This window comes from Rhinopithecus roxellana, chromosome 13 (genome assembly GCF_007565055.1).
Source record: "Rhinopithecus roxellana isolate Shanxi Qingling chromosome 13, ASM756505v1, whole genome shotgun sequence".
In the NCBI taxonomy this organism is placed as follows: Eukaryota; Metazoa; Chordata; class Mammalia; order Primates; family Cercopithecidae; genus Rhinopithecus; species Rhinopithecus roxellana.
The window spans coordinates 86,288,444-86,360,532 of NC_044561.1; the positions used below are offsets into that span (position 1 = coordinate 86,288,444).

Below are 72,089 nucleotides of genomic sequence, written 5' to 3' on the forward strand. Positions count from 1 at the left end.
AGGAAGAAGAAGCTAGAGGGCAGAAAAGAAGGAAAGGAAGAGAGATGGAGGAAAGGAAAGAGGATGGGGTAGGTATTAACAAATCTACTAAAAGCAAATAATATCAAGATCTTTAAAAGTGCTCATGAACTTGGAACATTTAATCTCCCATCTATGGATCAATCTTTAGGAAATACTTAGGGAGGCGAATAAGTGCTCATGCCCAAATGTTCCTTTTCTCCAGGGTCATTTTTGGGTGTAAAAACCTGGAGATCACTAAAACACCTCTCGATAGAGGTGGTATAGTATATTTTTTTTATTGTTTTGTGTTGTTTTATTAAGGTATCATTTATATAACATGAATGCACAGATTTTACATGTATAGTTTAATTTTTTGACAAATATAAACACTCCTGTAACCACCACTCAAATCAAGATACAAAACGTTTCCTTCCCTCCAAAAGTTAGCTGTGATCCTTCCTCAAGGAAATTCCCCCCTCGACCCCATAAAAACAATTACTATTCTGACAGCAACCACCCTAGATTAAATGTGCTTTTGTTCTGGAGGTTCCTCCATGTTGCTGTGGGTATCAGTAGATCATTAGTTGCTGAGTGGTATTCCATTCTTGAATAACTACAATTTATTGAGGCTGACATCAGCAAGATGGCAGAATAGTACATTCCAGCAGTCACCCTCCATAGAAACATCAATTTAAACAACAATCCATTCATTAAAATACCTTCACAAGAGCCAAGGAAATCAGATGTGAGATAACAGCACCTGAGTATAGCACAGAAGTAAGAAAAGATGCACTGAAGAGGATAGAAAGAATCGTTTTACATTATCTGCATCACCCCTCCCCTAACCCCAAGCAGCACTGCCTGAGAGAGAGATACCCGAAGCATGGGGATGAGAGGGACATGAGCACCGACTTTGTCTCAGTCTGTTCTGGCTGCTACAACATAATACCTGACACTGGGTAAAGAAATATTTTAAAGAAGGTAAATTTGGCTGGGCATGGTGTCTCCCACCTTTAATCCCGGCACTTTGGGAGGCTGAGGCAGGAGAATAGCTTGAGGCCAACAGTTTGAAACCAGCCTGGGCAAAATAGCAAGACCTCATCTCTACAAAAAAAAAAAATTTTTTTAATAGCTAAGCATGCTGTTGCACACCTGTGTCTACCGTCCTAGCTACTTGGTAGGCTGAGGCAGGATGATTGCTTGAGCCCAAGAGGTTGAGGCTACAGTGAGCTATGATCATGCCACTGCACTCAAACCTGGCTGAGACAGCAAGACTCATGAAGGGAAGGGTAAAAAGGGCTGAATGCTGTGTCCTCACATTGCAGAAAAGATGGCAGAGCCAGGCAGCTCTCTGAAGCCTTTTTTGTAAGGGCATCAATCCCATTCATGAGGGAGTATAAAATAAAAATACTAGAAGAAAACATAGAGGGAAAGCTCCATGACATTTATCTGTGCAATGACGTTTGAATATGATCCCAAAAGCACAGGCAATTAAAACAAAAATAATAGACAAATTAAATAGCACCAAACTAAAAAGCTTTTGCCCAGCAAAGAAACTAATAAGCAGAGTGAAGAGATAACCTATGGAATAGGAGAAAATGCTTGTAAATCATGCATCTGACAAGGGGTTAATATACAAAATATATAAGAACTCAAATAACTCAATAGCAATAAAACAAATAACCCAATTTAAAAATGGACAGAGGACCTGAAGAGACACTTCTCAAAAGAAAACATACAGATGTCCAACTGGTATGTTTTAAAAAGTGTTCAGTAGCACTGCTGAGAAATGCAAATTAAAACCACAATGAGCTATCACCTCACACGTTAGGATGGCTGTTATTTTTTTAAAAATCAGAAAATAACAAGTGTTGGGGAAGATGTGGAGAAAAGAGAACTCATACACTATTAGTGGGAATGTAAATTTGGATATCCATTATGGAAGATAGTACAGAGGTCCTTTAAAAATTAAAAATATAACTGGCATATTTTCCAGAAATTCTACTACTGGGTATATATCCAAAGAAAATAAAATCAATATGTGAAAGAGATACCTGTAGTCTCCTATTTTCATTGCAGCATTACTCACAATAGCTGAGAGAAGGAATCAACCTAAGTGTCCATTGATGGATGAATGGGAAAACAAAATGTGGTAGATATACACAGTAGAATTCTATAATATTAAGCCTTAGCAAAGAAGAAAATTATGTCATTTGCCACAGCATGGATAAACCTGGAGGACTTTATGTTAAGTGAAATAAGTTAGACATAGAAGGACAAATGCCACATGGTCTCACTTATATGTATAATCTAAAAAAGCTTATCCCATGGAAGTAGAGAGTACAATGTCGGTTATCAGAGACTGGAGGTAAGTGGGCAGGGCCGAGGAGAAAAACATTTAGTTAGATGGAGAAATACCTTCAAGAGATCTATTGTACAACATGGTGACTGTCGTAAATAACACTGTATCGTGTTTTTAAAATTTCAAAGAGAGTGAGTTTTAAGTGTTCTCACCACAAAAATATAAGTAGTTGAGGTAATGCATATGTTAATTAGCTCAACTGATACCTTCCACAATGTATACATATTTCAGAGCATGATGTACACTACGTGTGTATGTGTGTGTGTGTGTGTGTGTGGTGTAATTTCTGTTTCTTAATTTTTAAAACCTACAATGTATTTATCCTTTCTTGTCTCTTGATTTTTAATCCCGCAACTCTGCTTCATAGTCTTTGTGGAGTAGTCTGTTCTTTAAATGGCTTTGTTTCTTAGGCTTTGATCTTCCATCCTCCTCTCACTCCTGGAACAACCATGGTCAGTCTGTGACTTCAGCAGCTTTTGATGGAACAATGGGCCCCTTCTTGTCAGCACTGATCTTTCTTGAATGCTTCTGTAGCATACATGTCACTGCTCACCAGATGTCTTCACTTAGTTCCTGGTGCAACATTGGAATTAATTCCCCTCTCGATCCCTCAGCCCCTCAGGATCCTTCAGTCTCTTGAAGGGCAGGCGTACCTCACAACTGAGCATATTTGCCTGGTACATGGTAGGAGCAAATGTCTGTTACATTGGTGCCCACAGTGAACTGCGCCTCCTGGTATTCCTGCTTTTGTGTGTCCTCTCCTCTTGTATCTGGTCTGTGCCTGTGACATGCATAACCAATACAATGGAGCAAAATGACAGTGTGACTCAAACCTTTAGCCTGGTAACCAGGCCTTTACATGGTGCACCACTGTATGTTTGCACATGCTGTTCCCTCTGCTTAGAATGGCCTTAAAATTTAAGTCTCAGAAAGGTGAATCTTATTTACAACTATAGTTGTAGTGTTTAAAACAGTACATCTCATTTGGCAGTTGCTCAGTTAATATTTACTGAATGAACAAGTCAACAAATTTTCCCCCACTTTTCTCCCGGTTCCTAAAGTCTAGTCAGCTTTAATTCTCTGAAAGAAAAGTGGGCCAGTAAAATTTATAGAATACAAGAGGATTATTAAATGAAATTTTGAAAAATAGCAGAAATATTTAGAAGGGAAACAAATTGTTGAGAGATTTCAAAGATATTAAAAACATTAAAAAAAAAAAAAAAGAATCCAGTAGAGAAAAACTAGGGATGCTCATTGAAGAAAGCAGTGGGGTATAATTAAAACAAAAAGTGCCAACTGGGCACGGTGGCTCATGCCTGTAATCCCAGCATTTTGGGAGGCTGAGGCAGGTGGATGACCTGAGACCAGGAGTTCAAAACCAGCCTGGCCGACATGGTGAAACCCCATCTCTACAAAAATACAAAAATTAGCCGGGCATGATGGCAGGTGCCTTTAATCCCAGCTACTCGGGAGGCTGAGGCGGGAGAATCGCTGGAACCCGGGAGGCAGAGGTTAGAGTGAGCCGACATCACACCCACTCCACCTAGGCAACAGAGAAAGACCCTGTCTCAAAAAATAAATAAATAAATAAATAAAATAAAAAGTGCTAAACTCCCCCAAAGATGAATAAAATAAATGATATTAATGACCAAAACGAGTAGTGTGTATTCTTATTGAAAAAGTTCTCATCAGAATGCACAAAAACACACATACACACACACACCTAGTATGCTCACACATACATATACATACAATATGGAAATACAAGTGTATACACTCCTACACACACAGACAAACACTGAAAATCATAATTGTATTCACATCATACACCCTCAAATGCACCTACATTCACATACAAATGCACATACATAAATACACACATCCACATGCTGACATACACACACATAAAACGTTCATGTGCTTTCACGCATACATGCATGCTAACAAATATGTCAGACAAGGCAGCAGTGCCTTACAAAGAGTAATTCCGCTGTTTCAGAAAGCTCTGGTATAAAATGGTAACACCTTTTCAGGAGGTAATCTCTGTCAATAAAATGCCAGAATTTGAGGAAATCCTACTGATGGAGCTGGACATAGCACACGGACGCTTTGCCTTCACCACACTCTGAAGTGTGGCCTCATGAAATGAAACCTACCTAGAAGGGAGAGGGTAGCCTTTTGAACTGCATGCATGGACTCACCCTGGATACGAGATCCAAAGCTATACCAGGACAGCATTGGCGGCCGGGGCCCACTGGTGGGTGCTGCACTTGCTGGAGACATCAGTGTTGTCCCATTTCCTCTCTTGACCACCTCAGAGAACTTTTTCTACTCCAAGGAAGCAGCCAGGCTGGAGCTGGGGGACAGGTCCACAGCACACACACTGATGGCCAAGGGGACATGGAACCCACAGGAAAAACACTGCAAAATGTGCCATAGTGGTCTAGATCCTCAAATCACAGTTTCCCTATTGAGAGGATTTTCCTGTGGCCCTTATGCATGCCAAGTCCGGTTTTTCCAACGCTATCGTTTCACATTAATATTCCTTGAGATGATTTGACTCTTGGGTCAATTTTTACTCAATTTTTCATTGTTTTATTTTCTGCTGATTATTCCTATCAAGTCTAATTTTTCTCAACCATTGCAGTTTTCAACTCTTCCTTTATAATTTTTTTTTAGTTTTTCCTGTAGAGCAAATGTTATAATGTGAAGTTGCCACCACTGTCAAGTTTATTTTGTGTTGATAATTTCTGCCAGTGATAGCTATTGTCAATTGGATGATTTAAATTTATTTCTCACCTAATCCACTTGAAAAATGTGATCAATGTCCTCACCTATGACAGAATTTCTCTTCTGTCCAGGATTAACCTATTTTATTCCCAATCCAACTCTTCGGTATAATTCTGGTCATTTTGCAGATCGCTCATAGTGCTCTATGAGATGTTAGCAGAACACAATGGCAAAAAGCAGAAGTCAGAACTGTGGGATGAGGCCGGGCATGGTGGCTCATGCCTGTAATCCCCACACTTTGGGAGGCCGAGGCGGGCAGATCACCTGAGGTCAGGAGTTCAAGACCAGCCTGGCCAACATGGTGAAACCCAGGCTCTACTGAAAATACAAAAGTTAGCCAGGTGTGGTGATGCACATCTCTAATCCCAGCTACTTGGGAGGCTGAGGCAGGAGAATCGCTTGAACCCGGGAGGTGGAGGTTGCCGTGAGCCAAGATCAAGCCACTGCACTCCAGCCTGGGCGACACAGCGAGACTCCATCTCAAGATAATAATAATAACAGTGGGGTGAAAACTAAAATGAGGAGCTGAAAAGTCCTTTTTAAGGGCAAGCAGCTTTAGGCGGGCCCCGCACGTACAGCGGCACGTAGTCCCCTTATAACCTGTATTCATGCATTCTGCCATGATTTTCCGTAACACACATACCTAAAATACAGTGACCTGAAATAAATGTTCATTTGTGTATGGGTCCATGGATCAGCTGTAGGTCAATCAGCTGGGCTGGGCTGGACTCTAGGCTTGTGTCAGTTTCAGGTTTGCTCCTCGTTATTTTCGCTCTGGGACTGAGCTGAATGAGCCATAGCTATGTGGGGCATCCTCTTCTCATGGTGGACTCAGACACTCAAGAAGGCAAGCTGCAACATGGCAGACCTTTTGAAGCCTCTATGCAGAGCTGTCATTATAGACAGTCACATGGTCAAATCCCAAATCAAAAGAGCCGGAAGCAAAGTCTTCCCACAAGGAAGACATACCAAGGCCATGGAGGGATAGAATTGTAAACAATACAATCTACCATACGGCTTTTTTCTAGTGTAAGGGGGCCAGATTTCCATAAATATACAGCAGAACAGAAAATAATATTTTCTCAGGTCACCCCATGTTTCTGCCTACATATACATACATATATATATCTGAAAAAATTTCTGTGTTGAATTCTTCCTCACTGAGCACCCTGGTACAATAACTACATAATGAAAACTCTGAGTGTTCCTTGAGAAAAACAAAGGGTCTCCTGATTAAGCTACATTGAAAGTATTTACTCCCGGCTGATTTTATATATAACTGGAGACCTCTGTATCTCTATAGTTTTCTCTCTACTATCTGAGAGTCCCCAAAGAAATCTGCATTTGCAACGTGCACTCACCCAGCCTGCAGCCAGCTAGCAGGTTGTCAGAGCTATCTACATGACCATTGATGGGGACTTGCCCTTGAATGATGGGGTTACATCATTTGAGGTGAAAGAAGAGGCATAGTGAGGAAGAAATTATTAGGATGTGACTGTAGGCTGAGCATAGCCATGAAGGGAGGCAAAGGTCAAGGAAGAGTCTTCTAAGTTCGAAGAAAGGAAGATTAGCGGTCTCAATAAAAAAAAAAAAAAAAGAATTTTTGGAAAAGACCTTTTTAGTGTCGGAAACATTTAGAGCCAAGTTCTTATATGAATCCGTGACTGGGGAGAAACCTTCTGGTGATCGGACATTGAGAATGACAAGCAGTTGTCACATTCCGCAAGTAGCTGACATTACAGTCAGCTCTGGTAAAAAGGTCCCCTTTTTGCTTTTCACAGACTTTCTTTAAAAAGTAAGAAGTATGTTCTTATAGGAAGGAAGGGCCAGAATGTCTTACTTGACCTGATTTTCTGGGTATTTTGGGAAATAAGAATGTTGTAAATGCCTGGAACATCTTGAAACTTCTTCCCGATAATAACATTTCCCCTCTACTGCCACCAGTCAGCCCCCAACCCCAAGTCCCAGTCCTCTGGTTCCCCAAACTAGAACCTAACTCATCTCTTATTGTCCTGTCTGCGTCCATGTTGAATAGAATTAGTATCAATGAAACTCTGTTTTAATAAATATGTTTCCACTGAGCTGGCCAAAATAAATATCCACCACAGCTTCCAACACATACTTAGTGCCTTATCATTATTCTTCCAAGAGAATTATCCTAACCCCCAAGCCACTCAGTTCCTGAAGACCACTTATGCCACTATTTAATGACATCCTTGTGTTTTATATATCAATGCAAGGCAGCAGCTACGCTCTGGCAAAAAGCAAAAAAAAAGTACCATAAGCATGTGTATACGCTGGATTCCTGCCTTTTTCCCTCCTTCCCTCTCTCCTTCCCTCTTTTCCTTTCTTTCTTCCTTCCTTCTTTTCACTGTTACACATCAAAGCATCTGATATATGCCTGGTACTGAGGGTACAACTGCAAGCAAAATGAAATCTTTAATCTTTGGAGCCTACATTCTAGAGGTAAGAAATAGTTGATATACAGTATACAGCCACACCTAAGGGATCGTGCAGGTCCATTTCCAGACCACTGCGATCAAACAAATGTTGCAATAAAACAATTCACATAGTTTTTTAGTTTCCCAGGACATTTAAAAGTTATGTTTATACTATACCATATTCTAATAATGTGCAATAGCCTTATGTCTAAATAACAATGCATATACCTCAATTAAAAATAGTTTACTGCTTAAAAAAATCATCTGAGCCTTCATTATCTCTTTGCTTATAAAGGGTCTTGCCTCAGTGTTGATTACTACAGACTGATAAGGGCTGTGGTTGTTGAAGACTGGTGTGGCTGTGGGAAACTTTAAAAATAAGACAAAAATGACTTTTGCCACATTGATGTATTTTTCCTTTTGTGAAAGACTTCTCTATAGCATAAGATGTTGTTTGATAGCATTGTACCCACAGAAGAACTGTCAAACTTAGAGTCAATCCTCCTAAACTCTGCTGCTGCTTTATTAGCAAAGTTTATTTCATATTTTAAATCCTTTGTTGTAATTTGAACAATGTTCATAGCATCTTCACCAGAAGTTGATTCTTTTTTTATTATTATTATACTTTAAGTTCTAGGGTATGTGTGCACAACATGCAGGTTTGTTACATATGTATACATGTGCCATGTTGGTGTGCTGCACCCATTAACTCGTCATTTACATTAGGTGTATCTCCTAATGCTATCCCTCCCCCCTCCCCCTTCCCCATAATAGGCCCCAGTGTGTGATGTTCCTCTTCCTGTGTCCAAGTGATCTCATTGTTCAATTCCCACCTATGAGTGAGAACATGTGGCATTTGGTTTTCTGTTCTTGTGATAGTTTGCTGAGAATAATGGTTTCCAGCTGCATCCATGTCCCTACAAAGGACACAAACTCATCCTTTTTTATGGCTGCATAGTATTCCATGGTGTATATGTGCCACATTTTCTTAATCCAGTCTGTCACTGATGGACATTTGGGTTGATTCCAAGTCTTTGCTATTGTGAAGAGTGCCGCAATAAACATACATGTGCATGTGTCTTTGTAGCAGCATGATTTATAATCCTTTGGGTATATCCCCAGTAATGGGATGGCTGGATCAAATGGTATTTCTAGTTCTAGATCCTTGAGGAATCGCCACACTGTTTTCCACAATGATTGAACTAGTTTACAGTCCCACCAACAGTGTAAAAGTGTTCCTATTTCTCCACATCCTCTCCAGCACCTGTTGTTTCCTGACTTTTTAATGATTGCCATTCTAACTGGTGTGAGATGGTATCTCCTTGTGGTTTTGATTTGCATTTCTCTGGTGGCGAGTGATGACGAGCATTTTTTCATGTGTCTGTTGGCTGTATAAATGTCACCAGAAGTTGAATCTATCTCAGGAAACCACTTTCTTTGCTTATCGATAAAGAGCAAGTTTTCAGTTGTTAAGTTTTATAATGAGATTGCAGCAATTTAGTAACATCTTTAGGCTCCACTTCTAACTCTAGCTCTCTTGTTATTTTCACCACAACTACAGTGACTGTCTCCACTGAAATCTTGAACCCCTGAAAGTCTTCCATGAGGTTTGGAATCTAATTCTTTCAAATTCCTGTTAATGTTGATATTTTGACCTCCTCCCATGAATCACAAATGTTCTTAATTTCATCAAGACTAGTGAATTCTTTCCAGAAAGCTTTTGTTTACTTTGCCCAGATCCATCAGAGGAATTGCTATCTATGGCAGCTATTACCTTATTAAACATATTTCTTAAATAAGACTTGAAAGTCAAAATTCGTTCTTGATCCATGGGCTGCAGAATGGATGTTGTGTTAGCAGGCATGAAAACAGTATTTATCTCCTTGTACACCTTCAGCAGAGCTCTTGGGTGACCACATGCATTGTCAATGAGCAGTAATAGTTTGAAAGGCATCATTTTTTCTAAGCAGCAGTTCTCAACAGTGGGCTTAAAACATTCAGTAAACCGTTCTGCAGACAGATATGTTGTTATCCAGACTTTGTTGTTTCATCTATAGAGCATACACAGAGTAGACTTAGCCTAATTCTTAAGAGCCCTATAATTTTTGGAATGGTAAATGAGCATTGGCTTAAGCTTAAAGTCACCACCTGCATTAGCTTCTAACAAGAGAGCCAGCCTGTCGTTTGAAGCTATAAAACTGGCCATTGACTTCTCCACTCCAGCTATGGAAGTCCTAGATGGTGTTTTGATCTCCTTCCAACAGAAGGCTGTTAGATCTGCACTGAACATCTTTTATTTAGTGTAGCCACTTTCATCAACGATCTTAGTGAGATCAGGATAACGTGCTGCAGATTCTGATCAGCACTGCTGCTTCACTTTGCACTTTTATGTTATGAAGATGGCTGATTTCCTTAAACTTCAGGAACTAACCTCTACTAGCTCCAGAGTTTTCTTCTGCAGCTCCTTCACATCTCTCAGGCTTTCTAGAATTGAAGAGATTTAGGGCCTTGATCTGGATTAGACTTTGGCTTAAGGGAGTGTTCTAGCTGTTTGATCTTCTATCCAGACCACTAAAACTTTCTCCATATCAGGAATAAGACTGTTTGGCTCTCTTATTATTCATGCGTTCACTGGAGAAGCACTTTAAATCTCCTTTAAGAACTTCTTGTTTACATTCACAATTTGGTTAACTTTGGCACAAGAGGCCCAGCCTGTTTAAGCTGTCAATATGCCTTCTTCACTGAGCTTAATCATTCCTAGCTTTTGATTGAAAGTGACAGACATGTGACTCAAGTATTCACTTGAATACTTAGAAGCCATTGCAGGTTTATTAATTGGCCTAATTTCAATATCATTATGTCTCAGAGAATAGGGAGGCCTAAGGAAAGCAAGAGAGATGGGGAAACAGCCAGTTGGTGGAGCAATCAGAACATGCACATTTATCTATTCAGTACATCATCTTACATGGGCACAGTTTGTGGCACCCCAAAACAATTACAATAGTAACATCAAAGATCTCCGATCACAGATCACCATAAAAAATATAATAGTCATGAAAAAGTTTGAAATCGAGAGAATTACCAAAATGTGACAGGGACACAATGTGAGTACGTGCTGTTGGGAAAATGGTGCCAGTAGATTTGCTTAGGTAGGGTTGCCACAAACCATTAATTTGTAAAAAAAAAAAAAAAAAAAAAAAAAAGAAAAAGGAAAGAAAGAAAAGTAATACTGGTGAAGTACAATAAATCAAACTACTAATAACATGGGAGTATGCCTGTAGATAGAGAAAGAGAGAGAGAGAGAGAGAGAGAGAGATCAACACACACATATATGATGTAGTGATAAGCGCTCTCTAGGACGATGTCCCATGGACAGCAAACAGCAAATGCTAAAGTCTTACATTTTAAGACTATTTCCCAAAGTTATTGACAAATTTTCTTTTTGGTGGGAATGCTTGGTAAGTTTTAGACCTATAACATCAATTGAATTAATTGAATATGAAAATCAGTGTTTAATTTCATTCAAAAAATGTTAACTTATACTCAGTTCTCCAAGGTCTTCTGATCTAGTTGGAGACAGAGATAGACACACATGGAAGAACAAAGAAGTATAGGCCATTTTGGAGAGCAATTGACCCCATTCCTCCCAAGAAATACATTCTGACTTTCTATAGAGCAGATGCCTGAGTTGACAATAATAGATGAATAAGATATTAATTAATAGAAACCTATATTTCTCATACTTATTTTCATACAAGATGGTTCAGGTAAGGAATCAAAGAGAAGAGATAAAGAAATAAAGTGGAGGAAGGTAAAGAGAAACCTGACTAGTTTACAACCTTGTCTACAGCAACAGAGATGCTCTGTAAAAAAAAGATGTTACAACCACTAAGTTTGGAAAATGTAGTATTGAGAGACTTGCACCATACATCAGCAAAATAAAGGTTCTGAGAAGGCCTGCAGATTAAAAAACAGAACCGTTTCCTTACATGAAGCCTATTTACGTTCTCACCAAATGCAAATTTGACTGGGGCTAGTCAGATTAAAAAACTTTTATTAAGGCAGCGTCCCCAACCTTTTTGGCACCAGGGACAAGTTTCGTGAAAGACAATTTTTCCACAGAGTAGGGGTAGGGGGATGGTTTTGGGATGAAACTGTTCCTCCTCGGGTCATCAGGCATTAGATTTCCATAAGAATCAGGCAACCTGGAACCCTTGCATGTGCAGTTCACAACAGGGTTCCTGCTCCTATGAAAATCTAATGCCCCACTGATCTGACAGAAGGTGGAGCTCAGGAGGTAATGCTGGCTTGCCCCGTTTCTGTGGGGCCTACTGTGTGGACTGTTTACTCGGATAGGGGAGCCCAACATTAAGAAATGTAAAATGAAGATCATATTTTCAGGGATCGTTTCTATAGTTTGTCACTAGGGAAGTTTTTCTGAATGTGTAGAGCACCAGAAACATGAGGAAGAGGCACAGGGTTCTCTCCTGACTGTGAAGCTGGCTCTTGGCGCTGCTTTCCTGCAACTGCTATTTGCCATTGGTGATTGTGGAGAGTCAGAGGGAGAGGATGCAGTCTGAGTGGTTTCTGCTATAGAAAGAAACAGAGAAAGGCAGGAAGGGAGGGAGGGAGGAGAGAGGAAGGAAAGGAAGGAGGGAAGGAGGAAAGAAAGGAGGAAGGAAGGAAAGGAAAAAGGAAAGAAAGGAAGAAGGGAGGCAGGGAAGTAAGAGGGGAGGGAGGGAGGGAGGAAGTAGGAGGGAGGAAGGGAGGAAGGAAGGAAGGAAAAGAGGGAGGGGGTAAGGAAGGAAGGGAGGGAGGGAGGAAGGAAAGAGGAGGGGGGTAAGGAAGGAAGGGAGGGAGGGAGGAAGGAAGGAAGGAAAGAAAGGAGGAAGGAAGGAAGAGAGGGAGGGAGGGAGTAGGGAAAGAAGGAGGGAAGGAAGGGAGGGAAGAAGGGAGGAAAGCAAGAAGGAAGAGAGAGAGAGAAGGAGGGAAGGAAGGAGAGGGAAGAAGGGAGAAAAGCAAGAAGGAAGGAAGGAAAGAAGGAAGGAGGGAGGGAAGGAAGAGAGGGAGAAAAGAAGGAAGGAGAGAAGGAGGGAAGGAGAGAGGGAGAGAGGGGAAACAAAAGAAAAAAAGAAAAGAAGAGAAAAGAAAAGAAAAAAAAAGAGAGGGAAGTAAGGATTGAATTTTCTCCTAACACCAACCATGTTCTGAGCTCTAGATCAGGAGAATCCAGATCTCTTTACTGTGTTTGTGTAAATTCACCACCTGGTACCTCCCAATTCTCAGGGCAAATGTCCTCTGTCCATGATAAATGGTAACCAATACATCAAGAAATGTTCTGAGTAAGTTAATTATGACACCTTTTTCACAGACTCAGGTTAGTTTCCAACTTATTGTCGACTTAAATAGGTTTCAGTAGAAAGCTGTTAACTTCTGTTGACTGAGAAGAAATAGAATTATTACCTTGTTTATCAAAAGAGTCAATTTGTCTGTCTCCCTAAATGTATTCATTAAAGTAAAAAGGTTACTTTTTATTCCTGTCATTGGAAGATTGTGGCTTATTGTCGTTCCAGTTATTTTTTTGGATAAAAAAGAGTTCAGAATACTGTTGCTATCTACACCTTCCTTGAGTGTTCTGAGGAAATGTTTGTGGGCACTATCTGTAAGAGTTTACAGTCTGAAGCTGGCCACCAATGCTGAGCAGAGTAGCTCTGCTGAGGATGTGGATAGATTCAACTATCCATTGGAGAACATCTTAGACTGAGTCTTCAGGAGCTGATCCTGAACCGGAATTTGTCAGGAATTTATTAAGGAAGTGCCCCAGGAGAAATCAGTGAGGGAATGGAGTCGCAAGACAAGAGAAGGGGAAGTCATTTAGCAAGAGTGCAGTTCTGGGGAGGATCCCAGCCTCTGCTCATCCTGCAGGAGAGCTCTAGAGCATAAATTACATCTCAGAGTTTGTACTGACAGGAGGCAAAGGAGCTAGGCTCTCATATCTCCATGCTCATCAACCTTTGCTAAGGGCCATCCCAAAGAGTCTCAAACCCAAAGCACTTCAAAATCCACACAAGTGGGCAAAGTGGCTCCAGTAGCACAATGACAGGCCTCCAGTGACAGACACTCCTTGACAGTGTCAAGGTAAAGGACATTAAAAGCAAAATCAAACAGAAACAAAGGTAGGAGTAAAGGAACGGTAAAGGGGATTAATGAGATGTGGACAGGGCACCTAGAGTGCCTAGAGAAAGTTGTGTAGAGCCCCATGTAACCCCTACCAAGTCAACTATCATTGCATCTAGGCCATGAGCATGTAACTCAGTTTCTCTCCTCTTTCACTTCCAATACTACCTATCCCTTTCCTATGCAAATGGGTTCAATATAATCAAATGTAACTCTCCTTCCTCATAAAGGAGTAAATGCTTTTAGTATAGTTGCATTGCTTTTACAGTTTTTTCTCTTTGAGTCTGGATATAATACATTCTTTGCAACAATCCACCTCTACATCTTATTTTTATCGTATGATTATATGTTTGCATCGTACAGAGATTGGGATGGACTTTTATGGAAAGGCCAGTTCACAGCACTGAACAGAGGTGCAAAACTAGCTGCCTGAATGCCAATGGACTCTGTGCCACTTGCTTGCACCCAAGTGGACTTTCTACAGGGATGAGTATTTCACTTTCCTCCAGTGGAAGTGCCATCTGTTAGTACTCCAAAAAGTAGCATTGATCTATGATTCATTAACTTATGTATATTCTAATACAATTTGAGTATTAAAATAATTTTTTCAGACCTTTGTGGATCTTGTGACTCATTTTGGAATATTTTCCCCTTATTTCCATTTTATTATTTGACTCCAGAATCAAAATTAAAATCTGCAATGAATATTTTATGGCCCACACTGTCTCTTGGTTCTCTTATGCATAGTACAAAGTATTTGCAATTAAATGAAGCCAAATGAAAGATTTCAGAAAGTAATACTAGTGAAAACTAAAGAAGCTTGAAAAGGTTGAATTTCCAGTCCATGGAATTTTTATTCATATATAGCTCATACTTTCCTTTAGAACCAGGAACAGTATTTACTTCACTGACTCTCATCCTGTCTAATATAGCAGGCCGTCCATAGAACAAGTCCCATACATATTTCTGGGTGTGCCCCATACTTACTCTCAAACAAATATTGTTAGAAGTCGAGCAGCTGCCTCCATTTCCTTTTTCTTCCACTCCAAGCCTCCTCAGGGTAATTTCGAATTTGAGGAGGCTCTAGAAAGATGTTGGTCTCATCTCTGGAATCCCCTTCATATACACTCTTGTTGTATATACTGTTGTGTCTTGGCTAATGTTCAGGAATCCTCCCCGAAACCAAATTCAGGAGGCAGTGAGATAGTACCAGATATTCAGGGAGCCCTCAAGTAATATTCAACGTTGGAGCTTTAGTATTCATCCCAGTGTTTGCTTATGAAACTCCTCTTTCCTAGGACAAAAACAGAGGCAAGAATCTGAATGTAAACCAGAAAAGACTTCATGAAAGCCAAGAGACTTAGTGAAGATTTCACTAGGGAAGTAGGGAGTAAGTCTTCACTAAGTCCCAATACTTTTAGGGTTACTTTGGAGCCTTGATGGAGGAGACAGAGGAAACAAAAGAGCATACTGCAATGTGCTACAGGGCACAAATAGGCCTCACAAAGAGAACCCCACTATGTATGCATTTTCTGAGTAAGTGCATTAATGGAAATAAGAAAGTCTTATTTGGCATATAGTATTAACACAGTTTTGGGGAAAAACAGCTATTGCAGTTTAGACTGAAGCGTCAAGTGCCATAAAAACTATAGATGCATCCCTTTGTGTAAAAATATATTGAAAATGCCCCTTTCAATCAGCTTCTTCCCACCCACTGTGTGTTTCTCCAGCTCCCACACTGGCTTGGAGAATGTCAAAGAAATTTGTTTCAAACTGTCTGTCACAGTAATGAAACACTTTTGTTGCTGCTGGCTGTGTCATAATAAACTACAGTTACACAGGGTTAAAGGAGGCAAAAAACTTACTGAGAGATTATAAGATTGAACCAGCCAGTTGTGGTGGCTCACATCTGTAATCCCAGCACTTTGGGAGGCTGAGGTGGGGGGATCATGAAGTCAGGAGTTCAAGACCAGCCTGAACAACATGGTGAAACCCATCTCTACTAAAAATACAAAAATTAGCCAGGCATGGTGGTATGTGCCTGTAATCTCACCTACTCAGGAGGCTGAAGCAGGAGAATCACTTGAACCTTGAACCTGGGAGATGGAGGTTGCAGTGAGCCAAGATCGCACCACTGCACTCCAGCCTGGGCAACAGAGTGAGACTGTGTTTCAAAAAAAAGTATCGATGGAACCATTTGCTTCCATATTTAGTTAATGGCAAAGAGAGAGTCTGACTCCTAGCAGGATAGAAAGAGAGATAAAGTCAAGAGAAGAAAAATGTTGAAAAGCCTTAGAATTCTTGAATCAGGAAGAAAATCTTGGTAATCAGTCAATGAGATAGTGTCAGAAAGTCTGAGACTATCAACACAGAGGAGATGAGGTAGGAAACTAGATTAGTAAATGCCATAGCAGAAGCATCTCACGAATTTGACCATATTAGAAGTAGTAACAGTACTACCTAACATACCTCCTCAAAGCTCTGTCATTTAAAATAATAAGCACATGTTTAGTCCTTGAATCTGAGAGTTGGGAATTTGTGCTAGGCTCAGCTGGTTGGTTCTTCTGCTCTCAGCTTGGCTCTAAACATGTGTGGAGGATGGCTTGCTGCTTGGAGAATGGCTTGCTGTTAGCTCATCAAAACTGGGTGACCTGGGTATCCTCCACATTTGTCATTCTCCAGCAAACTAATCCTGCTGTCTATGGCAATGATAGAGCTGCAAGAGAGACCAAGATCATTTCATGCCTCTGCTTGCATCATGTATGCCAGCATCCTGTTGGGCAAACCAAGTCACATGGCTGAGCCTAGAGTCAAGGGGTAGAGCAGGTTTCCCGCAATGGGAAATTATATTACAAAGTCAAATGGCAAAGGACTGGGAACAAGGAGAGAAGAGTACTGGGTTATCTTTGTACTCTAGCCCATTAGTCATTCTGGGCTTATATTGATTTGTCATTTCAGAACTTTATGAGCAAAACAATTTTCAGGTACAGTTTATGCTTAGAATAAAGCTGAGAAACCTATTGTATGAAAGATATTTTTAACCAGCGGTGTACAGGAGAATAATAATTAAAATGATGATAATTTCAAAACATCAATATACCTCAATCTGTTTTCTTGGGAGAACCCTTAAATAGAGCATTTCATGTTTGTTATTTAACAATTTCATATGTGCCATGAGTCTCACAGCAATATTTAGGAATTACCCTCACAACAGCCTGGAGAGAGCAGTGCTATGATTATTTCAGTTTATTGTGGAGGTGGTTAAGATAGCAGATGTGTACCAGCAATACCAAACTAAGTAACTAAAATATGGAAAGTTTCAAGGGTCCCCTGAGTGTTCAGTTTATACAAGCAAATATATTTCTGGCTGAACCGACTGATTATTGGACTGAAGTAAATAAATTAAACAGATGTTTTAGCGACATGTTTTCACAGCTTCAAAGCATAATAAGAATTTTTAAAACACCCATTTATTTGCTTCAGATTGCAACAGTCAGTATTACAACTCACAACTTATAGGTTGTAGGTGAGGTGAATCACTCTATAACCTAAAATATATAACTGCAGTAAGTTTGGGGTATCATACTGTTTTAAATTGGGTTCCTCCAAAAGCAGTCCTGAGACAATAATTTCAGGAAATGTAATCCAACAGTACAAGCACAAAATGCAGCTAATGTCCAGGCTAAGGGAGAGAGGTGGCCAGTGAAGGAACCAAGAATGAGCAGAGGGACCCCTGTGTCCCCAAGGCAAAGATTGAGGTGAGGCCACTTATAATATTGTAGTTTTCAGTTATATATACATATACACTCACACACATATATACATACATATATGTGTTAGTCCACCTTTCCTGGTGTAGAGCTACTAAAACCCTTGGAATCTCTAGTGATAAGAGTGTCTTTTGTATGCTATTGAAAAGAATGGTGGCTGCGGACCCCAAGGTAGCTTTAGGATGGGGACTGTTCACCAGAAAGACCTAGGCCAAATTACAGGGTTGAGACTTCTGGGAGGGGAAGTGAAGTCTGAGTTTATCACCAATGGCCAATGATTTAATCAGTCATGCATAGATAATGAAGCTTCCATAACAACACAAAATGACTGATGTTGGGGAGCTTCTGGATAGCTGAGCACATGGAGATTCTTGGACAGTGGTGTGCCTAGGGAGAGCAGGGAAGCTCTGTGCCTCTTCCCACAGAACCTCACCCTATATATCTCTTCCTTCTGGCTGTTCGTCTGTATTGTTTATTATACCCTTTATTAATAAATGGGTAAACTTAAGTAAAGCATTTCCCTGAGTTCAGTAAATCACTATAGCAAATTAATCAAGCCTGAGCAGGGGGGTTGTGGAAACCTTCCAGTTACAGCCAGTCCACCAGAAGTTTAGGAGACAAACTATTACTTGCTCTTATTAATTCTTACCATGAGAAACCTGCTCTGCCTCTTGACTCTGGGCTCAGCCATGTGACTTGGTTTGACCAATAAGATGTTGACATACACGATGCAAGCAGAAGCCTGAAATGGGCTTGTATATTGGAGCTAACTCTCTCTTGCAGCTCCATCATTGCCATGGACATTTGGGTTAGTTGACTGAAGGATGGAAGATGTGGAGCACAGCCAGGTCACTCAGTTTTCATCAGCTAACAACAAGCCATCCCCCACACAGCAAGCCATCCCCCACATGTGTTTAGGAATTATCCTCATAACAATCATATGGAAAAAAGCTCAACATCACTGATCATTAGGATAATATAAATCAAAACCACAATGAGATCTCATCTCACATCAGTCGGAATGGCTATTATTAAAAAGTAAAAAAATAACAGATGCTAGTGAGTGAGTTTGTGGAGGAAAAGGAACACTTATACACTGTTGATGGGAATATAAATTAGTTCACCCATTGTGAAAGACTGTGTCAAAGATCTGAGGGCAGAAATACCATTTGAGCCAGCAATCCCGTTACTGGGTATATACCCAAAGGAATATAAATCATTCTATTATAAAGACACATGCACACATATGTTCATTGCAGCACTATTCACAATAGCAAAGACATGGAATCAACCTAAATGCCCATCAATAAAAGACTGGATAAAGAAAATGTACATACGTGTAACAGGATCCTTGCGGTGCCACTTTTCTGACCGGAAGCCTCTGTGGCCGGTGGCATCTTTGCCTGAGTTTTGCTGGAACCCACCTGGCCTGGCAGGCTGTGCTTGGCTCATGCTACTGGCCTGGATCCCATGCCTGCGAAGGGCCTGGATCCACACCTGCCAAGGTTGAGTCAGGTGTGGAGCCGCCAGCTGTGTGTGAGCAAGTGTGGGGTCCAGCCACTGCACAGTCAGACAAGCTGGCTGCTGCAGAGGCTCAGGCAGCTCCAGGTGTTGGCACAGGCCCCAGCTCTCTGCGAGGCTGCAGCTGGACCACGCACACTGCAAGCAGCTTCCACGGCTGGCACCGGGGAATGTGGTGGCACTCTGAAGCTTGGAGACACCAGGAACCATAGGGCCCCAAAGAGGGAGTCATAGTCCTCCTTCAGGGAGCTTCCAGGTCTGGGTTCCCCAGGGCCACAGAGCTTCTCTCCTTCTCTTTACCTGCAAGGTAGTGAGCAATGAGCACCTCTCTGCCCTATTCGTGCTACAGCTCTTTTAGCCTCGCCATTCAGTGGGTCTGGAGTTCTTGTCCTGCAATCGGGAAGAATGAGGTAGGCAGACAAGTGATGGGCGAGCAAGGTGAAGAGGAGCTTTATTTAGCAATAGAACAGCTCAGAGGAGACACGCAGGGGGCAGCTCCTTTCTGCAGCCAGGGTGTCCCATCAAATGTTCAGCTCCTAGCGGAGAGGGTAGTTTCTCTCTGCAGGCAGATTGTCCCAGGAAGTGTTTAGCTCCCAGCAGAGAGAGTAGCTCCTCTCTGCAGCTAGTCATTCCATCATCTGCTCAGCTCTGGTTGAGCCCTGGGCTTTTTATGGGCCTCAGAGGGGAGGACGTGTGTGAGGTTTGGTCCATGGGCAGCCACGGGCGACCCGAAAAGGCCCCACAAGTTCTCACTCTGGTCTGCGGGACAGGCAGCCCGGCCCCCAGCCTTCAGGCCCTCCCTGGCTTGAAGGTGGGGACTTACTAGGGACCCGCCCCCTTCCACCCAGGAACCCAGGAGTCTTCCTGCCTCCTGCCGCTGTCCATGGCTCCCAGACTGCTAGCGCCAAGGGTCACCTGCACGCCAGTAGGTAGCTGCCCTTAGTCCCACCTTGACTTCCCCCCTGCACTCTTCAGGAACCAAAGTCTAGAGGGGACCAAAGCGGCAGGGGGATGGTGTGTCAGTGCTGCCATGAGCATAGGCAAACCCAGCCAGCTTGTGACAGCACCTGGGCTTGGCCCTAACCCTGTTCCAAGATTGAAGGGAGTGCCGGGGCAGGAAGAGGCCAGGCAGCAGAAGCAGACACCCCCAAGCCTGCAGGGGTAGTGGGGGACTTCTTGGGTCTCCAAGGGTGCATAGTGCAGAGACATCCAGGTCCTGCACCTGGGAGGGTGGGGCGCCTGCCCGCTCCATGGAGTGTACAGGCAGCCCTGGCTGTGCTTCCTTGCAGCCTGGGGTAAGGGCTCCAGGTCCTCCCTGGGTCCCTCTCTGCCCGCCCATACCTGACCTCACTGCTCCCTAACTGGCTGATGGCTTGGCTGGGCTCCGTCATGGTGGCCCCCGGGACAACGGGCTCTGGGAGGGTTTGCACTTGTCCCTGGCTCCCACCCGCTCCATGGAGCATGGAAGCACGCGGGGCCTAGCTCTGTCTCCCACCCTGCACCTTCCCCGCAGCAGCAGCGGATGACAGTGGTTAACAGGGAGCCAGGGTCTGGAGCGACAGAGGCTCCAGGCCTGGTGGCAGGTCCAACCTGGCTATGTGAAGGTGATGGCGGTATTGTCAGCTGCCTTGGCAATGCAAGGCGCAGGGGACCCATCTCTTCCACTGCTGCTCCCACAGCCGCTACTGCCGCCACTGTTACACCTCCCTGCTGCAGCCAGCGCGGTGGCAGCGGCCACTCTGGACGCCCACTGCTGTCATCATATACACCATGGAATACTATACAGTCATAAAAAGAATGAGACCTTGTCCTTTGCAGGACCATGGATGGAGCTAGAGACCATTATCCTTAGAAAACTAACACAGGAACAGAAAACAAAATGCTGCATGCTCTCACTTCTAACCGGGAGCTAAATGATGAGAATGCAAGGACACATAGAGAGGAACAACACACACTTGAAATCAACCCAAATGTCCATCAGTGACAGACTGGATTAAGAAAATGTGGTACATATACACCATGGAATACTATGCAGCCATAAAAAAAGGATGAGTTTGCGTCCTTTGTAGGGACATGGATGCAGCTGGAAACCATCATTCTTAGCAAACTATCACAAGAAGAGAAAACCAAACACCGCATGTTCTCACTCATAGGTGGGAACTGAACAATGAGATCGCTTGGACTCGGGAAGGGGAACGTCACACACTGGGGCCTATTATGGGGAGGGGGGAGGGGGGAGGTATTGCATTGGGGAGTTATACATGATATAAATGATGAATTGATGGGTGCTGACGAGTTGATGGGTGCAGCACACCAACATGGCACAAGTATACATATGTAACACACCTGCACGTTATGCACATGTACCCTATAACTTGAAGTATAATAAATATAAATAAAAAAATAATAATAATACCTGGTAGATGAAATAAACGGTACAACAAACCTCCATGACACAAGTTTACCTATGTAGCAAACATGCACTTGTACCCCTGAACTTAAAATAAAAGTTTATATATATTATATTAAAATCTAGCACCTATTTCTTGTTACCTTTTCTTTAGTGTGGATGCTAGAAAATTTAAAATTACATGGGAGACTCACATTTATAACTCACATTGTACTTCTCCTGGATGGATGCTGCCTTAGAAAAGCCACATATAAGTGGATACTCAATAAATATTTGACGACTAAATTAATAAGGTGGGCATCGTTTTTCTAGAGATTCTAAAATGTTTGCATTTCACTGTCTAGTATGTTGCTGTTTTTTTTTAATTTGGGGACTAATATGTGGTCATCAACTTTTTAATTTTACCTAAAGCAAACGTAAAACCAAAAAAGTCAACTACTATAAGCATTATTTCGTAAAAAAGGAAACATTTCAACACTCAAAAGCAGGAAGTAAGTGATCTCAAAGGTAACAGTGGTCAACATGCACAATTATTTTTAAACCAACAAAAGAGACACCTATTTAAATTTTCAGGTGCAGAACAAGTGCACAAGAAAATGCTACTCTGAGTCATGACATTGTGAGTAATTGTTTTCTTGACACAGTCGTCAGTTTTAGGGTAGCTATGTTGTCAGTCAACTGGAAGTAAAACTGCTCGGTCCAGCTTGTTTTCGCTCTTTCTGTTAATTATTTTTGCTGAAAACTCATTTGGCAAAGGAACAGCAGTAAAAATGGAATGGACACAGTTAACACTATTTCAGTCCCTTTGGAATATTCTGGGGTGACTGATTGCTGCCAGGGAATAACAAGACCAAATCTTCACACTCAAGCCACCCCTGTTAATCTTATCAAACATACTGATTATTTCTCTACAGCTGGAACAGACCACAGATCCAGCTTTTCAGGGCCACAGGAAGGAGGCCGCAGGACTGGCCAGCGAATGGCACCTCAGATCAGACTGTGGTAGCTCAACATGGAAAAGGAGGAATTTATCTGAGAAGGATGCTGTTGCCATGAACATCGCAGAGCTGGTGACTAACCTAATGAAAATTTTGCCTGGAGAGTCTTAACTGACAAGATGACCCTTTTATCACCATCCATAAAAAGGAGACTTAGAACCTCACTTGTTTTCCTATCAATCCAAGGGTTAAATAATCGCTGCCTTCACAGCCCCTTAAGTTTTTTCTTTAATTAGGGAACTAATTAAGTTGTTCCTCAGAGATGTATGTACACCCCCGCCCCACATTGTCATTTGCACTTAGGGACACCAGACGTGGAGAGAGGAAAGAAGAGATGGAGACGGAGGAGGTAGTTATTTGACTACAGCTCTTTGGGTTCCTCAGCTGTCAATTTCCATGAAGCATCATCACTAGCAAATTTAGAGGATCTCGAGCTGAGTTGAACAAACATTATCCTCCAGATGGGAAGCTGTGCTTTTTAATCAGAGTTTCTATTTACTTCACATCTCTCCGGAACACAAAGACATTTTCTTAAAGCCTCCTTCCAAGGAAAGAAGACAAAAATAATGGAAAATAAAAAATGTTTTAAAATCAATTTTCAGGAAAGTATTTGCTATTGATGCTGCCTTTTCTTACAACTTCTTCTGGAAATTTCCTTAATTGTAAAGATCTAAAAATTAGAAAGTTGTTCTTTTTTAAGGGAGAAAAAAAAAAAACTTGTTTTTTATCTCTGCACTGATTTTAGGAATCCAGTGATGGAATCTAGCAGTGTGACATTTGCAATCTATCGCACTGAGATCCGTATTTACAACAATAGCTTCCCAAGCATTTGTCTCCTTTTATGCTCTGTGGGTAGACCTCCTGGAAAGGTAAGGGTGGTTGGTGCCTGCCAGCTGCACCAGCCAACCCCAATCTGAAAGTATTTTGTAGGCAATAAAAGAGAAAGCTAGAAGGAAGACAACCTGCCATCTTGTCAACTTTGTATTTCCTTTAAGTATGTAATTATTTATCAACATAATTAGCATCAAGCATTTTAATTATGTCTAATTGCTATGTTTAAATACACAAACATAAACATTAAAATATAGTTAAGACCAACACTACAGTTTGTTATCTTTCGCATACCAAACTTCACTTATGTCCGATCACTCTTAGGGCTCACCGTGATAAGAATTGTTGTACCATCTTTGTTGTGCACTAGAAAAATGAAGACCTAGAAACATGACTCCATTTCTCTATTGGACCCAGATAAACTCTAATTTGCCTTCATCTGCTTTTACTTTCTTCATTAGAGAAGGGTTTCCTCCACACTTCCCATCAGCATTTTCTCCTGGCTATGCCAGAACTGTGTCTTTCTTGCTTTTCCTTCTTACTTTTATTTGTTTTCTAAAGAAAGCCCCTTTGCCCCAGATGATTTAGCCAGAGCCAAAAGAAAATCACCCCGGAATAAATGGGAATCTTGGAGTTTTCTGTCCTTTGAAGCTTAAATATATTAAATTTCTTTGCTCTGAATGCCAAAGATTAACCTTTAACCATGCCAGAATCCCACAGCCCATCCTAAACCTGTTCTGAAAAGATGTTTCTCTGGGATTTTTTTCTATTTTTAATATGTTCAAATGGTACAGGTTTCACACCGAGCTTGCTGGCTCTCTCACAAGCATTCATTTTGAGCTACTAAATGGGAGAAATTCACCTCTCTTTTGTAGATTTTTAAAACAGTCAACTTTCATGTCCTGCCTGATGGTAATCTGTTACACATTTGTGTAGCAGAATTCAGGCCAGACTTGGCTGTTTAGAAACCACTTTAATTTGCTACCATCCCTGAGAGTTTAAGTCTGTCAAAAATACTACAATTTTAGTTATGAGAAGGCAAAAGCAGACAGACGTCATGTGTGCCTCCCACAGTCTCTGGCTGAAAACCCACTCACGCTCCAAAATAATTTTCTCCCACAGGATCTCACTGATTTGTACGAACACAAAGCAATCTACACCAAGTTATTACAAAACTAAGAGTAGAATCAAGAAAATCATGAGTGCCCTTTACTCAAAATTCTGATATTTACCCAAAGAAGCACATCATACAGTACTTATAAAACAATGTATTAATACAAATGCCTGAGCTTCAGCTGATTGTCTCTTCTTTTGTGAATTTTTTCCCTCATCCCTACCCTTAATTCAAGGATTTAAAAAGAAGCCCTATGAACATAAGGATGAATATCAACAAACATCGTATGTACTTAATTTGGTCTTGAACAAAAGGCTGGAAAAATATTTTATAGTCCTAGACAGTATCTCCGTAAGAGAAGAAAGAGATTAAAATACGTCAATTTGGCTGGGTGCAGTGGGTCATGCCTGTAATCCCAGCACTTTGGGAGGCTGAAGCAGGTGGGTCATTTCAGATAAGGGTTTTGAGACCAGCCTGGCCAACATGGTGAAACCCCACCTCTACTAAAACTACAAAAACTAGCTGTGTGTGGTGGCAGGCACCTGTAATCCCAGCTACTCGGGAAGCTGAGGCAGGAGAATCACTGGAACCTTGGAAGTGGAGGCTACAGTGAGCCAAGATTGCACCACTGTATTCCAGCCTGGGTGACAGAGCAAGACTCTGTCTCGAAACAAATAAATACATTAATTAAAATACATGAATTCCAAATTATACATTATAAAAAGAATGAATTGTTTTCACCCTATTGAAATAGTGATCTATATGGACAAATAGACCACTTAAGAGGGTGATTTGGCTTATGGATGGCTGACATATTAATAGTTAAATTTGGGAATTAGGAATTGACATGTAGGAGATAGCCAGAGGCTGAAGTTGCAGTTTGAGGATGATAGCAGACTAGGTCAGTAGAGGTAGGCTAACAGGGTCAGATGTTGAGGAAAATAATAGAGTGAGAGATGTCAGAAATGGAGGGACATGGTGCAGGTAGAGATTTAGATAGCCGAAATGCAAGAAACCATTCCTTCCTGGTTTTGCAAAAAGATGAGATGTTGGAGAGGAAAGTGAAGAGTCAAAGTTTTTGGTGACAATCAAATTTATCAGCCAAACCAGGACACTTTGAAGTTTAAAGGTGGACTTTTGGTAATATTTCAGGCTATAGGGACTAAAATTATATCCTCCCAAAAGATATGTTCAAGTCCTAGTCCCCACTACCTGTGAATATGACCTTATTTGAAAATAGGGTCTTTGTAGGTGTATTCAAGTTAAAATGAGGTTATACTGGAGTAGAGTGGGCCCCTAAAGCAAATGACCTAGTGTGCTTATAAGGAAAGGAAAGAGATAGAGACATATAGGGGAACACCATGTAAAGATGGAGGCAGAGATTAGAGTGATGTGTCTACAGGTGCCAAGGATTGCTTGCAATCCAGAAGCCAGGAGACAAACATGGAATAGACTCTGCCTTAGGACATCCAAAAGGAACAACCACAAGGACACCTAGATTCGAAACCTCCAACCTCCAGAACTCTAGGAATATAAATTTCTGATATGGTATTTGGGAATCATTGGTAGCATAATGCTACCAATACTGGGACATGGCCATCCAAATTGAAAATAATTTTCATGTTTCAGGTCTGCACGACCAAGATGGTAACATTATTAGCCATGTTTTGAACCAATTGAAGTTACAGCTTCTTCAGAAAAATAAAAATGCTGAGTTGGATTTTGGACACTGGGAACTGAAGCACTAATGGATATTCACCTAAGTAGAGTTGAAGGTGGAAGCTCAGAAAAGTTTTATACAAACCAGTTGTGCAGGAGAAAGGCCAAACCTTGAGGCTTTCTCGTGTATGACTACATTGCTAAACTGGCTTAGTACAGAACTCTTATTTTTCAAAGCATTTTCACATCAATTATCCACATTTGATTTTAGCAGCAACCCTGGGAGGTATAATTATCTTCGATTTATAGATAAGTAAAGTGAGGTTTTGAGAGGCTTAGAAACTCATCCATAGTTACATAAAGAGCTGATTTATCAGCAGAGTAAGAACATGATCCCAGAATATTTCCTTCCTAGTCAGTTTTAATTTCTACTCTTGTCATGCTGTTCCCTTTAATGTTCACATTCAGAATAATGTAAAATTTTGCTGATTTGGCCAATAACCATTGAAAAAGAGAATAATGTGAAGTTATTGAAGAACAAATAAAATAGTTATCTAAACTAAAGTGCTTTCAAATAAAAAAATAAGAAATCTCTATCAAATTAACAAAATTTTGTTGAGAAGCAATTTCAAATGAGTCATGAATTATAAAACCAGGACTTGAAGAAGAGGCCAAAATAAAGAGAAATTCACCAGGATTTTGTGTATGACAAACACAATGACAGAAACTCAGATGCAGGTGAGTGAGGCAGGAGAGGGCAAAGGCTGGGTGGTGGCAGTGTTGAGAAGCAAAAAGGGAGGATCTATGAAAGAAGTTATGAAACCATTAACTCTCTTAGAACACATGAAAGTGTTAGAGTAGAGAGATAGGCAGATATGAGCAGGGCAGGATATGACCCCAAGCAATATCAGGTAACCATCAGGTGACTGTCATGCCATGGCAGCCTCTTCAGGAATGATGGTCACAGCTGGTGCCAGGGAGGGGAAATTTTCCTAACAAACAGGAAACATCTCGAGCTTGTGGGCAATGACTTTCTGATAAGATCCTAGGAATTGAGCAAGTGTGGCCAGACATGCACAGTAAGGGGCAAAATGGCAGTTTGTCTGGTATATGACCTTCCTCTGGGGGCGCTAGACCAGTAAGGGAAAATTTCCCTAAGAAAGCACGTCTTTAACTTCAACTACCCAATGGCACATGCTGCCCCTCCCAGATACTGAGGAGTCACTGCACATGCAGCAGCTAGCCAACAGCCCACCCATGGAGAAGGAGGAAGGGAGAAGATCAAGAAAAATAAACAGGAAGTAGTAAATCTATAAGATTCCTGAACCAAAGATGGGGGGCATTCAATCTTCCTAGTTGCCCAAGTGTACTCTACTTTGCTTCAATAAACTCTTGTTTCTGCCTCAAATCTATGTCTGTCTCTTGGTCAAATTCTTTCCTCCAAGAAGCCAAGAACCAAATACTGAAGACCCCACCTAGACTTGCCACTGGTAACAAAATGACAACCACCACAAAAGGCAAAAAGCATAATTTAATAAACTATCTACAGTTTCTGTAAATACACTTAATTCCACAGGAAGGTCTTCTAATTTTATACTTAATTCAACAATTGAAATTCAATTTTAATTTGATTTAAAATACTTGTTACTCATAACTCTTAGACATTATGGGGAGAGATGGGAGAGCATAAGACAGTGTTTCTACCCCAGAACTTACTTTTATTGTGCAGTCAAGACCTCAAGCTGGTAACAGAGACGACATTAAAAAAACCATTGGTTTTCCCAGCACAGATAGTTTGGAGGACAGGGAGAAAAAAACAAACAGCCTCTGTAAGTCCTCTTGAAGAGTCATTTTCCACAGGACCTAAGGTGTATTAACGAAGATGAATGACTCACACCAGATGAACAATTTTATATCATTAAATTATGTCTATTAAAGTACATTTCATGCCTCTTAATTGTTGAATTAAAGAGGTCTCTTAGAATAGCAATAACATACTAAAACTGGTCATGATTCCTTCTTCAACAGCCATTTTATTAGAGCAATAACTCATAAGGCTGAACTAATCCCTCATTAATTAATACTTAACCTTTTTTTGAGATGGAAGAAGCAAGGTGTTCTCAGAGTGATTGCAATGCAGTTTGTGGAATGTGTACCCCAAGCAGCACCCTGCTGGGACACTTCTCTCAAATCAGTTGAGCATTTGCTGTGTATTTATTCAATTGTGTTTGTCCTTACTGGTGGACTTTTCCCCATGACTACTTGTCCATTATCAGAGATGTAGTGAAGAATTGCAGAGTGATGAATTCCGGGAAAAGAGATTTGTGATCATAAATATATTCCTTCCTTTCCTGAGGCCCAGAAGGAGCAAGAGGAAAAACATCAGGGAAGCAAGTGGAGAGCGTAGAAAAAAAAAAAAAAAAAAAAAAAAAAACCATTAAATAAAGAGAGAAAAAGAGTTAGAAAGTTAAAAAACAAAGGCAAAAAACAAAGCTAAGGATAAAAAAAAGTGGCAATAATCAGTAGTGTTTATTTAGCTCTACCAGTCTTGGAACTTGGTATACAAGGGCCAGGAGCAGCTCCCCATGGTCCTGGGAGATGGTGGAAGTACAAGTACAAACACCAGGTTTTGAATCCTCTGTAAACAGAGGCTGTGCTATGCATGAATAGGTAAGTACAGGTACCAGTTAAGGAATTCTGCCTCTGTTATTCCTAAACTAGTCACAAGCTGAGAAATGATGTGTTTCCAGTGAGGCCGAGAGACTATATAACAGTATTTACTAAGATCCTCTAATGGAAGCCAATGTGGCAAGTATAACACAGAAGAATCTCTTGCATCTGTGGTTTACAAACTATTTCCTGCTGAGCAGCAGTGCCTCAGGGTACACTAGCTAGGAGAGAGAGGGAGAGAAGGAAAGAGTGAAGCTCCTACTCTTCTCTTTCTCCTGCTTCTGCCTCCACCAAAGCAGCCAGGTCCTATCTGTGGGTCTTATGTCAGATTCTGTGCTGCTCAGAAAGAAAATAATTTGAAAAACACTCTCAAAAATATCTGTAGAGAAGTGCACCTTCCACATACATGGTATTATTATTATTGTGTATTTTTCGATGTTGTCACCTTAAGCAATCCAGACTGATGATGGAAAAAAACAAATTCTGACAAAATATACTTTAAAAGACTTACTCTGAGCCAATATGAGTGACTGCAGGGTGGATTACACAATCTCAAGAAATGCTGAGAAAGTGTGCTATTTAGTTTTAGTTACAGTTTTTTAGTTACAGTTTGATTTCACACATTTCAGGTAAACCATAAATCAACACAAGGAAGATATACATTGGTTCAGCCCAAAAAGGTGGGACATCTTGAAGCAAGAGCTTATAAGTCATAGGTGAGTTACAGGGATTCTTAAGTTGACAGTTGATTGGGAGAGTTAAGCTATTGTCTAAAGACTTGAAATCAGAGAAAGGAATACCCGAGTTAAGATATGGGGGTTTGGAGACCAGGGTTTTTATTATGTAGGTGAAGCCTCCTAGGTAACAGCCCTCAAAAAAAAATAGACGGTAAATGTCTCTTTTCAGATTTTGAAGGTGTCAAACTGTCAGTTAATCTCTCCCAGACCCAAGAAAGGCCTAGAATAGGAGAGGTCTGGCTACATTAATGGAGATTTTCTACAGATGCAAATTTTCCCCACAAAAGAGCTTTGCAAGGCCATTTCAATCTGTTAACTCTGTGGCAGCCATTTCAAAATATGTCAAGGAAATATATTTTGGAGTAAAATCTTTGTATTTCTTTCAGCATCTGCTATCTGCCATGTGATGCTATCCCAGAGTGAGGTTGAAAGGTAAGTCACATTATATAGTATTAACAAAACCCATCTGATGAGATCTTATGGTTTGTAGGGTGTGACTGCTCAGGTCTCTTTGACAGGAATTTGGAGAAGTGAAAACAGGTCAAAGTTTAGTTCTTAAGACAATTTGCAGAAATGAAGGTATGATAAAAAACAATACAAAAGCATAAACTTCCAAATCCAGTATTTTTCCCACTCTGGCTTTCTGAATCTTTAAAAGGATGCTTTCATTACCTTTTGGGCAGTTAGGAGGGAAAAGTAGAGTTTTTATTTAATTGAACTCTTTTCCATGCTTATTGAAATGTCCAGACTTTAAGTGTACAGTTTAAGTTTGCAAAATATAAACACTTCTGGAACTACTACCCAATCAAAATATAGAACATTTCTGTGACCTCTGGAAATTTTCTCATGATCATTTCTAGTCAGTGGTCCACAGTGTCAACCACTGTTCTGATCTGTATCATTATGAATTAGTTTTGTCCTTGACCATCACATAATCAGACTCAACATTCTGTATACTCCTTAGATCTGACTGCTTTCATTCAGCATTTTGAAGATCCATCTATATTGTTGTTCACATCAGTAATTCACTCATTTTTATTGCTGAGTAAATTTCCATTTATGAATACGGCACAGTTTGTCTAACCTGTTGATGGACGTTTGAGTTGGTTTCAGTTTGGGGCTACTACAAACAAAGCTACCATGAATATTCTTGCAGTTTGTGCATATGAGTGTACATGAGTCTTAATTTATCTTGTGTAAATGCTTAGAAATGGGATTTCTGGTTCACATGATTACTATATGAAAATTGCCAAATAATTTTCCAAGATAACTGTAGCATTTTACAACCTCCTCCACAGAATTAATGAGAGCTCCAGTTGTTTTACAACCTTGAAAAGATTTGGTGTGAATGGTCTCTTAAAACCTTTAGCCATTATAATGGTTGTAGTGGAATTTCGATGAGAATTAAATTTTTTATTTCTGTAGTGACTAATATATATTTAACCCCTCTTCCATGTGCTTATTGGCCATTCTTACATCTTCTTTTGTAAAGTGGCTATTTAAACCTTTGACCACTTTTATGGGGTTGTTGCCTTTTTATTATTAATCTGTAGGTGTTCTATAGCAAGTCCTTTGTCCTTTTCCACAGTTTATGGGTTGCCTATTCACTTTCTTAATGACATCTTTGTTGAGAAGTTTGCAATTTTGTTGACAAAGTTAAATTTTCCTTTTTAAAAAAAAACTTTTATACTTAGTACTTTTTACAAAAAAAAACATTTGGGCTACTCCAAAACAGGAAAACATCCTCCGATTTTTCCTTCTGGAAGCTTTATAATTTTAGCTTTTACATTTAGGTCTATAAACAATCTCTAATTTGGAGGTATGTATGAGGTAGGGATCAAAGTATTTTCCATACAGATATCCAGTTGTACCATCACCATTTCTTGAAATGAGTTTCCTTTGTTTTTAAATCTCACTGGATCTTTTGTTTGGAATCATTTTGCCATGTATGCACGTTCCTATTTCTAGGCTCTCTAATGTGTTTCATTTATTTACGTGTCAATAATTATTGTAGATTTATAATAAGCCTTGAAATCAAGGAGTATCAGTCCTCTAATTTTCTTCTTTTCCAAAATTGTAGGTTTTTTATTTTCATAAAAGTTTTGCATTAGTTTTTCAATTTCTGTAAAAATTCTGTTTGGGTTTTTATTAGGATTACATCAAAGCCATTGATCAATTTAGAAAGAATTGCCATTTTTAACAACATTGAGTATTCCAATTCATAAGCAACACATATCACTTCATTTACTTAGGACTTCTTTAATTTCTCACAGCAATATTTGTAGTTTTTGGCATAGAATAGTTTTGCACATCTTTTTTTAGCTTTTATTTTAAATTCAGGGGTACATGTGAAGATTTGTTTTATAGGTATACTTGTGTCATGGGGGTTTGTTATGTAGATTATTTCATCAACCAAGTATTTAAGCCAAGTACCCATTAGTTATGTTTCCTGATCCTCTTCCTCCTCCCACCCTCCCCCCTCTGATAGACCTCAGTGGGTGTTGTTTTAGCTCCCACTAATAAGTGAGAGCTTGAAGTATTTGGTGTTCTGTTCCTGCATTAGTTTGCTAAGAATGATGACCTCCAGCTACATCTCTGTTCCAGGAAAGGACATTATCTCATTCTGTTTTATCGCTGCATAGTATTCCATGGTGTATATGTATCATATTTTCTTCAACCAGTCTACCATTGATGGACATTTAAGTTGATTCTATGCCTTTGTAATTGTGAATGGTGCTGCAATAAACATATACACATGCATGTGTCCTTATGATAGACCAATTTATATTCCTTTAGGTATATACTCAGTAATAGGATTGCTGGGTCAAATGGAAGTTTTGTTTTCAGATGTTTGAGAAATTGCCACACTGTCTTCCACAAATAGTTGAACTAATTTACACTCTCACCAACAGTATATAAGTGTTCCTTTTTCTCCACAACCTCACCAGCGTCTGTTATTTTTTGACTTTTTAATAGTAACCATTCTGACTGGTGTGAGATGGTATCTCATTTGTGATTTTGATTTGCATGTATTTAATGATCAGTGATGAGCTTTTTTTCATATGCTTATTGGCTGCATGTATGTCTTCTTTTGAAAACTGTTCCTGTCCTTTGCCCACTTTTTAATGGGGTCATTGGGTTTTTTTCTGGTAAATTTGTTTAAGTTTCTTATAGATGCTGGATATATAGACCTTTGTCAGATGCATAGTGTGCAAAATTTTCTCTCATTTTGCAGGTTGCATGTTTACTCTGTAGATAGTTTCTTTTGCTGTGCAGAAGCTCTTTAGTATTTTTATTAGATCTTATTTGTCATTTTTTTGGCTTTTGTTGCAATTGTTACTGGTATATTCACTATAAAATCTTTGCCTATTCCTACATTGATTTGGTTTGGCTGTATCTCTACCCAAATCTCATGCTGAATTCCCTTGTGTTATGGGAGAGACCCAGTGGGTTGTAACTGAATCATGGGGTCATGTCTTTCCCATGCTGTTCCCATGATAGTGAACAAGTCTCACTAGATCTGATGGTTTTAAAAAGGGGGGTTTCCCTGCACAAGCTCTCTTTTCTTGTCTGCTGCCATGTGAGGCATGCCTTTCACCTTTCACCATGATTATAAGGCCTTGCCAGCCATGTGGAACTGTAAGTTCATTAAACCTCTTTCTTTTGTAAATTGCCCAGTCTTGGGTACGTCTTCATCAGCACTGTGAAAATGGACTAAAACAGTAAATTGGTACCAGGAGAGTGAGACATTGCTAAAAAGATACCCAAAAAATGTAGAAGTGACTTTGAAAAATGTGAGGGTAACAGATAGAGGTTGGAACAGTTTGGGGGGCTCAGAAGAACACAGGAAAATGTGGGAAAGTTTGGAACTCCCTAGAGACTTGTTGAATGGCTTTGACCAAAATACTGATAATTACATGGACAACAAAATCCAGGCTGAGGTGGACTCAGATGGAGATGAGGAACTTGTTGGGAATTGGCACAAAGGTGACTCTTGTTATATTTTAGTAAAGAAACTGGCAAGATTTTGCCCTTGCCCTAGAGATTTGTGAAACTTTGAACTTGAGAGAGATGATTTAGGGTATCTGGTGGAAGAAATTTCTAAGCAGCAAAGCATTCAAGAGGTGACTTGGGTGCTGTTAAAGACATTCAGTTTTGTAAGGGAAGCAGAGAATAAAAGTTCAGAAAATTTGCAGTCTAACAATGCAATAGAAAATAAAATCCCATTTTCAAAGAAGAAATTCAAGCTGGCTGTAGAAATTTGCATAAGTAACAAGGAACTGAAAGTTAATCCCCAAGACAATGGGGAAAATGTCTCCAGGGCATGTCAGAGGACTTCATAGCAGCCCCTTCCATCACAGGTCCAGAGGCTTAGGAGGAAAAAGTGGTTTTGTGGGCCACATCCTGGGTCCCTGTGCTGTGTGCACCCCAAGGACTTGGTGCCCTGTCTCCCAGCCACTCCAGCCATGGCTGAAAGGAGCCAACTTGGAGATAGGGCAGTGGATTCAGAGGGTGCAAGCCTCAAGCCTTGGCAGCTTCCACATAGTATTAAGCCTGCCAGTGCACAGAAGTCAAAAATTGGGGTTTGGGAATCTCTGCCTAGATTTCAAAGGATGTATGAAAACTCCTAGATATACAGGCAGAAGTTTGCTGCAGGGGTGGTTTCCTCATGGAGAACCTCTGTTAGGGCAGTGTGGAGGGAAATGTGGGGTCGGAGTCCCCACACAGAGTCCCTACGAGGGCACTGCCTTGTGGAGCTGGAAGAAGAGGGCCACTGTCTTCCAGATCCCAGAATAGTAGATCCACTGAGTGCTTGCACTGTGTGCCTGGAAAAGCCACAGACACTCAACACCAGCCCAAGAAAGCAGCCAGGAGGGAGGCTGTACCCTGCAAAGCCACAGGGGTGGAACTGCCCAAGACCATGGAAACCTACCTCTTGCATCAGCGTGACCTGGAGGTGAGACATGGAGTCAAAGGACATCACTTTGTAGCTCTAAGATTTGACTGTCCCACTGGATTTCAGATTTACATGGGGCCTGTAGCCCCTTGTTTTGGCCAATATCTCCTATTTGGAACAGCTGTATTCCCCCAGTGCCTGTACCTCCATTGTATCTAGGAAGTAACTAACTTGCTTTTGATTTTACAGGCTCATAGGTAAAGGGATTTGCTTTGTCTCAGATAAGATGATGGACTGTGGACTTTTGCATTAATGCTGAAATGAGTTAAGTCTTTGGGTGACTATTGGGAAGGCACGATTGGTTTTGAAATGCGAGGACATGAGATTTGGCAGGGGGTGGGGTGGGATGTTATGGTTTGGCTGTGTCCCCACTCAAATCTCTCGTTGAATTTTCAAGTGTTGTGGGAGGGGACTGGTGGGAGGTAATTGAATCATGGGGCAGGTCTTTCCCATGCTGTTCTTGTGGTGGTGAATAAGTTTTACAAGATCTGATGGTTTTAAAAAGGGTAGTTTCTTTTCACAAGCTTTCTTCTCTTTGCTGCCATGCTTTCACCTTTCATCATGATTGTGAGGCCTTCCCAGCCACGTGCAACTGTAAGTTCAATAAATCTTTTTCTTGTGTTAATTGCCCAGTCTTGGGTATGTCTTGATCAGCATCATGAAAACGGACCAACACAATGTCCAGAATGATATTGCCCAGGTTGTGGTTCAGAGTTTTTATAGTTTTGGGTCTTACGTTTCAGTCTTTAATCCATCCTAAGTTGATTTTTGTATATGGTGTAAGGAAGGGGTCCAGTGTCAATCTTCTGCATATGATTAGTTAGTTATCCCAGCACCATTTATTGAATAGGGAATACTTTCCCCAATGCTTGTTTTCATCAGCTTTGTTGAAGATCAGATAGTTGTAGGTTTGTGGTCTTATTTCTGAGTTTTCTACTCTGTTGCTTTGGTCTGTGTGTCTATTTTTGTATCAGTGCCATGCTGTTTGCTTACTGTAGCCCTGTAGTATAGTTCAAAGTCAAGTAGGATGATGCCTCCATCTTTCTTCTTTCTGTTTAGGATTGCCTTGGCTATTTGGGCTCTGTTTTGGTTCCATATGAATTTTAAAATAGCGCTTTCTATTTCTGTGGAGAATGTCATTGGTAATTTCATAGAAATAGCATTGAATCTATAAATTGCTTTGTACAGTATGGCTATTTTAATGATATTGATCCTTTCTATCCATGAGTATGGAATGTTTTTCCATTTGTTTGTGTCACCTCTGATTTCTTTGAGCAGAGGTTTGTACTTCTCCTTGTAGAGATCTTTCACCTCCCTAGTTAGCTGTATTCTTAGGTATTTGATTCTTTTTGTGGCATTTGGGAATGGGATTGTGCACCCGATTTGCCTCTCGGCTTGACTGTTGTCGGTGTATAGGAGGGTGAGTAATTTTTTTATGTTGATTTTGTCCTGAGACTTTGCTGAAGCTGTTTATCAGCTTGAGGAGCTTTTGGGCAGAGACTGTGGGGTCTTCTAGGTATAGAATTATGCCATCTGCAAACAGGGGTAGTTTGACTTCCTCTCTTCCTATTTGGATGTCCTTTATTTTTTTCTCTTGTGTGATTGCTCTGACCAGGACATCCAATACTATGTTAATTAGGTGTGGTAAGAGAGGACATCCTTGTCTTGTTCTGGTTTTCAATGGAAATGCTTCCAGCTTTTGCCCATTCAGTATGATGTTGGCTGTGGGTTTGTCATAGATTGATTTTATTATCTTGAAGTATGTTCCTTCAATGCTTAGTTTATTGAGAGTTTTTAACGTGAAGGAATGTTGAATTTTATCAAAAGACTTTTCTGCACCTACTGAGATAATCATGTTTTTGATTTGGTTTTTGGTTTTAGTTATGCTTATGTGATGATCACATTAATTGATTTGTGTATGTTGAACCAACCTTGCATCTCAGGAATAAACCCTACTTGATCATGGTGGATACGTTTTTTAATGTCTTGCAAATCTTTCATTGGGTTTATTCCAATGTACTGTTTTTTAATGATAATGTAAATAATATAGTTATTCTTACCGTCATTTTCAAAATTGACACTTCTGGCCTAGAAATACACTTGATATTTTTACATTAAACTTAGATCCTGTGATCTTGACAACTTAACATATTTGTTCTGAGAGTTTATCAATTCTTTTAGATTCTCTACATATACAATATGCTGTCTTCAAATAAAAAATAGTTTTACTTCTTATTTTCCAATATTTTTAACTTTTATTTATTTTTTATGCTTTAATGTATTGGCTAAGACTTACAATACAATGTTGAATCGAAGAAGAAGGGATGACAAAGAGTGCCCTGGATATTTCTTTACTGTCCTCCCAGAAGGAGGGAGGTGATCAGCTGGAACACACCCTTTCCTGTTGTGTATGGTCTGCTTGGCCACTGTTTCTACACCTCCAGGCCATTTGCTCTCCAAAACAGTACCCTATAAGAATCTCCTTATCATCCTTAATATTTCAACTTAATTAACATCTTGCCATAGATTCCTTAATTGACAACCCTCTCTAAGTAGCATCCCTCTCTATCCTGGTGCAATGCACCACACCCCGTCATACATTTCTAACCATAATTATTATTTTTATTTAGTTAGTTGTTTATTATCTGCATCTCACACAAAATTTAAGCTCCCCACAAGCAAGAACTTTGCTTTTCTTCTTTACTAATGTATCTGGGGACCCTAGCAGAGAACCTGCTGTTTAAACAAATGTCTAGCAGATGAATAAATACGCCTTTTACAAAGTACTTGTCCTGCTCAGAGGAGAAATCATAGACACTCCCATTGCTCCATACAGAGGAAGACAACGAGGAGAGCGGACACATTGCATAGCCCTGAGCACATTGCTGACAATCCTCAGGTATGAAAAGTGTAGATTTATGTCACACCTTTCCTCTGAAATGTCACAGGTGTCATATGAAGACCAGGAAAAAGGATATGTGATCTGCTTCAAGATCAGAGCAGGAGAGAAGAGAACTGGTTAGGTCATTATTAGCCAGGATTCTCTAGAGGGACAGAATTAATAGGATAGATGTATATCTAAAATGAAGTTTATTAAGGAGTATTAGCTCACATGATCACAAGGTGAGGTCCAACAATAGGTAGTCTGCAAGCTGAAGAGCAAGGAAGCCAGTCTGAGTCCCAAAGCTGAAGAACTTGGAGTTGGATGTTTGAGGGGAGGAAGCATCCAGCATGGGAAAAAGGTGTAGGCTCAGAAGCTAAGCCAGTCTAGGCTTTTCACGTTCTTCTGCCTATTTTTATTCTGGCCAAGGTAGCAGCTAATTAAATGGTGCTCATCCAGATTGAGGGTAGGTCTGCCTTTCCCAGTCCACTGACTCAAATGTTAATCTTCTTCAGCAACACCCTCACAGACACACCCAGGAACAATACTTTGCATCCTTCAATCCAAAGGTGGCACTCAATATTAACCGTCACAGTCATGAAGGGACTTGAGGGTCAAGATATCATAGGATTTTGAATGAGGGACTCATAGAATTACATCTGGGCTTGAGAAGGTTGTGTTCAGCGGCCACGTGGGCCAATTGTAGAGAGTTGAGAGTGGAAGCAGCATGCCAGTAAGAAGTCAATGCCTTGGTCCACTCAGTCTATTGGTCCAGGCTGTACTAAAATATCATAGCTTGGGGGGCTTATCAACAACAGAAATTTATCTCTCACAGTTCTGGGGGTTAGGAAGTCTAAGATCAGGGTGTTGGAAAATTTGGAATCTAGGGAGGTTCTGCTTTCTGTTTCATAGATGGTTGCCTTCTCACTCTCATCCTGTGGTGGAAGGGGCAAGGCAGATTTCTGAGGCCTCTTCTCTAAGGGCACTAATCATGACCTAGTCACCCCCCAAGGGCTACATCTCCTAACATCATTACACTGGTGATTAGGTTTTAACATACGAATTTGAGGGCACATAAATGTTTAGACGACAGCAGCCAACAACAAGAGTGAAAGGCAAGGAATAGTGAGAGAGTGACAGTGGATGTGGAATCAAACGGAAATCATAAGAGAATCTGTGATCAGGTTAGCATGGGGGCCAAGAGAGCAGAGTAGAGTTAAAGGTGTTGCTTAGTGTTAACAATTAAAAAGAAAACAAAAGTGCAAGGCTCAGCTTGTCCTAATCTAACCTGCCCTCTTGACTTCCAGCACAATCTCCAAGCACAACTTGTTGGAAAATCAGGGCTGCCTTTTTGCAACTGTCCCTTGCTTCGTCACTGTTGGAAGTTCTCACAGAAGTCTAAATGAATCCCACATAATGTAAAGCAAAAGGAACAAATAGCTTACTTAAAACTCAGACCTTTCATTTTTTTTTTTAAGATTCAGGGAGTACATGTACAGGTTTGCCATGAGTGTATTGCGTGACGCTGATGTTTGGGCTTCTAATAATTTCATCACCCAATTAGTAAACATAGAACCTGAGAGGTAAAAATTCAGATTTTTAAAAAATAAGATGTTACTTTTCTTTCTTTCTATCATCTTAGGAAAAGAGAAAGCCTCAGTGGCTTTCTTTTTTCTTCACCACATTTGGGTTTTCTTTGGGGAAAAAGCTCAGGATAAAACCAGATCTGCATTAAGCACCTGTTTCTCTGCAAAGTCACAGACAGCTCTCTGCTTTAGCAGCACTTTTTATTTTTTTTTGGTTCCCTCTTCAAGAGCATTTGGATAATAAAAGAAAAGGCCATTACCCTACACACACACCCACTACCAGCTGCATTAAGAACACGAATGTGGATTCTGTCAAGTAGTTGGCAGAGGAAGCCCAGCTCCCAGCTCCAAGCAGCCACATCACAAATGGCATCAACTTCAGGCTGTATTTTGTGTCCTCTCTGAGGTGAGCAGTTTGTTTTCAAACCATTTAGATGATACTAGTATTCAGGTTGGTTTTTCAGTGCTGTCTGCAGGGACTGAAGTTTCAAAATGAGGCAAGAGGGACTGTCTGAGGGTAGAGGGGGCCATGTGGGATTTTCAGAATCCTGGTGCCTCGTCTGGCACCAGTGGGCACAGCAAGGCCAGAGCATGGGGTCTCCCTGCCATGGATGCCCAAATAAAAGGATTCGGAGGGCAAAAAGTTGACTTCAAACTTTCCAACTTCATCAGCTTCCCATAGTATCTGGCAACCTCGAGTCTTTTCCAGCTCATATTAAAACGACTCTGCTTCTTTAAAGAGATCTAAAACTGAAGGTTGAGTGATGGAACATTACTCCTCAAAGAGGCTAAGATGAATTCCAGATGTACAGAAGAGTGTAGTGGGGAATAGGGAGGAGATGTCTAGTGTCTTTCTCCCAGTTCTGCCATGGATTTGCTGTGTGACCTCGGGAAATCCACATAACCTCTCTGAATTTTTGTTTCCTTGTCTGTAAAATGTGGGGATATGTACAAATGATCTGTGCCATCCCTTTCAGAAAAATAGCAAAATAAAGACAAAACTGATTCTGTTATCTCTGCCATGCTGACATCTAGTTTCTACTTGAATGTTCCCAGTGACAGGGAGCTTGCTACATTTTAAAATGACTCAGTTTGAGTGTTGGAGGTTTGTTTCTTGTATCTCTTCCTTTCTTTGCTGTGTCAGTACAAAGGAAATTCATTTCTGAAGGGACCATTTCTAGGATCAACACTAATATATTAAAGTTCTAAAAATACCATATCACTTTAGTAAGAGCTACCCAGCATTTATTTACTTAATGCCAGTTTCCTTGGAATTTTCTTAGCTTGACTCAAAATATTCATGCAAACCAAGCTAAAAAGGAAGAGAAGGCAAAGGAAAACACAGTAGTTCTCTTTTTAATTTTTAATTTTTCTACCTGAACAATGATAGTTTTTAAGGACAACATTTCTCACAGAATGGGAAAAAAATGAGAACTAAAATTGCTGGTTATCTTCATCCAACTCTTCTTTTGATCCAACAGAGAAACTAAAGACAAGATGAGTGATGTGACCCTACCCAAGGTCACACAGCTGAGATTAAGCCCACATTTCTGGACTCCTAATTCTCAACATATAAATCCATAGATGTTTTCCAAAGAGTGAACCACGAAATGGATTTTTTAAGCTACCAGAAGGTGGTTTTGGGGAGAAGGGGAAATGGGGAGTCAGGTTCTATGGTCAAACATATTTGGGAAATGCTAGTTTGTTTTGTTTTGTTTCATAGCATGGGTTCTCAGAAATTTAAGTATGCTATATTGTTGGGACACAGTCAGGAAAGCAGTAACCACTGTAGATTTCTAGCAGAAAAATATTTAACGCAGGTGATTGGGAGCTTACAACTTTATTGGAAGGCCTGAAGTTGCAAAGATCAGGTAAAGCCACCATTAGATCTAAAGAGCACCACAGTTAGGAAGTTGCTGTCACTATCACTAGTGTCTCCAGACCTGAGGTGACTAATGTTCAGGGGAATGTCTGGAAAGGACATGAAAACATTGCATCTAACAAATCTCAGATGTGCTCCAGCCGCTTGCTGGAGAAACAACAGTAGATCTCTCCCTTTTGCCTTTTATTTTTCATGTAAGTGCTTCTCCATTGGCAGCATCTAGTCTGAACTCTGTTCCCTCTGGAATCTTAGTATTGTAGTTATCAGGCTTCTAGCCCCTAGAATGCAGTAGAGATCACAGAAGAGAGTGGTCTATTTTGTTTGTTGTTGTTTTTGGAAATGATATCTCCACCCAATTTGAGGTCCCCACTGGAAGCCTGTCAGTTCCCTTTCTTGAGCAACTGATTAAGCCCACACTCAAACCATTTTCTTTATTGGGCTCTCACACTGAAAACCACTATGCACTCACCCAAATAGCCTGGGGCCAGAACCCAGACAATTAGGGACAGTCTCTATATACTGGAGTCCATAAAATTATTCAAATTAGCCAATTCACAGGAAGCCTGTGAAACCCTGCTTGCCATACACCAGGCATAAATTTCTCTCTGCATCTCCAGTTTGCTGTTATCCTATCCCCGGGTGCAACTCCCTGTGTGGCCCTGTGTGGCAGCCTTCTCTCCTTCAGAGATGGAAGTAACTAAGAGTTCTGCCCCTCATTTAGTTGAGTATCTTTGTTTTGTGCCCACCATTAAAGAATTTTTGGATTTTATAAAGCAGGGGGCGGGAATGGAGCAGAGTTACTACAATCAATCTAGTGCATCTAATAATGAGCATTGAAGCCGTCCAGTGGAGATACGGTATTTAGTGTTTCCGAAACTTCTTTAACCACATGTCTTCATTTTCAGAGGCAATACTTACTGATATATGTCAGAAGGTATCAAGGTTTCATGAAACTCATTTTGGGCATTATTGTTTAAATTATAATTTCAAGGGTTCATATACTTTGAAGGCCCTGTGACCCAGAAGGAAGCAGGACTGGTGATGTAGTGGCCTGGGCTATATTATCAGGGCATTCATGATCACCACTGGATTATAGTGTAATCCATAGTACAGTTGCCATTGTACTATGGATTATACTGTAGATAAAGATTATTATTCTGCCTAGATAGTCCCAGCTGGTAGATTTGTACATAACTTACCGAACTCATATTTCTGTAATCAAAGCCAACGTCTTCTTTGTTTCCTATCCAAATCCTAGTTGATTATCAATATCCAACTCAAGTCCTTTCTCTTCAATAGGAAATTCAATGATTAGCTCAGCTTTCTCTCATCTCTTCATTTTCTGAAATCTTGACACGCTGTCAGCACTTGTCACAAATCTGCCTGTGACATCTCTTGTACTACTTCCCTGCTCTATTTAACAGCTCTTTTGTGTCATTCTCTTATCCCCAACTGCATTGTAATCTTCTCAAAGGAAGCTTGAATGCTGCTGGGCACCTCCTTAAACCTTTAGAGCAATGCTAAGCACATAATGGGTACACAGATAATTGTGAGCAGGATAGATTAATTAGTTGGCCACTTCAGTTTCTAATACAAGGATTTTCTGTTGTTGTTTTGTGTTGTTTTAGAATTTTAGTTGAAGCAGGACCTAGCTTGCATGTGGGTATATTTGTTCATGCAGATGAGAGCAAAAGCAGAGTTCCATAAAAACTACTATTATCAAGTGGTAGAAGTGATTTTCCTTACGTAACATTTCTTAGCTATTTTGGTGTTCTTAAACCATGAAGAGCAATGTGACACTTATAAAGTCCTAAGTGACTTTCTTCCTTCCAAGAATTATTTCAGGCTTGGGTTCCCAGCAATTCAGAGGCAATTTCTATTTCTGCCATGTTCATACTTTGCATCTTTATAGCCTTTAAATTTTTTTAAATGTATATGGTCTATTTATCTTCCAACAATGATTCTTATGATCTGGGTAGAGCTAACACAATATTATTGTCCTTATTTAACCATTGAAGAAACTGAGGGGCAGAGATCCCATCTAATAGGTGGCAAAATCTGGACTTGAAACAAAATCTGCCTCCCAATTTATAGCTCTTTCTAACGTGTTCCAAAGTACAGAGAAGTGTAAGAATGTATGTATGCATATATGTATGTTATATATGCATGAAATGCATGTATGCATTGTTTTATTAATCAGATAAAGGAAGGAATTTAAATTTTGAAATATCCAATTTTTTTCTTCTCATAAGTTTTCTAGTAGAAAGATAACCATACACGCAATTCCCAAACTGATTTTAATCCCCACATACAAAAATAGTAAAATAAAAAGGTGTCTCTACTATGTCCCCAAAATCACCTCTAGAAATTTTACAGCTTGCAGGCTGCCTTGGACTACTCATTTGCCATAACGAAATACCATAGACGGAGTAACTTAAATAATAGAAATGTATTGTTTCACAGTTCTAGATGCTAGAAGAACAAGATCAAGGTGACAGCATAGTTGGTTTCTGGTGAGGCCTCTCTTTCTGGTTTATAGTTGGCTGCCTTTTTCTGTGTCCTCACGTGGTGGGAGGTAAGGGTTGAGGGAGAGAGAGTCAGCTCTCTGGTGTGTCTTCTTATAAGGACAGTAATCCTAACACAGTCACAAAGGGATTATGACCCACACACTCATGACCTCATCCAAACTTAATTATCTCCCCAGGGCCCTGTCACCAAATACCATCACACTGGGGATTAGTGTTTCAACATACAAATTTTGGGGAGACGCAAGTCAGCCCATAGCATTCTAGCTCTGCCTTTTTTTTTTTTTTTTTTTTTTTTTTTTTTGACAGAGTCTCACTCTGTTTCCAGACTGGAGTGCAGCAGCGTTATCTCGGCTCACTGCAACATCCATCTACCAGGTTCAAGCGATTCTCCTGCCTCAGCTTCCCGAGTAACTGGGACTACAGATGTGCACCACCAAGCCCAGCTAATTTTTCTGTTTTTAGTAGAGATGGGGTTTCACCATGTTGAATGGGATGGTCTTGACCTCTTGAACTCGTGATCCACCCGCCTCGGTCTCCCAAAGTACTGGGATTACAGGTGTGAGCTACTGTGACCAGCCTTCCATTTTGACAACCACATACTAGCATTAACTCTAAAATCTAAAGTTTAAAGTCTTATTTAAATATCACGTAAATCAGATGGGGTTGAGACTCAAGATACAATTCATCCTGAGGCTAAATTCTTCTCCAGCGGTGAACCTGTGAAACCTGACAAGTTACATGCTTTCGAAATGTAATCATGGGACAGGCATAGGATAAACTTTCACATTCAAAAAGAAAGGTAGCAGAAGTTCCCAACCAAATCCAAAACCTAGCATGTCAAATTCCATTAGATCTTAAGGCTCAAGAATAATTCTCTTTGGCTCCATGTCTCACCTTCCAGGCTCACTGGCATGTCAATGCCTCCCCATAGCTCTAGGTAGGGGTCCTGTCTCCTCAGCTCTGTCCCCAAGGCTCCAGGTGGAGGGCCTCTGCCTGTTGAAATGGAGGTGGTAGCCCTGATTACCTCTAAATTGCCTTCAGGGTTACTTTCCACTCCTCTTGAAGAGTAGGGCATGTTCACAGGCAAATAACTCTATGACCCTGTCCTGTCAAAGCCCCAAAGTCCTGCAGCCTTCCTTCATTACATCTCCATCCCCACATCACACCATAAGCTCTTTACTAAGTAGTTGCTCAGCTATACACTCAGTATGGCTAAGCATGGCTTATGTGGCTCTTTAGAGTAAGCTTTTTCATTTTTCCAGTCCATTGCAGGCACAGAGTTATATTTTTAGAAGTGGAAGTTATACTTAGAAGTCCTGTGCCACTTGCTAATGCAGAGAAAAGAATCCTGGAAAGTTGTTTTATCCACCACCACCCCTTGTCAAAACCGTTCTTCAAACTCATTCCTTTCATGGGCACCAGAATGTAAAAATAAAAACTTAATCATGTTTCCCTGCCATTGACTCTCCAGCAGCAAGACAAAGCCCAGACCTGCCATTTAAGAAACTTCCTTGTTTGTGTCTCACCAACCTCATCTACCACTTTCAACTTCTGAACTGAATTTCATACCAAATACAGTCAGTTCTCATTATTTGCTGTATTTATGTTCTATAAAGTCACTGTGAACAGTGAATTAGTAAATACTGAACCACTGTTCCTAAGGGGAAATATAAGATCAGGTTCCTAAGAGCCTCTGGTCGCATTTTTATCAACTGATTGACAGATCCTTGTTTTATTTGCGTTTCTGTTTAAAAACCCCTTTTTAAATGTATGTTGTGGATTTATTAACATTGGACTCACAGCCAGTGGCACTAGAACTCATGCCTGATCAAAGTCTATCTATCACATGTATTTCCCTGTAAGTCATGTCACAGCCTTTTTGCACCTGGGAATATTGGACAGCATGGCCTATGCTTGGGATCTGTTTTAAACAGCAGAATCACCAACAAAAACTACAAAACTGGAAAATGTGGCACTACATGGACCATGAGATGGACACTTGTTTACAGTATGAGAGCTCAAATGAGGAGACAGAGCACCATCTCTGCTGGGAACAGCAATGTCGGGTGACTAAAATTGTTGCTGCTCTGTACATGTCTTTAAATGATGGTGGAAGTGCAGCATGTATTGATGTGGGGGTTACAAATGAATTTTGGCAAATAGGTGAATTTGCAAATACAGAGTGCACTAATAATGAGGACCCACTGAACTTGTAATCACCTGCTCTAGTTCACAGTGCTCTGCCTGTGTGTCTGTTTACATCCACATGAGGGTGAAAATGCCTGAAGGTGAGAAAGTAACTCTGTAGATCCACAAGTGGAAGGCACTTGTTAAATGTCTGCTGAAATGAACCAAACTTCACATGTGTTGTATTCTTACAGTATGCCAGCCAGGATTCCATCAAGCCAATTGAGGTGTAACAGCCTCTGGTCCTTTGGACACATATGATGAAGCCCTTAAACAGTATGTGGAGTTCTCATACCAGATCTAATGATTAGAATGACTGAGAATCTCTTCTGACCAGCTTGTTCTCAGTACTAATGACTTAAGGGGGAAGTAGAGGAGCAGGCTGTTTACCTAGCATGGTACAGGACACTATGTGGGTTCCTCAGATAGGGAGAGCTTCCTACAGAGATGACTGGCCCAGTCAGTTGCCTCTAATGTTTAAAATTCTCTTGTTAGAACCTTATTTCTTTAGGTTAAGCATTTTCAGACAAGTATAAAGGAGGGAAACTAACATTTCTGAGGGTCTAGTATGTGTAAGAACTTTGCATATTTACTGTCTCTAATCTATATAACAATCCTATAGAGGAGAAAGAAATATCCCCTTTAGAGGTAGCAAAGAGGCAGTAAAGTCAAGGGACATGCAGAAAGACACTATGTGGTGGTCTGGCCAACATTTGTAGCCAGATTTGTTTCATCACCAGCTAGTTATTTTCATTACCCCATGCTACCTTTTAAAATACCTGTAAGCACAAATACTTCTCAGCAGGGGATCACACAGCCATTAACATTCACATGTTATTTCTACCAGTTATCCAACAAATATTGGTAGAGAACTTCTAGCGTGCAAAGAAATATGCTGGGACTAGAAGAAATGCAAAGTTGAATCCAGCATGGCTCCTAGATACACAGAACATGTGCATAAATATTTAGAATGTGAGTGGAAATTATACACATCATAGAAGAAAGGTCTGTCTCAGCTGGGAGAGTAAGAAAGGCTCCATGGAGAAGGGGGCCCGTGCTTGAGATTGAGGGAGGAGTGATGTCAGCATGGGAACAGCACAGGCATAGCCCAAGGAGTGAGAAAGTGTGTGTTAAAAACTGATGCTCAAGGGAGCTGAATGTAAAAGTAAGTAGGGCACTGTAAGGCAAGATGAAGGAGGATCATTATAAAAATGACTTCACTGCCAGGGCCAGACCTTTGCACTGTAATCATTAGGCAGCAGAAGGGCACTCTCAGTGCCTGAGGAAGGGCATGGAGTGATTTGTGAGGTGGTAGTGTGTACTAGTTTGCCAGGGTTCTATAACAGACTATCACAGACTGGGGAGTTTAAACAACAGAATTTTATTTCTTGCAGTTCTGGAGGCTGGAAGTCTGAGATCAAGGTGGTGGGAGGGCTGGTTTCTGTCAGGCCTCTCTCCTTGGCTTGTAGACAGCCGCCTTCTCCCTGCATCTTCACATGGCCTTCTCTCTGTGTGTCTGTGTACTAATTTCCTCTCCTTACAAGGACACCCATCATATTGTATTAAAGCCCACTGTAATGACCTCATTTTAACTTTGGTACCTCTTTAAAGACCCTATCTCTAAGTACAGTCACATTGTGATGTACTGGAAGTTAGGACTTCAGTGTATGAAATTTGGCCCATAACACAGGTATGAAGGATCATGAGAAGGAGAAAGTGGGGAGGCCGGTTAGGAGACATCACAGCAATTGCGAGCAGATGGTGATGGTGGAAGAGATAAGGAGGCACACAGTGGACCTTAGTCTGATAGCTTTCCCCTCTGCAAGGAAGACAGCAGCAACAGCTGAAATTAACTTGGGAAGCCTTCCTCAGCCGATAGAGACATCCCCAAAGCTATCACTTCTCACTGCCTCCTGGTAGCAGGAGGGTTGCTTCTGATTCTCAACCCACACAGGACAAAATGTCTCATTGCTCTAGTCTCAGAGTGTTTATATTACATTCTCCCATGACTAGAATCTGAATCAGGGCCAGGGCATTCTTGAGTGACAGCTCTCATGAACTAATTATTAATGTTCCTGGCACAAAGTCTGGGTGGGCATTTATTCCTGTTCCCCAAGCCTGTGATGAATGGAGCTTTGCGCAGGCTGCATAATTTCTTGATTTCTCCATAAGTCTGTGCCTTCTGCTGGCATTTTAAGGAATGTATTTTTATGGAGTTTGGAGCTATTCAGTAATTTTCCAGGAGGGCACATTGCCCAGGCCAGATGGACAGATTTTTTTTTCTGGTTCTAGTTAGTGAATGCCTGTCTGATAAGATCTTATCCCATCCTACTTGAAAGGTGATGCACAATTTGCTTGTGAGGTGGGTGGTGAAAAACGACTCTATCAGAAGCTTCTTATGGGTGGCTGGGGAGGGCCACCCTTGTGTACCTAAAACCTCCCTGGTCTGGAAGGGAAGTAGAGTCAAGGGACTCTGCAATGATACATGCAAACAATGCCAAAGAAGGGCATTTTTGTCTTAAGATGTACCTATAACATAGGATGTGATGGGACAGGATGTTATGAAGTCACTCTATCTAAGCAGAGCATTATTCAGTTACTACATTGAGAGCCCAGTGCTTCTCTCTGAATTCATTTGTCTTCAGAAAGAGAAGCCTGATGCAGTGAAGTATGATAAAGAAGAATCAACTTTGACTTTCCCAAGAGAGTCACATAGACTTTCAGTTATACTGTATTGTTGGGTCACTTATATTCTATTATATTCTGCAGTTATTGGACCAGAGCCTCCTTGCACGCTGAGTCCTCAGCAAGGTGGTATAAACACCAAATAAGGTGGGTTGGGGTCTGCATGTGTAGTTCCTGGCACAAGTGCTGGCACATGGCAGACACTCCTTGCAAGAGACACTCTGACTCTGTTGTATGGGATCCCCTTTCTTTTTTTTTTATTTTTTTTAACTGACCTTCTAAAGGGAACTGAGGCCAGAAAATACTTCCAGAAAAAGGCACCTTCCCTCATGAAGTGGTAATGATGCCATCAATAATAGAAACAGCTGGGGGATTTTTTCTATGTCTTTTTAGTTTTTAGACAAAAACCTGAATAATAATAATTTTATATTAAATAATACAAATTTGAATAATACTTTTTTATCTGCTTCTAAAACTTCCACTTCCTGACCAGGCGCGGTGGCTCAAGCCTGTAATCACAGCACTTTGGGAGGCCGAGACGGGTGGATCACGAGGTCAGGAGATCGAGACCATCCTGGCTAACACGGTGAAACCCTGTCTCTACTAAAAAATACAAAAAACTAGCCGGGTGAGGTGGTGGGCACCTGTAGTCCCAGCTACTCAGGAGGCTGAGGCAAGAGAATGGCGTGAACCCGGGAGGCGGAGCTTGCAGTGAGCTGAGATCCGGCCACTGCACTCCAGCCTGGGCGACAGAGCGAGACTCTGTCTCAAAAAAATAAAAAAATTAAAAAATAAAACTTCCACTTCCTGCTTGAGGGCATGTCTGTGTCAATGCGAAGGTGGTCCCTCTCCAGATTCCCTCTCCTGCTGCTTCTCCTTCTCTCCCTACAGGCGAGGAGCCCCTGACATCACTTTATTCTGTCAGGTCTTTTGCTGTATACCCTTACTCCTTCTTGCCTCTTCCACCTACCGCTGCTACTGACATAAAACTCTAAAAGCCCAATCATTTTCTCCTTCTCACTGCAGGCAAATATCTTGACTTTTACCAGAAACAACACAAAAATTTCCCAAAAAGAAGAAACTTTTCCTCCCATTTAACCTATAAGAAAATGACGTCAACTGATGGCTGAGTGACTTGTCTTAAATATGGCCCTAGAAACCATGACTTGTATTGTTTTTCAAAAAAATCTTACCGAAGTGAAGAATTCAGACAAGGAGGTTTAGCCAACAACGAATCAACCAAAACAAAGAAATGTTAGCACAAACCACAAAAGGAGAAAAATAATAAATTGGACTTCATCCAAATTTAAAAGTTCTGCTGTATATGGAATATATAAAGAGGTCTCAACATTCGATAATAAAAAAATGACAGAATAAGAAATGGACAAAATATTTGAATAGATTCTTCAGCAGAGAAGATCTACTTCCCTGGCAGTCTCAGGAATGAAAAAAAGTAAAAAGGCAAATATGCCCATGAAAAGAGAGCTAACATAATTTGTCTAAAATAACAGGGGGGACACTCACCCTAACTTTCAGTGTTCTGGTGAGGGTGAGGAGAAACTCCCATATAGTGCTGGTATTTGACTATGCAAATACCCTGCTTCTCATCATACTTTTACCCCTTAGTTTTATCACCCATCAAAGATTCTTGCTTCTCAATAATTGTCACTGTGGTGTTTACTTAAAAGTAGTTTTCTATTTTTATCACTTCTACGTTTTGAAGACAAATGAATTCAGAGAGAAGCACTGGGCTCTCAATGTAGTAACTGAATAATGCTCTGCTTAGATAGAGTGACTTCATAACATCCTGTCCCATCACATCCTATGTTATAATATAGGACACAAATGCCCTTCTTTGGCATTGTTTGCATGTATCATTGCAGAGTCCCTTGACTCTACTTCCCTTCCAGACCAGGGAGGTTTTAGGTACACAAGGGTGGCCCTCCCCAGCCCACCTGGGAAAGAGGTTTGGCAGCATCTTCTGATGTCTACCATATACTTACCGTATGACCCAGCCTTTCTATTCCTAGGTATGTTCTCATGAGAAATGAAGACATAAGTCTACATGCAAAAAAAAAAAGGTGGGGGGTGTGGTTCATGAATGCTTGTGGCAGCTTTAGTTGTCATCCTCAGAACTGGAAACAACCTAATGTCCAGTGTCTGGTGAATGGAGAAACCACAGTAAATCCATAAAATGGAATATTACTCAACAATAAAAAGGACAAAAGTACTGATAGAAACAACAATACGGATGGATTTCACAAGAATGATGGTAAGTTAAAAAAAGTCAAATTCTAAAGGCTCCGTATTTTACAATTCCAGTTATACGACATTCAGAAAAAGGCAAAACTAAATTAATAGAGAATAGATCAGGGTTACGAGGGGTGAAGGTGGAGGTAAGGGTGAATGACCATAAAGAGGACAAGGAAACTTTTTCAGGGTGGTGCAAAATTTCTATATCTTAATGTGGTAATGATTACCTGACAGTACACCACGAAAGTGAATTTTTCTCTGTATGAATTATACCTCAATAAATATGTTGCAATGTTCAATGTAAAAAAGGGGGTTGTGACACATACTCTATTTTACATTCATTCATTCTTCATCTAACCCTTCCCAGGGAGGTCCTGTAAGTCAGACATTGCCAGATAGCTCAGGAATCTAGAGATAATGCGATCTTTACTCACAGTGTGGTGGGACTCGTAAAAGAAAATGTGGCTGTTTTGTGATAGCATATTCTTTGCTGTGACAGAGAGAGCACACAGAAGTGCTAAGGTTGTGGAGGAAGAAGCACAGGAAAGCTCCCTGCTAAGGATTTACAGGAGCTGAGGCCTGAGGAACAATTAGACGGTGAGGGGGAAGGCATTCTGGTGTAAGGAACAGCAGGCGAAAAAACACAGGGGCAGCAAAGAGCCAGGGGGAGTGGATCCTCTCCTCCTCCCTCAGCAGCTGCTGTGGGGGGGATCAAACGGCCAGACAGAGCTTGTCTGACCAGCACTGACCCCCTAGAAGAACAGAAGGAAGGCTGGTCCCCTGACCTGGTGCCCTCACAGCATAGACATTTAGAAAAATTCTTGCTAAATTCTGCCTCACAGTTGAATTCCAGTGATGAACATAGAAAACGTAGAAGTGATAAAAATAGAAAACTACTTTTAAGTAAACGCCACAGTGACAATTATTGAGAAGCAAGAATCTTTGATGGGTGATAAAATTAATGGGTAAAAGTATGATGAGAAGCAGGGTATTTGCATAGTCAAAAAGTATATTTTTAAAACATTTTAGCACAGGGAAACAGGAACAACAGTGCAGGAACCTCACAAACACCACGTTAATCAAGGGATCAAAATGAGTCATACCAGAAGTTAGACAGGTTGTTACCAGGTGCCCTCAACATGATGCACTGAAAGGGCACAGTGGCCCTTCCGTGGTATCCCTGCCACAAATGCTAGCTTAGATCAGACTGCTATAACAAATTGCCATAGATGGAGTGGCTTAAATAACAAGTATTCATTTCTCACAGTTACGGAGGGCTGCAAAGTCCAAGACCAAGGTGCCAGCCGATCTGGTGTCTGGTGAGGACCTACTTCCTGGTTTGCACATGGCTGTCTTCCTGTTGTGTCCCTTCATGGTAGACAGAAGACAGATGGAGGAAGCAAACTCCCATGTCTCTTTTTTTTTTTTTTTTTTTTTTTTGAGACAGGGTTTTACTCTGTTGCCCAGGCTAGAGTGCAGTGGTGCGATCCTGGCTCACTGTAACCTCCGCCTCCCGGGCTCAAGCGATTTTCATGCCTCAGCCTCCCAAGTAGCTGGGATTACAAGCATGCACCACCATACCTGGCTAGTTTTTGTATTTTTGGTAAACACTGGATTTCACCATGTTGGCCAGGCTGGTCTCGAACTCCTGACCTCAGGTGATCCTCCTGCCTCGGCCTCCCAAAGTGCTGGGATTACAGGTGTGAGCCACTGTGCCCAGCAATCTCTTCTTATTAGGGCACTAGTTCCATTCTTGAGACTCCACCCTCATCACCTAATTACTTCCCAAAAGGTCCGGCCTCCTAACACCATCATACTGGAAGTCAGGATTTCAACATGTGAATTTGGGGGAAACACAAACATTCAGTCCACAACAAATGCATAGCCTCACACTGATTCTGAGAGAAACATCAGACAAACCCAAATTAAAGGGTGTTCCACAAAACAACTGATTCGTGTACTTCAAAAGTTCCCAGGCCATGAAAGAAAAAGAAAAACTGTCACAGATTAGAAGGGACCAAAGAGGCACAATAACTAATTGCAATGTGGGATCCTGGATTAGATCCTGGACCACAATAAGGACATTAATGGGAAAACAGGCAGAATTCAAATAACATCTGTAGATTAGTGAATAGTAGTGCGTTGATGTTAATTTCTTAACTTTGATAACTGTGCCAAATTACATAAGATGTTAGCCTTAAGGAAATCTGGGTGAAGGATATTCGGGAGCTCTCTGTAGTCTTGCAACTTTTCTGTAAGTCTAAACTTAGTTTTTCAAATACTTAGAAAGTGTTGTCTGAAAAGGTGCAAGTTAATGTTAGAACTTTATACACCTGTGCACAAGGACATTCCTTCTGCTAGCTGTTTTTATTTATTCAAGTCTTTCCTCAGACTGAACAAAGTGCAGTTAAGAGCTTCTGTAACTAGGAGCAACAAAGTTATCTCGTAGGACAGAAACATGTTCTTACCTTATCTTTTTGTCTTTAAACAGTATAGGATTATATATTTAACAAACATCTCATCCATTCCCAGTTCTCAGGGGTCTCAAACCTAAACTCTCTCCTAGCATATGAGAACTTGCGCTATTGCACAACATTCCACGTGCCATCAACAGTATGCAATTCTCACAAGTCTTAGTGCAGTCCCACATGCTGCAGAATAGAAGATGCCTGGGGTTTGCTTGAAAGTTGAAGGTTATTCTTCTCAGTCAAGGGTTTTTAACTGCAAATAAGGAACCTGCTGCTTGAGTCAGGACTCTGTACAACGGCCAATAGTCTGGTGCTACTGTCAATGCTGGCCTGCACAGGGTCAGTCTTCCATAAAAATGATAAGCCACGATTTTTCATGTGTATCTGAGCTCTATTTGGCTCCATCAGACACCGTGGTTCTGTTTTCTGTTTGAAGAAGTGAAGGTCAAGCAGAAAGAACACATTTTTCTTGATAACCTTTAGGTAGAAAGCTCAAGTAGGTTTTAAGAGCTGATGGAACTTGAAGAGAATAGAATGCATCTCTTCTAACACCAGTTGCCAATGTAAGGGGTTGTCAGCCTTTAGGCAGAGCAGTATTCATTTGCCTTTTCTGACTGCCTCAGTTTCCTAGGGATGATGAATTCTCCTCCACTCTGTGCACCCTTGGTGGGATGGCAAACCCTATTGCTTGCACAGGCATGCCAATATTTAATGGTGAGTTTGAAGGCTTCTTCTGCTAGACCCTTCCTTTTGCTGTCCTGGTGCATCCACGTGCATAGCTCATGTTCTGATGTTGGTAGAGAGGTTGCTTCATTCTCAGACTTTGAAACTTGAATTGAAAGATGCAAGGAGGAAAGAAACTGCTGCAGCTCAATTTCTTGAGTGTTGTGGCTCTGGGAGGCTGTGGAGATGCTTCTGTGACGAGGCACTCTAATTCCCTGGGTCTCACCTCTTTCGAACTCAGTTCTTCAACTTTCTTCATCCTGGGAGCTGGGCCACACCCTGACAATACATTTTCCTTTAAAAAGCTAGCCAGAGTTGCTATCTGTTATTTGCCACCAGACAGTTAAAGAGAGCTGGTTGAATCCTTCACAATAATGAGAAGACCCGTAAGTGGCTCCCAACTCAAAGAAAAGGATCCTCAGTACCATGAAGTTTCAGAACCTGTAGTTGTATTCTGAGATTTCTGGAAATAGAAGACACAGACGTCAACCTTTTAAGCTTTTTAATCACTGAAATAGCTTCTGAGAAGGAAGAGAACCCTTGAAACATATAATTACTTACGAAGTATCTTAAACTAGAATTAACTCATTTCAAAGTATCATTTGAAAATGACTGCAATATGCACTTCTTGCCAGTTTATTTATATGTACATGATGTTTACTAATATAAATGATCAGAGTTCATGAATTTCTCTTGACTGCAGGTATAATTTTGTATCTTGGGACTTAAAAACAATAAAGAGTTAATGAAACACAACCCTAAATGACAGAGGCTTCTGAATGGGAAGTCGCTACAAACATTTTTAAAGACCTGCCCTGTTTCTTAAAAGTTAAACACACACTGTGATATGATCCAGACAGTTCACTTCTAGGTATTTACTCAAGAAAAATAAAAGCATATGTCCATATAATGTCTTGTACAATGTGTTTATAGCAGCTTGATTTGTAGTAATGTAAAACTGGAAGCAACCCAAATGTCCATTCACAGGTGACTGAACAGATAAATTATAGTATATTCCTACAGTGGAATACCACTCAGCAATAAAAAAGGAGGCAGGTATAGGGGCCAAGGGAAAACTTCCCCTTTGCCCTCTGGAGGGTTGCTGGAACATCAACATACAGATGGCAGATTAATAGGAGGAACTGCATACAGATTTATTAACATGCATGAGGAGAACCATGGAGTATTTACCCCAGCCCTCTAAATGAGTTGAAGAAGCTTGTATACCATTTTCATAAGGGAGGGAGGATATGAGGAATGCAGACAATTCTCTTGTGGGGCAGTATTAGGGAGAAAGAATGAACCAGGGAGACAGAAATTACTTGTAAATGATTCTCTTTTGAATTTGAATGAGCCTGAGAGGCAAGCATTATCTTGTGGAACAAAACATATAAGATTTCAAAGAAAGTCAAGATGGTTGAGCTTTTATACCATCTTGAGGTTACAGAAAGAGTAGGGCTTGGATGGTGGCAAGCAGGTTATGGGAGTGGTAGAAGAGGAGACGTGGCTAGCAAAGGTGATCTTGTTATGTAGATGAAACCTCGCAGGTGGCAGCCCTCAGAGAGAACAGATGGTAAAGGTTTCTTTCAGATTTTAAAGGTGTCAGCCTCTCAGTTCATCTTTCCTAGATTGGACAAGGGAGGACCTCAGAGAAAGCTTGGCTGCACGAGTGCAGATTTTCTCTACAGATGCAAATCTCCCCTACCAAAGACAGCTTTTCAGGAATAGCCATCATGGAATACATCAGAGAAGCATATTCCGGGGTGTTAATGAGAAAACAAACTCTGTAAAATATTTTAAAGAGATTTATTTTGAGCCAATATGAGTGACCACAGCCCAGTGAAAACACAAATCCAAGAAACCTTGACTAAGTGGTCTTAAGGCAGTCAGGTTATAGTTTGGTTTTTTACATTTTAGGAAGAGAGGAGTTGTAGGAAAAACTGTGAATAAATACATGGAAAGCATTCATTGGTTTAGCCCACAAATATGGGACATCTCAAAGCTTACAGGTCATGTTAGTGGTGGCAGGTAGTCCAGTTATTGGTGGCGAATTCACACAGGTCTTCAGCAACCTCAATCCTTGTCTCTTCAGAAGAAAGAATTCGACTGAGGGGCATAAGGCAGAAAAAGAGACCAAGGCAAGTTTTAGGGCAGGAATGAACATTTATTAAAAAGCTTTACAGCAGGAGTGAAAAGAAAATAAAGCACAATTAGAACAGGGCCACGTGGACACCTTGGAGGAGGGCAAGTGTGGGGTTTGACCTTTTGACTTGGGGTTTTATATGTTGGCACACTTTCAGGGTCCTGTGTCCCTTCTCCCCTGATTCTTCCCTTGGGGTGCGTTGTCTGCATGTGCAGTGGCTTGCTAGCACTTGGGAGGGAGCATGCACTGTGTGTTTCCCGGAGTTGTATGCATGCTTACTAGAGATGTTCTTCCCTTACCAGCTGTATTTCCGTAGAAGGTCATATACCAGTTACACTCTGCCATTTGGCTTCCTAATGTGCATGTGTGAGCCCACTCACCCAAATCCTGAGATCTTATCAGGAAGCTGCTGATCACCAGTTTCAGGGTTTTCTTTATCTACAAGGAGACTGCCTTTCCCTGGCACTGGCTGTGACCAATTATTATTTTAGAGACAGTAAACAACTGCCTGACCATCACCTGATGATTGCCTGACATTCCTGGTTGGGGACGGGGTGCTCTCCTGCCCTGCTTATGTCTGCCTACCTGCTATAACAGTCATGGGTGGATTTTAGGAAATCTTTAGTTAGCAATTGGTTGAAAGAGTTGTGCTTTGTCTAAAGACTTGAAGTCAATCCAAAGGAATGCTTATTTTAAGACAAGGGGTCCTGCTGTCATGTGATGCTATGCCACAGTCAGGTTGGCTATTAAGCTACATTATATTGGGTTAATTTTAAAAAGTTTAACAAGATTTTTTGGTTTGTAGGGTGTGACTTAATCCTGGCCTTACATTGCCTTAGGTCTTTTACAATTTGGTATCTTACTGCCACAAAGAGTCCATTCTGTCAGTCTTGTGATCTCTACTGTAACATTAATGCCGGTCAGTTGTGTGTAAATTCCAAAAGAGAGGGAGTATAATGAAGTGTGTTCAACCTTCCTTTCGGTCGTGACTGGGAATTCCATTTTTAAGGTTTTTCTGGGCTCCTCTTGGCAAAGAAAGGGTCTCTTCAGTTGGTTGCAGGTGGGTCTTAGGATTTTGTGAAATATTTTGGTTTCCTTCACATATAGGAACATGAATAAATCTCAAAATAATTATGCTGAGTGACAAAAGCCAAACAAAAGAAGAGTATATACTGTATATACTCCTTTTATATATATATAGCATTCTGGCAGATACAAACTAATCTATGGTAACTATAGCTGATCAATGCTTACTGGGGGGGGGAAGAGATGACAAAGGGATGTAAGAAAACTTGTGGGTGACAGATTTTTTTCAATATCTTGATCGTAGTGATGTTTTCACAGACATATTAATATGTCCGACTACTCGTTATTCACTTTAAATATGTACAACTTATTGTATGCCAATTATTCCTCAATAAAGCTATTGTGAGAATCTAGGTACTCGCCTGCCAGATTTGGTACTAGATAATCTGGCAGGAATATGCAAAATACGATGCTAGCACTCAGAGAGATCTGAGCCCATGTACTTCTGGGGTGGGAAGGGGGCAATTTTTTTTTTTTTATAAAGAGTAAATATTTCTGGCTTTGTGGGCCTTATGATTTCTGTTACAATACTCATCTCTGTTGACATGGTACAAAAAAAGTGACAGATAATATGTAAATAAGTAAGAGTGGCTGTGTCCCAATAAAACTTTATTTATGAAAACAGGGAGGCCGGGCGCGGTGGCTCAAGCCTGTAATCCCAGCACTTTGGGAGGCCGAGACGGGCGGATCACGAGGTCAGGAGATCGAGACCATCCTGGCTAACACGGTGAAACCCCGTCTGTACCAAAAAAACCAAAAAAAAAAAAAAAAAAAAAATACTAGCCGGGCAAGGTAGCGGGCACCTGTAGTCCCAGCTACTCGGCAGTCTGAGGCAGGAGAATGGTGTAAACCCGGGAGGCGGAGCTTGCAGTGAGCCGAGATCCGGCTACTGCACTCCAGTCCGGGCGACAGAGCGAGACTCTGCCTCAAAAAAAAAAAAAAAAAAAAAAAAAAAAAAACAGGGAGTGGGCCACATTTGGTCCATGGGCTTTAGTTTGCTGACTGTAATGTAGTTGAACACATTTATTATACAGAAACTAAGAGATGAATGCTATGTGGACAATAGCAACTTGTAAAAATCAGAAGTTATATACTTTAATATTTTTAATCAACTTTTAGTTATAAAAATATAAGTCAAAACTATGTTAGGGCCGGGCGCGGTGGCTCAAGCCTGTAATCCCAGCACTTTGGGAGGCCGAGACGGGCGGATCACAAGGTCAGGAGATCGAGACCATCCTGGCGAACACAGTGAAACCCCGTCTCTACTAAAAATACAAAAAACTAGCCGGGTGACCAGGCGGGCGCCTGTAGTCCCAGCTACTTGGGAGGCTGAGGCAGGAGAATGTCGGGAACCCGGGAGGCGGAGCTTGCAGTGAGCTGAGATCCGGCCACTGCACTCCAGCCTGGGCGACAGAGCAAGACTCCGCCTCAAAAAAAAAAAAAAAAAAAAAAAAAACTATGTTAGGACATATGCCAAAATATCACTCCATAGATTGGCAGTGACAATGGGAAATGCATCTTTATGGTAGAGAATTCCATAAGCCACCACCTTAACCAATAACAGCATTTATTAGTGGGACCATCTGATTTTATATGCCTCCTGATGTAATGCAAAATGAATTAGGCAGCATCATTTATGAAGAATTATTACCAACAATGTTTAATATCTTTACAATTTAATCAAGCCTTTGGATTTTCTTCCTAGCCTGTAAGACATACAAGGGAAATAGGAACAAATTAAATACCTTAAAGAAACAATGAGAGAAATCTGAAATAAGAGACATGCCACAAGATAGCTGGCTTGATCTCTTAAAGAAGTAAATGCTATGGGGAAAAAAACACGTGAGGAAGATCACGCTAGATTAAACATTTGTTGACTTCTGGTTTGAAAAAATATTTCTGGAAAAGATATTTTAGGTAATATTGTGCTTTGAATGTGTCTCCCAAATTTCATGTGTTGGAAATTTAATCCCCAGATTCACATATTAATAGTATTTGGAGGTAGGGCCTTTGAGAGTTAATTAGAGTTAGATAAAGTCATCCAGATGGGACCCCCATGATGAGACTGGTGGCTTTATAAGAAGAGGACAAGAGATCTGAGCTGGCACACTCTTGCCCTCTCTCCATGTGATACCCTTCACCATGTCACGATATAGCAAGAAAGCCCTCACCAGGTGCTAGTGCCATGCTGTCTTGGACTTCCCAGTCTCCAGAAATGTGGGCTAAATCAACTTCTTTTCTTTGTAAATGATCCAGCCTGTGATATTATGTTATAGCAACATAAAACAGACTAAGACACCTAAAAATGGAGAAATGTGACTATAGTCTAGTTATCTAATCAAGATAATATTAATATTACCTAGTTTAGATAATATTATTAAAATTATTCTGGATTTTCTTAGGTAGGATAATAATATTGTGGTTTTATAGAAGAAAACTCTTATTTTAGAAAACAAATGACAAAATATTAGAGAAAATGTTTCATGATGTCAGCTACTAAAAAAAAAAATACATAAAAAGAAATAGGGGCCAGGCATGGTGGTTCACACCTGTAATCCCAACACTTTGGGAGGATGAGATGGGCAGATCATGAGGTCAGGAGATCGAGACCATCCTGGCCAACACGGTGAAACCCAATCTCTACTAAAAACAAAAAAAAGTAGTCGGGCATGGTGGCAGGTGCCTATAGTCCCAGCTACTCGGGAGGCTGAGGCAGGAGAATGGCGTAAACCCAGGAGGTAGAGCTTGCAGTGAGTCGAGGACTGTGCCACTGCACTCCAGCCTGGGCAACAGGGTGAGACTCTGTCTCAAAAAAAAAAAAAAAAAAAAAAAAGAAAGAAAGAAAACAAATATGGAAATAGGTTAATAATTGCTGTGTCCAGGTGGTGGGGTTATATGTGTTCATTGTACTTCTCTTTTGACTTTCTGTATATTTAAATGTTTTTATAAGAAAAAGTTGAGAAAATTGTTTTATGTGATGATATGCCTTAGAAGAATATTCTTAAATTCTCTTATTTCAACTCCCACTTATGAGTGAGGACATGAGTTGTTTGGTTTTCTGTTCCTGTGTTAGTTTGTTGAGGGTGATGGCTTCTGGCTTTATCCATGACCCTGCAAAGGACATGATCTCATTAATTTTTGTGGTTGCATAGTATTCCATGGTGTACCCCATTTTCTTTATCCAGTCTATCATTAAGGGACATTTGGATTGGTTCTGGTGCTGCAATAAACATACATATGCATGTATCTTTATAACAGAATGATTTTTATTCCTTTGGGTGTATACCCAGTAATGGGATTGCTGGGTCAAATGGTATTTCTGGTTCCAGATCCTTGAGGAATTGCCATGCCACATTGTCTTCACAATTGTTAAACTAATTTATATTCCCACCAACAGTGTAAAAACATGCCTATTTCTCCACAGCCTCACCAGCGTCTATTGTGTCTTGACTTGTTAATAAACACCCTTCTGACTGGCATGAGATACTATCTCATTGTAGTTTTGATTTGCATTTCTCTAACAATCAGTGATGTTGAGCTTTTTTTGTATGTTTCTTGGCTGCATAAATGTCTTCTTTTGAGAAGTGTCTGTTCATATCCTTTGCCCAGTTTTTTCTGTTTATATCCTTTGCCCAGTTTTATTTTCCTTGTAAATTTCTTTAAGTTCTTTGTAGATTCTGCATGTTAGACCTTTGTCATATGGATAGATTGCAAAATTTTTCTCCCATTCTGTACATTGCCTGTTTATTCTGATGATAGTTTATTTTGTTGTGCAGAAACTCTTTAGTTTAATTAGATCCCATTTGTCAATTTTGGCTTTTGTTGCAATTGCTTTTGGCATTTGTGTTGTGAAGTCTTTGCCCATGCCTATGTCCTCAATGGTATTGCCTAGGTTTTCTTCTAGGGTTTTTATGGTTTTAGGTCTTACATTTAAGTCTTTAATCCATCTTGAGTTAATTTTTGTATAAGCTGTAAGGAGGGGGTCCAGTTTCAGTTTTCTGCATATTGCTAGCCAGTTTTCCGAACACCATTTATTAAATAAGGAATCCCCTCCTCATTGCTTGTTTTTGTCAGGTTTGTCAAAGATCAGATGGTTTTAGATGTGTGGCATTATTTCTGAGGCCTCTGTTCTGTTCCATTGGTCAATATATCTGTTTTGGTACCAGTACCATGCTGTTTTGGTTACTGTAGCCTTATAATATAATTTGAAGTCAGGTAGCATGATGCCTCCAGTTTTGTTCTTTTTACTTAGGATTGTCTTGGCTATATGGGCTCTTTTTTGGTTCCATATGAAATTTAAAGTAGTTTTTTCTAATTAAAGGAAGAAAGTCAACAGTAGCTTGATGGAGATAGCATCGAATCTATAAATTACTTTAGGCAGTATGGCCATTTTCATAATATTGATTCTTCCTATCCATGAGCATGGAATGTTTTTTCCATTTGTTTGTGTCCCCTCTTATTTCCTTGAGCAGTGGTTTGTAGTTTTCCTTGAAGAGGTCCTTCACATCCCTTGTAAATTGTATTCCTAGGTACTTTATCCTCTTTGTAGCAATTGTGAATGGCAGTTCACTCATGATTTGACTCTCTGTTTGTCTGTGGTGTATAGGAATGCTTGTGATTTTTGAACATTAATTTTGTATCCTGAGACTTTGCTGAAGTTGCTTATCAGCTTAAAGAGATTTGGGGCTGAGATGATGGGGTTTTCTAAATATACAGTCATGTCATCTGCAAACAGAAACAATTTGATTTCCTCTCTTCCTATACGAATACGCTTTATTTCTTTCTCTTGCCTGATTGCCCTGGCCAGAACTTCCAATACTATGTCGAATAGGAGTGGTGAGAGAGGGCATCTTGCCTTGTGCCAGTTTTCAAAGGGAATGCTCCCAGCTTTTGCCCATTCAGTATGATATTGTCCGTGGGTTTGTCATAGATATACCTCTTATTATTTTGAGATACGTTCCATCAATACCTAGTTTATTTAGAGTTTTTAACATTAATGGATGTTGAATTTTATCGAAGGCCTTGTCCGCATCTATTGAGATAATCATGTAGTTTTTGTCTTTGGTTCTGTTGATATGATAGATTATGTTTATTGATGTGTGTGTGTTGAAGCAGCCTTGCATCCCAGGGATGAAGCTGACTTGATAGTGATGGATAAGTTTTCTGATGTGCTGCTGGATTCAGTTTGCCAGTATTTTATTAAGAATTTTTGCATCGATGTTCATCAGGGATATTTGCCTGAAGTTTTATTTGTTGTTGTATCACTGCCAGGTTTTGGTGTCAGGATGATGTTGGCTTCATAAAATGAGTTAGGGAGGGATCCTTCCTTTTTAATTGTTTGTAATAGTTTCAGAAGGAATGGAACCAGCTCCTCTTTGTACCTCTGGCAGAATTCAGCTGTAAATTCATCCAGTCTTGGGCTTTTTTTGGTTGGTAGAGTATTGATTACTGCCTCAACTTTAGAACTTGCTATTGGTCTATTCAGGAATTTCACTTCTTCTGGGTTTAGTCTTGGGAGGGTGTACGTGTCCAGGAATTTATCCATTTCATCTAGATTTTCCAGTTTATTTACATAGAAGTGTTTATAGTGTTCTCTGATGGTAGTTTGCACTTCTCTAGGGTCAGTGGTACTATCCTCTTTATCATTTTTTTATTGTGTCTATTTCATTCCTCTCTCTTTTCTTCATTATTAGTCTAGCTGGTGGTCTATCTATTTTGTTAATTTTTTCCAAAAACAGCTTTGGGTTTCACTCATTTTTTGGAGGGTTTTTCTGTCTCTATCTCCTTCAATTCTGCTCTGATCTTAGTTATTTCTTGTGTTCCGCTAGCTTTTGGATTTGTTTACTCTTGCTTCTCTAGCTCTTTTAATTGTGATGTTAGGGTGTCGATTTGAGATCTTTCTAGCTTCCTGATGCGGACATTTAGTGCTATAGATTTCCATCTTAACACTGCTTTAGCTGTGTCCCAGAGATGCTGGTACATTGTCTCTTTGTTCTTATTGGTTTCAGAGAACTTACTGATTTCTGCCTTAATTTTGTTATTTACCCAGGAGTCATTCAGGAGCAAGTTGCTCAATTTCCAAGTAATTGTGTGGTTTTGAGTGAGTTTCTTAATCCTGTTCTAATTTGATTGCACTGTGGTCTGAAAGACTGTTATGATTTCAGTTCTTTTGCATTTGCTGAGGAATGTTTTACTTCCAATTTTGTGGTTGATTTTAGAATAAGTGCCATGTGGCACTGAGAAGAATGTATACTCTGTTGATTTGGGTGGAGAGTTCTGTAGATGTCTATTAGGTCTACTTGATCGAGAGTTGAGTTCAAGTCCTGAATATCCTTGTTAATTTTCTATCTCATTGATCTGTCTCATATTGACAGTGGGGTGCTAACATCTTCCACTATTATTGTGTGGGAATCTAAGTCTCTTTGTAAGTCCCTAAGAACTTGTTTTCTGAATCTGGGTGCTCCTGTATTGGGTGCATATATATTTAGGATAGTTAGCTCTTCTTGTTGAATTGATCCCTTTATCATTATGTAGTGCCCTTCGTCTCTTTTGATCTTTGTTGGTTTAAAGTCTGTTTTGTCAGAGACTAGCATTGCAAGCCCTGATTTCTTTTGCTTTCCATTTGCTTGGTAAATTTTTCTCCATCCATATATTTTGAGTCTATGTGTGTCTTTGCACAGGAAATGGGTCGCCTGAATACATCACACCAAAGGTTCTTGACTCTTTATCTAATTTGCCAGTCTGTATCTTTTAATTGGGGCATTTAGCCCATTTTCATTTAAGGTTAGTATTGTCATGTGTAAATTTGATCCTGTTATCATGATGCCATGTAGTTATTTTGCACACTAGTTGATGCAGTTTCTTCATAGTGTCATTGGTCTTTGTATTTTGGTGTGTTTCTGCAGCAGCTGGTACTGGCTTTTCCTTTCCAGATTTAGAGCTTCCTTTAGGAACTCTTGCAAGGCAGGCTTGGTGGCGATGAAATCCCTCAGCATTTGCTTCTCTGGAGAGGATTTTATTTCTTCTTCGCTTATGAAGCTTAGTTTGGCTGGATATGAAATTCTGGGTTGAAAATTCTTTTCTTTAAGAATGTTGAATATTGGCCCCTACTCTCTTCTGGCTTGTAGGGTTTCTACAGAGAGGTCTGCTGTTATTCTAATGGTCTTCCTTTGTCGGTGATCTAGCCTTTCTCTCCAGCTGCCCTTAACATTTTTTCCTTCATTTTGACCTTGGAGAATCTGATGATTATGTATCTCGGGGTTGATCTTCTCATGAAGTATCTTAGTGGTGTTCTCTGTTTTTCCTGAATTTGAATGTTGGCCTGTCTTGCTAGGTTGGGGAAGTTCTTCTGGATAATATCCTGAAGTGTGTTTTCCAGCTTGTTTCCATTCTCCCCATCTCCTTCAGGTACTCCAATCAATTATAGATTCAGTAATTTTACATAGTTCCGTATTTCTTGAAGGCTTCATTTGTTCCTTTTCATTTTTTTTCTCCATTCTTGTCTGCATGCCTTATTTCAGCAAGATGGTCTTCAAACTCTGATATCCTTTTCTCTGCTAGGTCAATTCGGCTATTGGTACTTGTGTATGCTTCACAAAGTTAACATGCTATGTTCTTCAGCTCTATCAGGTCATTTATGTTCCTCTCTAAACTGGTTATTCTAGTTAGAAGCTCCTCTAACCTTTTATCAAGGTTCTTAGCTTCTTTGCATTGGATTACAGCATGCTCCTTTAGCTCAGCAGAGTTTGCTATTACTCATCTTCTGAAGCCTACTTCTGTCAATTCATCCATCTCATGCTCTGTCCAGTTCTGTACCTTTCCTTGAGAGACATTGTGATCATTTGGAGGAGAAGAGGAGCTCTGGCCTTTTGGGTTTTCAGCATTTTTTCACTGATGCTTTCTCATCTTCATGAGTTTGTCTAGTTTTGATCTTTGAAACTGCTGACCCTTGGATGGGGTTTTGTGGGGACTTTTGTTGTTTGTTGTTATTGATGCTTTTGTTGCTTTCTGTTTGTTTTTCTTTCAATGGTCAGGTCCCTTTTCTGAAGGGCTGGTGCTGTTTGCTGGGGATTTACTTCAGGCCCTATTCATTCGGTTCGCTCCTGTGCCTGGAGATGTCACTCAAGGAGGCTACAGAACAACAAAGGTGGATGCCTGCTCTTTCCTCTGGGATCTCTGACCTCCAGGGGCACCAACGTGATGCCGGTAGGTATAGGGTGTCTGACAACACCTACTGGGTGGCACAGGGAACAGGACTCATTTAACAAAGCACTTTGACTGTCCCTTGGTGGAGAGGGTGTGCTTTGCTAGGGGAAACCCACTCATCTGGGCTGCCCAGATTCTTCAGAACTAGCAGGAGGAAGGACTAAGTCTTCTGGTCTGCAGAGACTGCAACCACCCGTCTCATTAGGGCTTCAGGCCCAGGGAGATCAGAGTTCTGTTCCTGAGCCCCTGGCTGGAGTTGTTGGAGTTCCTGCAGGGAGGCCCTGCCCAGTGAGAAGGGATGGGTCAGGGTCAGGCCTGGAGAGGCACTCTGGCTGTAGGCTGCCACAGCTGGTGTGCTGGGCTACAGGGGACACCTCTTAGGACCAAGCCGTTTCCACCCTCCCTGGCTCCAGCAGAGGAAAAGTACAGCCTGGAGCTGTAAAGATGGATGACGCCCTTCCTTTGCCTAGGGAGCTTAGTGTGTCAGGCAGCTCTCAGTCCCAGTGCTGGCTGCCGCCCTTCCCCCAAGGAGCTCAAATGGCTTAGACAGCAGGCAGCTGCAGCTGTGGTGCTGGTTGTCCCTTGCCGCAGAAACTCAGCAGGCTTAAGCAGATTCTAGCTGAAAGGGTGTTGAGAATCTGCATGGCTCCAGGGTTGGGATCCCAGGCCCCAGTGGCATGGATTCATGAGTGGCATCTTCTGATACATGGGTTGCATAGTTCTGTGGAAAAAGCATGGTTTCCCTGGCTGGGTAGCACTCTCACTCACCACCTCCCTTGGCTAGGGGGTAGGGATTCCCCTGCCCTGTGTGGCTCTCAGGTAGGCAGCTGCACCACTCTACTTTTCCTTCCTCTCCGCAGGTAATGCCAGTCGTCTAGTCTGCTCTGATGAGAGAAGCTGGTTACCTCAGTTGCTGGTGCAAGATTCACATGCTATTACGGTTTTTTTCAATGGGAGCCTTTGATCGCCACTGCTTCTAGTCGGCCATTTTGGCCCCGCCCCCAACTAAGAGCTTGTTAACATTAAAGTCTCTATCATATATTTTCAAATAGGCAATTAAAAGAAGAAAAATAATTTTTCAAAAGGAAAACAGTTGTCACAGACCTTTAGTTAAGACGCACATTTGAATGACCAGGGAAATTCTAAAAGACATTTATTGTGGCTTTAATATTTGATACAAGGACAGAATTCTTTTTAAAAACCCCTTATAGTCTATAATTGTGGCACCTTTGTAGACTAGAAAAATAACTATAAAATCTCCAGGCGCAGAAAAAAGAATAAATTCTAGTGTTTTCAAATATCCCATGCAAGACGTGATACAATGTTTGAAGAAGAAAAATGATCTCCCAGCATTAGGGAAGTAGAAAGGTGGTGGGTGGAACCAGCCACAGTCATGACTCAGTTGGTCTTGACTGCCTATTAGAATTTCTGGATATTTGTGCTCTGTGCCTAATGACCACAGTGTCTTAGGCTGCATACCTTTTACCTGTTTTTTCACTGTGTGTCAACTAATTATTGAGTAAGAAACAAGATAAATCTCTGTAAATTATATCTATTAGAGCCTGACTCTAGGAAAGAAGCACACCCTTCACAGTCCCCTTCACAATCACAGTTCCTGAGCATAGCACTTATATCTGCATGAGGGCTTTCTGTAGCCCTGAGAGTCCAAGTGTGGGGCTCCCTGGGAATGCTGGAGAGCTAATGCTCCCTAGGAACAACTTCTAACCAGTAACTGGCAGGAGTCAGTAGGTTAATACCCCAGATCCTTTGTCACTTGGTTGAACAGCTCTCAGGCATGTTCTATATTGTCTCCCAGAAGTCACCAGCAGAACTGATTCCTGGTTGCCCACAGCAATAATCTACTGAATACAAACTCTTCCCTGGCCTCCTTCTCTTTCCTGTCTCATTCCTCCCCTCTCTTACCAGTGCTGCCTGGGATCACCTGCTAAATAAGCTACTTGAATTCCCTTTTATGTAGGCAAGTATTGTTTTTGGAGATCAACCCAAGATAAGACTTGCAGGCTCCAGAACCCCTGATAACATAGGCACCTACATGGACCAAATACACAGCCCTTTCATATGATGCAGGTACCACCAGGTTAAATTTGGATTAAAGTGATGTATTAGTCCATTCTCACACACTATAAAGATACTACCCAAGACTGGGTAATTTATAAAGGAAAGAGGTTTAGTTGACTCAATTTACACGGCTGGGGAGGCCTCAGGAAACCCACAATCATGGTGGAAGGGGGAACAAGGACCTTCCTCACATGGCAGCAGGAGAGAGAGAAAAACGAAGGAGGAATTTCCAAACACCATCTGATCTCATGAGAACTCACTCACTATCATGAGAACAGCATGGGAGAAACTGTCCCCCACCCCCAATCCAATCACCTCCCTTCCTTGACACACATGGGGAGTGCAGGTCTCTTCCTAGACACGTGGGAATTACAATTCAAGATGAAATTTGGTTGGGAACACAGAGCCAAACCATATCAAGTGAAAATCCACATTTAGCCTCTATTAACAAGACTGAGCCTATTATTCCAGCACTTTGGGAGGCCAGGGCTGAAGGATCACCTAAGTCTAGGAGTTTGAGACCAACCTGGCCAACATAGTGAGATTGTCTCTACAAAAATTAATGAAGAAGAAGAAGAAAAAGAGGAAGAAGAAGAAGAAGAAGAAGAAGAAGAAGAAGAAGAAGAAGAAGAAGAAGAAGAAGAAGAAGAAGAAGAAGAGGAAGAAGAGGAGGAGGAGGAAGAAGAAGAATTAGTTAGCTGGGTGTGGTCGTGTGGACCTGTAGTCCCACCTGCTTTGGAGGATCACTTGAGCCTAGGAGTTCAAGGCTGTAATGAACTACATTTGTGCCACTGCACTCCAGGCTGGGTGAGAGAGCAAGACACTCTCTCTATTAAAAAGAAAATAACAAAAGACTAGTTTGGTTCTGTTCCTACCTAATCACTGTTTTCTTGTTGAGCTTTCTTACCTTCATCTGAATTAACACGTGCTTTACTGATGTCTTTCAATTAAATTTTTTTTCTATAACTTTGAATTTAGGGTGACTATTTACTGTTCATAGAGAATTTTCTTAGATATAAACTACACAGGAATTTATGGTGAGTAAAGTAAAATATAGCCTGAACCCCCATGCCCTGGGTCTTTTATATGTGCATATTCACATAGCAAGTAGCAAGAGTAAGCACAAAGCAATCAAACACCACAGCAAGCACAAAACCAATGGCTGACTTAGAAAGAACCCTTGGATTTTTATGCTCTGGGTTTCACTCAATTCACAGTGATGTTTTTTAGCCCCTAGTGACATAACCAAATTAACACATGCCTACAGTGTCCATTAGAAACCACTGGTGGGACCAAGGCAAGAGAGAAGGAAGGAAGAAAGGAAGAAAGGAAGGCAGGAAGGCAGGAAGGCAGGGAGGGAAGGAGGGAGGGAGGGATGGAAGGAGGGAGGGAAGGAGGAAGGGAGGGAGGGAAGGAGGAAGGGAGGGAGGGAAGGAGGGAGGGAGGGAGGGAAGGAGGGAGGGAGGGAGGGAGCGAAAGGGAAGGAGGGAGGGAGGGAGGGAGGGAAAGGGAAGGGAAAGAGGAAAAATCCAAAGAATGCAAAGAAAAGCAAGTCTTGGGAAGTAAATAAGTTGCATGTATTCACTTACAGAATCCTTGCTACATCTGTATAAAATTATTATTATTATCATCCTATTTTATAGATGAGGAAACCAAGGCACAAAAAAGTTTTTGAAAATGGTCCAAGCTGTAAGACCTAATAAGAAGCAAAGCCCAGATTTGGACCAAAACAGCCTGACTACAAAGCTACACTGTGCACACCCTGAAGTTGGAAAAGAGCAGTTTCCAAGTCCATGTTAAGCTAAGCCCAGAAATCTTAGTTACTTAGTCACCCCTTTATGTGGGTCAAGGTTAGGTAAAATTTTCTTTCTACTTTCATGAACAAAGTTTGGAAAGGAAATTAAGGGTGCCCGTGTCAGAAAACCAGGGGTAAACTCTTATTTTGGTTATCATGGAGAGTTAAGAAATTCTAAATTACATGAAGTCACCAAGTCCTGAAAATATTCAAGCAGTCCTAGGAAGGATACTCAGTGCGATGAAGAGCTAAGGACTCCTCCTAACAGCCATGGAGAGGCCATGATGGAAGCAGATTCTCCAGCCCCTGTTAAACCTTCCAATGATTACACCCCCAGGTGACAGTTTGGCTGCAACCTCCTGAGACCATGAGCCAGAACTGTGCCTTTAAGCCACTCCCAAATTTCTGATTCACAGAGACTGTGAGGCAATAAATATTTATTGTTTTAAGCCACTAGCAGTATGGTAATCTCCTGTGCAGCATTAGTTAACTAATATAGATTTTGGTGGTGAGAGTGGAGTTTGAACCTGTGTTAATTTACTATTGTTGGCATAGCAAAGTACCGCAGAGTAGGTGGTTTGAAGAAAGATTTATTTTCTCACAATTCTGAAGACTAGGAACCTGAGATCAAGGTGTCAGCAGATCGGTTTCCTCTGAGGCCTCCCTTCTTGGCTTGCAGATGGCCGCCCACCCCCTGTGCCTTCCCAAGATCTGCCTTCTGTGTGTCTGTATCATAATCTCCTCTTGTTGTAAGGTCACCAGTCATATTGGATTAGTGTTGTCAAATGCCAGGGATTTGGCCTAGGTCCGGTTGCTCACCACAAAGAAAGTCGATCACTGAGAAAATAAGCGTTGCCAAGGAAGAACGGCTTTATTGTAGGTGACATCAGCCAGGAGGTGGGGGACAAGTCTCAAATCTGTTTCTCCAACCAATTAAAGTTAAGGGTTTATGGAGGAGTTGGTTAACAGACAGCAGGTGCTCAGACAAGTGACCTGGCGTCTTATTGTCTGGACGCAGTGATCTAGGAAGTTTCAGCTTTTTGATACTATCTGGGATGAAAATTGGATTGATTTCTCTAGGGCCCACCCTAATTACTTCACCTTAGCTTAGTAATCTTTTTAAAGACTGATTCTCCAAGTACAATCATATTCTGAAGTACACAGAGTCAGGATTTCAACATGTGAATTTTGGAGGAACAAAATCTAACCCCTAACAGAACCCATTCCATCTCTGCCACTTACTAAAGGTCAGGTTTTAAGAAGTTTTGTGATTTTCTCTATAAAATGTAAATGATAGTACCCAACTCGGAGGACTGTTTTGGACATTTATATTTAAGTCACTCAATACTGCGTCTAGCACATAATAGGTGAGCTATAAGTATTTGCTGACACTGACACTCAATGAAACAGCACTCTGTCAACCCATTTTAAAGCATCTGATTGTCAAGCCCACTGCAAACCTTGTTAAACCAATCTCTTCCTTTTAAATCAGACTAGTGAAATTTTACTGTGCATTTTTCCATGTGTTTAATTGCATAGATGCATTTCTACCTCTAAGGAAATAAACCTTAGAGGTAGAAAATAATTAGAAAATTTTTGCCAAGAAAAAAATGTTGTTGCTTTAATTTAAACTTTAATTTAGCTCTCTGGAAAGGGCTTTCGCTTTCTCTTATTTGAATTTTATTTTAATAATTCATAGGCAGTGCTGTTGACATGCTCTCATGACCAACGTCAAATTTAATTTATTTTCACCAGCCCAAAGCACAGATGCCTGCTATTATCATGGCTGCTGCTGTGCTCAACTGGTTCTTGCAATAGATGAACATAGAAATAAATTGGCTACGGAGGGTTTTCTGTGCCATGTTTATACCCTACTGTGACTCAAGAGATGGTAACTTTTATAAAAATTTTGTACAATTTATATAGTTAATTAAAACAGAACTGAGCTGGGCACAGGGGCTTGCACCTGTAATCCTAGCACTATGGGAGGCGGAGGCAGGAGAATCACTTAAGCCCTGGAGTTCAAGACCAGCCTGGGCAACATAGTGAGACCCATCTCTACAAAAAAATTAAAAATATTAACTGGGTATGGTGGCATACACCTGCAGTCCCAGCTACTTGGGAGCTGAAATGGGAATATTGCTTGAACCCAGGAGTTTGAGGCTGCAGTGACTCATGATTGTGCCACAGCACTCCAGCCTGGGTGACAGAGTGAGACTTGATCTCAAAAGAAAAATAAAAAAAAAAAAACTAGATGCTTATCTCTCTCACTTCTAGGTTCCTGACTTCTTAGATGTGACCACAATTGAAGTGACCTGACCTGAGTGTCCATCTCTTCCACAAGGAATCCATATGAAAGAAGTAAGTGCTCTCAGGAACAACTTTTATAAGGAAGACTGACACACACACACATTAAAAGCTTGTTAATTATTTTTTAAAGGGTTACAACACAAGTCTCGTGGTATTTTTTTCCTACACATTCTGTACCACATAAAATGAAGGGAGAGAAAGTGCCCAGTGCGGAGTTCTGTGGTTTCTCCTGCATCCCACTAGGCTACCTGGGAGCATCACAGAGAGAGTAATTTTGAGTTAGCAGAAATGGGAAGAACTAGGCAAATTTAGTGTTGTGGAGAGGAAATAATGTGAAGAGCTCCCATCTTCCTTCACTTGAGAGCGTGGGGCTGGGTTGTGGGACAATGTGAGGGAAGACGGAAGAGTAGTAAAAGCTTGGAACAGCTGCTTTGCAAAATGGAATGATAGGGAGCATTGAGGACAAGAGAAATGATTGCTAAGCAGCGTGGTGGCCCTGGTGAGGTTGGAAGGCTTATTTTTAGAAGGCTGCCAAGCAGTTGAGGAAGGGAGATTTTCCTCGACAACTTGGTGTAGAATTGGGCCCACATTAAAGGAGACAGGGCAGAAGCAGAGAGCACAATGAGGGAGCAAGAATGGCCAGAGTTGAAGATTCTGGTTGCAGAGCCTTGACCCTCCCTCCTGTGTGGCACTTGGTGAAGTCAGGGATGGTTTTAGTAGAGAACATGTGCTAACTTTTCTCATCCCCCAGGTGTGAGAGCCGTTATGCCATGAACAACAGCATCACACATTGGCTGAGCCAAGCCTTCCTGACTGGGCATCAGTGGTTTTCTAAGCTAGC

At 40.9% G+C, this 72,089-nt stretch overlaps 1 pseudogene; it reads left to right on the plus strand.

Moving 5' to 3' along the window:
• The first annotated feature begins 11,978 nt into the window (after positions 1-11,978).
• Positions 11,979-12,178, plus strand: LOC115893116 (annotated as a pseudogene).
• Positions 12,179-72,089: the final 59,911 nt, after the last annotated feature.